The sequence below is a fragment of the Fringilla coelebs genome (assembly GCF_963513975.1).
Source record: "Fringilla coelebs genome assembly, chromosome: 1".
Classification (NCBI taxonomy): domain Eukaryota; kingdom Metazoa; phylum Chordata; class Aves; order Passeriformes; family Fringillidae; genus Fringilla; species Fringilla coelebs.
Window position 1 is genome coordinate 113,947,041 of NC_140028.1, and position 72,089 is coordinate 114,019,129.

Consider the following 72,089-nt stretch of genomic DNA (forward strand, 5'->3'; position numbering starts at 1 on the left):
AAATGCTGAAGCCTAATAGGACCAAGATTTTAACTAGAAGATGTGAAAAAGTGTTCCATTTTCCAAAGCTAGCCAAATCTGCTCATTACCTAAAGCTGTGTAACAGTTTGCAAGAAGAGTTTGGACCAAGGAGGTCCTGATTTCTCCTTGTCCAGTGTCCTGGTTTTGTGTGTATTTTTTTTTTCCCTTCCTTGGGCCATGTTTTTTTCTGTCTTTTTCTGTGGCCTCTCTTGTCTCTATTTATGTCATAGTCAGGCCAACCCAGCAAATATAGGAAAATATCATTGTTCATTAGCAGCCAGCTAAGCCCTAAAACATTTCAGACCGAGTGCTGATTAGCTTCATCCCCAGTTCTTCCCCTCTAGCTTCAGCTTGATTTTCACATTAAACAGAAAAGTGAAGTTGTCTGTCTTTGCACCTGTCTTCTCCCCAGGTATTTTCATCTGGGGAGAAACAAGATGTAATCAAGAGCCAGCCAAGTGACATAAAATATTTCATAGGAACATGCATGTCTTTATGTGCAAAGGAAGTCATAGATCTGTACAAAAGATGGCAAACATCAGCCATGGGAAAAAACCCTACAGCTTTAAGACATGTTTTTAAACAGTGATAATGTATAAAATCAAAATGGGATTGATATCAAGAACCAAGTCACACAAAGCTCGTATTTTAAACCGTTTTCTGTATGCCATCTCACAATGTCAGAAGCTTAATTAAGTTTGGCTTTAAATTATTCTAGCCTAAAAAAATAAATAAGTGATGGAATTGAACTGGCATGCCAGTGATTCAAAAGTAGCTTGTACGCAGTCAAGGGCAAGGAGCTCATTGTTTAATTCAGTACCAAATCAGAGGGCTTACATTGTTTTGAAGCCCAAGGAAAAGAACAAAATCATCCCTGTTTTTCTGAAAACTGTGTTCTATGAATTTATCGAATTACCTTCTCATATGGTCTCAGAATGCATCAAAATTTGTTCAGTGAGTTCTTATCACTTGCATAAGCTGTCTCAGAATTGCTGTATAAAGGATACTGCCTGCTTACCAGTAAAAATTGTGACTCTTCAAGGGAAAGTAAAATCTACTCCTCCTAAGATACTAGGTAAAATATTGCCACCAATATAGTCTGTAGGAAAATGCCTGATGAGTTTAGTGCAAACAAGATTTCATCCATGTGTATTTCTTGTTATCATGGGAACCTTCCAAGAAATAATGGAAAATAATGAAAGTTTGGAGTGAGAGAATTATCTTCTTAGAAATTTTCTTCTTAAAAATTAATACTGAGGCTACTTCCAACTTTTGTGCTTGATCAAAATATAAATTAAAGGTATAGTCAAGTGTGTAGGGTAAATAGGCCTTGATCTGACATCTCTGCAAAAGGTTGAAAAACAGTGTGACATTTACATTTTTACTGTGTTCTAAATCCCAAACTGAATGAATGTATTTGGACACTTTATAGCTCTAGCTGCAATGCTTTTCTGGAACAGAAATATTGTCTTTTAATCTTTCTAGTTTCCACTCATTAAAACCAAACTATAGGCAAGAAAAGAACTGATTATGGCAAACTTACATTTCCAGATGCTGACAAATATTGACTTCTGAAGATCAATTTCTCCCCATCTCAGCATAGGTGTTTAGCATATCAATTGCCATGTCTTCAGTACTTAGAGCTAATGAGATTAAATTATTTTCCTCACATAAGTATCCCTTAAAATCCACTGGAGGTAAGATTTAAATCCTAACAGTGCTGGAATGGGAAAACAGAGACATCTGAGTAACATGCTGGAAGATGGAGGGCTAAAGGGGTTTGTAATTTTGTCTTAAAATATCACGATCATCAGAGGTTGGTGGGCTTTATGTGTACAGAATGCAACACAGCAAAAGTGCATTGCACGGGTGATTGTGAACAGGTTTCTGCTCCTCAGAGCCTGCTAGACCAGCCAGTGTGTGCTCTGTTTTGGCAAAACTGTGAAAGGAAAGATGCATTCAGTTCTCCATCAGTTTGGATGCATTAGAGAGTTGCCTTCCACCAAGTGCTTCTTCGCCAACACTTAAACTTCCAGGGTTGCCTGATCATGCATTTACTTATGCCTCTGCTCTCTATTTTAAATGCAAGGTTTCTTATGCAGCTTCTCTATTCTACCTGCTGCTATTTTTAACATGGCCATTCCAGATCCTTTTTGCTAATCATTGGTAGTCCTGTCTCCTTATTTTTCAATTCCAAACACTAAATATTCCATGCTGCTGCTAGCAGAACATATATTCAGTCATTGCAGTTTTATTGTGTTTCCTTAGTTCTATGGGAGAAGATTCTCTTAGATTTGGTCTTTTAGTTTAATTCAATAAAACCTTGACTCAATATTTCTTTTTGATTTCACTTCTTGCCCTGAGTTAATTAACAGTATTCTCTTTGCTCCGTCCAGTGAAGCTGATAAGAATGCCTGCATCCTGATTCAACTGAGGATATAAAGGGAGCCTTTTGGTGTCTAATTATAGCAAGTAAGAAAGAGGGAGAACTGATTTATGGGCTAGTGCATCATGTACTACACCTACTCTAATTCACTGGTTTTCTAAATGGCAGAAGATGGAGGTAAAAAATCTGCAGTACTTTTCCATATTTTCTTTTTATTCCAACAATACACTTAGCCAGGAGATAGAAGGTTATTTTTCATTAATATGCCTTTTCTCATTTTAGGGAGAAAAGGAACCTTCTGAGAGCAGTATAAGGGTAATCCTCATTAAGACATTATTAACAAGGCATATTATTAAAACTGTTAAAGCCATTGCCCTTGATTATAAATGAGTAAATTGGTTAATGAGAACAGTAGTTAATTGGGGGTATTATTACCAAACAGGGAAATCATATGAAAGTTAAATACATCACAGTGATTCTTCTACACAATTAAACATCTATGAGAAAAGAGATTAAGGAGGAGAGTATCAGAAAGTAGCAGTCATAAAGCAGAAGTATGTTTTAAAAAGTGAATTGCAAAAGTCTATTAAAACTGAATAAAAGTCAATGGTGCATATTTACTCTGCTGAAACTCATCTGAAACTGCTTCTTGCAAGACAGAAAATCTCAAACTCCATCAGTGTGCTGAAAGGTTGTGTAATCATAGGGCCATCTGGTAGGGATAAGATTTGCCACCCTGCATTTGCCTTAAGATCCAGACATCACATCTGTCCCTCCTCAAGCTTCTCCTTTCACGTGTTTTACCAGGATTGTTTTGAGCAGCTCTTTGCTATAAGGGTTAGATTTTGCCTGTCTTTTACAGTCTTAATTGTGCTTCCTTTTCCAGTTAGCTCTGATGGAAATTACTTTCCAATAATTGGTTGTGAGGGAAAGCAATGCACATTCGAGTTTTATCCAGGGACCTCAGGCAGGGCTACCTATAACTGGTTGACCAGTACCATGTCTGGACAGCTCCTGAGGAGTTCCAAGGATGGAGAATCCATAACCTCCCAGGACAAGATGTTGCTTCATCACTCTCAGTGATGTAAAACCAGAAAAAAAGTGATTCCTTATGTTTTGATAAAACCTCCTATGTTTTTGTCTGCGCCTGTCGCCTCTTGTCCTGTCACTGGACACCCCTGAAAAAAACGTCTCCCTCTTTTTTTCACTCTCCCTTCAAGTATTTGTACACATTTATGAGATACTCTTTGATCCTCTCCCGAGCCTTCTCTTTCCTAGGTGAAACAGCCTTCCAGCCCTAACCATTCTGTGATTCTGTGATTTCTTTTAGGCAGCTGAAATTCACCCTGGTTGGTAACCCAATAATCATACCTGGCTTTGGCAGAGAAAAAGGTTCTGTAGGGAAGGAAATTGCCTTATCAATTCTGCCTTGAAACCCCAGACATGGAGATGGGCATCCACGCTAGCCCAGAGCCCAGTGCCAGGCCCAGCTCAAGAGCAGACAGAATCATCTTGAAAGGCCTGGAAAAAATATTAGTGCCTCCCTTGAGGATGGCTTGCTTCACCAGGTAAATCCTATGGTTTAGATGATGCTTATTCAGCTTGGAGTGTAGCAAGGGCCATTCTCTGTGGCTGTATAGTTATAAACCAGCAAATAATACAAGTAAGCACTGATTCTGTACCTTTGCTGTCACCTCCAGTCCTGCTGTGTATTTGTAAGGTTGATCTGCAAGGAAATCAGTTCAGTCTGGGGCTGTTAGAAACAGAACGACAGACTTTTGTCTTTGGAGCTCCTCGCAGCTCCTTAGGTGCACTGAGACTTTGTGCCAATGCCTTTGACTTGAAGGGGATGCAGGAGACTGCTGGGCCAATTTGGCAGCCAGCTGCCCTTAACTTGTGTGCAGGGAGGGCTAACCCTGGAGATTAAGGGGTAGGCGAATACAGCACAGGCAACTCGCTTCTCAACTTGTATTAGTCTCCATCTAAAGCAGGAAAGATACACCTTTGGAGAGATACACCTCAAAGCCTTTGGAGCCTCGTTGGCAAGTGCCTCGTTAGCAGCTTGTGGAATGTCTAAGGTGTATGCACACAGGAAAAGCAGGTGTGACTCAGAGCTGGCCACTTGAGAGCGCTGCTATATTTGCTGACTGTCGGTGGGGTGAACAGCCTGGGGCACAGGCTGTCATTTACAGTGGCATGTGCAATGGACTGCTTAGTTTCCAGATGAAATTGTAACACAAACACAGATGGAATGATAATGTCCCACCCACTCTAATTCTTCTTGAAATTCCTAATTAAGTGTTTTCTCTTCCAGCTTTCCTCTTTATGAAAAAAAAAATTGTTCTCTGGAGCGTTGTAGGGGAGGGGCTGGATGTCTTCCAAGTGGACCTGAGGAGTGGCTAGGTTGCTGTACATTGGCAAAACCTTGCACTCAGCCTATGAAGGACTGAGTTTTTCTTCAACTTGGGACCTGCTTTGGAAACATGAAGGCATGGAGTCATGGCAGGAGTGGGTGAAGAGGGAAGGGTATTAGATCCATTCTGAACAGTGTTTTCCATTCAGTTGAAGAAAGTAAATCCACAGCATGCTGCCAATTTCCTGTCATTTGTTTGATGGTGGTGGCATCTGTGGAGCACCAAGCTGAGCATCCCATAGATCTCCTGCATAAAAAATGTGTGGGAAGTTGATGATACATGTCTTGTAACAAAACAACACATACGGGCTGTGCATCACCGAAGTCTTTTTCTATCTCTTCATTTTTTAGTGTTACCCTGAAGAAGAGTTTGAGTTTGTCATCCTAAAGCTGCAAAACAATTTGGTTCTTATGTGAGATAGTAAAAACATCCTGCCAAAAACACAGTGTGGTGGAAAAATTAAATATCAGATGATAGCTCTGTGAAAAGAGTGATGTGGATTATCCACAGATAAACTCCTAGGAATACTGCTTAGCTGGGGCATCTCTTCTCTTCTCTTCTCTGATATCATCTATCAGAGGTTGTTCTGGTGATAAGTGTTTCATTTCATATCTCACTTTAAAAAAGCAGTCAGTTGACATTTGCTCTTCCATTTTCCCACATTGCCATGAGTTAATGGAATGTTCTTTGTCTTACCTGATGTAAGAACACAAATCCTAGACGTGCTGCTCCTCTCCTAGTCTCTCAGGGTCATCACAAGAGCTGGTCATGGTTATGCTCTGCTAAGCTGAAGGCCCAGGGGAGCTACTACATCTTCTAATCCTTCATAACCATTTCCTTTTTAGCTTAAACAGTTCACAGCTTTCCAACAGTTTTTTAGCCCTTTGTTCCTCAGTTTCTTTAGCTATGTCTAGGCTATTTCATGGAGGGAGAATGAATTTATCTTTAGGCCTCTATTCCACTGAGAGAAGGTTAATATATTAACATGAAGCAAAGACCTGACAGTTTTGGCCAGGCATATCCATGGCCTTTTTCCCCTCGCAACATTTAAATGCCTCATACCTGTGAGCTTATTCTTTCTGTGCTACAGTCAGAAGCATAAGTCATTGTTGCTGAACTCCCTCCACCCACTGTAAAAACAAGCAAAAATATTAAATTTTCCCAGATCATGTCCCTTAAGTTTACAATCAAACAGAGAAGTTGTCTCAAGTCTGAGTCACCAGCCAATACTTTAATACGACACCTTTCTCCCAGTTCTCCCAGTGCTTTGTCTGGTGGGGATCTGCTTTTCTCCCAAATGGGATATGCACACTGAAAGTTTTGGCATCACCCTTCTATGCTGAATCCCTTCTGAAACTTATCTTGGAGGGAGATATAAACTTAAGGCTCTTTCTGGATGTTTTGGGCATCTTGAAACAACCAGCACCCTAGGTGGGCACACAGGGAAACCCGTTCCAGATTTCCCAAGATGTGAAATAGGACCTTGACTCCAGAGCTTCTAGAAATAGACAACATTTTAGCCAGAGAAGAAATATTCTGCATAAAATTCACTCTTAATCAAGCCACATCAAGAACAAGACAGACAAACTTCTTCCCAAGGTAAATTACAGATATTAGATAAAAGCTAATTGCTGGCTCACACAATTGAAGCCAATATGCTAATTGTAACAAATCCTGGACTCCAGCCAGGATATAAAGTCATGTTGCAACATGAGTAGATGATCTCCCAGCATTAATGGGTACAGAGTGATCTATTTTCTTAGAGCCCCTGTTGATATCTTATCTGTGTCACCACGAGATGCTGCTTTCTCACTCAGGGGTGCTAAAATGTGCCCTTGTAATGACAGCTTGTTATGGGTGGGAGCTGCCCAATGAGTTGCAACAGGAAATTATCCCTCCATCCTTAGACTTCTTTTAAAACCATTTCTTTGTTTTCCTTGAAAGGTAACAATGGGCCACACTTTGAATTGGTGAGCCAGTACAGACTATGAGCCAGGGATATGCAGGTACAGGGCCAGGATGTTGGTCCAAGGGTTGCAAAATTCAGTCTGTGAAGAGAGACCGAGGAGGCAAAAGGATCCTGAAATAGACAGGGAAAATCTGATATCATCCACACTGAGCTGGCCAGCATGGCAGTCCCTTCTTGGAGGTAGACTCTCATGGAGCATAATTAATGAATGATGTTTTATCACATCTCAATTTGTCCCAAAGTCTCCACTCATTCTTGGTGAACGGTGATCTATTTGTAATTTATCACTTCTCAAATGACAATTTGACATCCTGGAGCACTGACCCTCTGTCAAGTAAATCCTAGCAGTGTCGATTACTGATTGGAATATCCTCAGTGCCAAGGTTTCCATGGTACATCCAGCTAGTGCTTAAGTATCAGCAAGGAACTCCAGATAGTCAGGGTGTGGGTTCAAGGCTACCTGAAGACTCAAATATGCCGGACTGGGCTCTTCTGATAACTTTGACTACCTGAATACATTTCCTCTTCTTGATCTGTATTTGTCACTTCTCTCAACTGAAGTAGAAGTGCTAAGACATGTAGTGTGTTCAAACTCCACATGTTCTTTTGTGTGTATATAAATTGTTTTTCCAGGCGCCTCTGCAGATGGATTGAACTTGGCAGTGCTACAAATAACATGGTCTCTGCTGGAGAGTCTGTGTTCACAGTGGAGAGTGGATGATAAGATCTGTAAGGGAGAGCAGTTCTGAGACAGGTATGTGTGTACAGAACATGCCTGTGTACCCCAGTACCCTAAAAAATGACATATGGAGCTAAGATATCAGTGGTGCTTTTCCACTGGAGTTGTTGCCATGCTCAGCCCTCATCTCACTGAGACATCCTGCCTGGGCAGTTGTAGAAACCCTTCCCTCAAGGGAAGTGTGGAAATTCTATTGCAAATGAACCTATGAGTTCACAGATTTGATCTAAAAGTTTTTAATGTTTTTGGCTGTTAGGTCATAATTCCATAATAATAAAATTATGGATTTTTAGTTCTAATTAATTTTAGATAAATTAATATAATTAATAATTAGTTATGTATGTTTTTATATGTTGTATATGTCTAATTACAAAAATATTTTATAGTCATATAAAAAAAAGATAGAATAAAATGCAGTACGTTTTTTAGCTAATTTAATTCTGGATTATGCATGAGGTACTGGAAATCTGGCCCTGTAAGTCAAAGTCATGCCTGATTGCATCTCTTGCTGTAAGATGGTAAATTTTCCCATTCAAAACAATAAGGATTGTAAACACTGTTCTGTTCCAAATCATGGTCAATTATAAGATTACAGAAGGCAGTATTTTTCAGTTAAATATCCATGGCTAGAATGAAGCTATACATTTTTTTAAAGTCTTCAAGTTACTGAAAGCAATAAATAAAAAAACCATGAAACTGAAAAAAAATGGCCCCTTCTCTGAAGTGTGTTAGAGGAATGCCTAAGCACAGCACATATCCCTGTATTCTGCTCAGAAAGCTGATGGGTTTTGGAGTATTATGGGGTTTTGGGAGTACCAGCAAGTACTGTGTTAGTATATTAGAATTACATGCAAATGGAAATATGAGACACATCCATTCTAGATTAGTTTGTGTGGTTTTGTTTCCCATTTCAGTCTCACATTCGATTTCCTTTGTTGATGAAGTAATCACCAGTATGTCTCAAGGAAAATCAAAAGGTGATGCTGGTGCTCTGTCCTGACTGGTGTTTTTGTAAGTTAGTTGGTTTAACCCCGGGTGAAAACTGTGAGGCAGCTGTATGTCTGCGATGGACATCCATTCCTAATGATTTCTCTGAAATGAATTGCTGAAATACATCTATCCTGATAATTCCCTGATGGCACCACCCTCAGCTAAAAGCACCTATTTATGTAGCAGCAGTTTTTTTTAGAGATGCAAAACTGTTCTAATTTTACTCCTACAGCAAGGAGCAATACTGCTTAGCATGAGGTTTGTCCACAGGAGTTCTGTAACATTTCCCATTAGCAACTGTCTGCTCACTCCAGCGGAGCAGCTATTTGATGCTGAGGCTGCTATGACAGCTACTTGAACATATAAATGGAATCATGCTTCACAAATGTGACAATATCACATGGCTGGTTGCATGGAAGTGCTGAAGTGGGAAAAATTTCTCTTACCCCATAATTATGTGTGTGTTAGTGTTACATTTAGTGAAGTGGTAGGCCTGGTTAGACCCAAGAATGAAGCATTTTTGAAAGCTTGGGTTTGAACTGTAGCTGTGATAAAAGGATTAAATTCAGGTTTGATGTAGATGGGTACCAGCACTCCATCTGTGCGCATAGCCAATACATTTTGTCTTCAGCTCCTTAGCTGATCCATGAAGTCTCCTGGTGATCTCTGAGTAGAAGTGGCAACGGACTGGCTTGAGACAAATAGGCAATAGATTGATCTCTGTGCTGTTTCATGGCACAGCAATGGACTAGAAGCTGCCACGGTGGAAATTTCAGACAATTGCCTGTTGTGCCTAGATCAGTTAGGCACTATTTGTGTGCTCCAGCTCCTCCTGGGTGGAGGAGTCCTGGGCAGTCCCAATGATACTGTTAGTTCCAGAGACAGCTGAGGCGACTGGCCAAATGTCACATGGATTAATTTAAATAGTCTGCCAAATGCAGGTGCAGAAATGTCTTTGGAAATGTTCTAGACATGACTAGCAAGATTTAACTGCCCAAGCAGCCTGAACTAATTAAGGGCAGGATGGGGGGCAGCAGGAGGTTGGATTAGGTGACCTTCATTAGCCCCTTCCAACCTAAAGCATTCTCTTGTTCTGTGGTTATAGGTGGGACACTGTACATAGTAGGAAAGCTAGAAGAAGTTCTGTGCATATTTAAGATAATAAATAGAAATGGATCATTGATGTACTGTAGTCATCATGTAGGACCACAGACCATCTGGACTGTAAAAAATAATCAGAACAAATTGTGGTATCCCACCTTGATCCTATAGAAGCTGCTCTTGCAAGAATGCTTGCGATGGAGACTCCCATCCAGACGGCAATTGACCATCCTGTTTGAGAGATTTGATTGCCCACATGACCAAAAATGTTTATGCAAAATATCTCAGTGAGTAGGTGGGATGTTTTGGGTTCTGAGTGCTTCTCAGAACCCATTCAGGGTCCACATTATGTGATTAGGAATTAAAGAGTTAGGCAAGAACTGGCCAGTTCCAAGAGCTTTTCTTGAGGGTTATTTTATTTTCCAACAATAATGGTTAATGTAATCTTTGCAAAGAACAACACTGGTGGATTTTTTTTGAGAGACTGGGGGGAAGAAATGATGTCAGTCAAAAAACCACAACAAAAACCCCAACCAAAGCTCAGTGGTAAATTGTGTGAATTCGTGACACTTGTTGTGTAGCAATAGAAAAAAATAGAATAGAAACTTGTGTAGCATAGCAGGTCCTGTTTTCTTCCCTTCAAAGCAATTGTTCAGATGACAAAAATACTTACAAGACTTTTTTCCTTTTCTGTTTTATTTCTTCTTGTCTTCTCCAGCCCAGATACCACAGTAAGGTATGTCTCTATGCAATAATGAAGACTGCAATTAGTATTTCTGTGTGCAAGAAGATACATCCCAAGACATCAGCAGCAAAATTTATTTTCTATCATACACACAGACACGTGTATGACAATGAAATATTTCAAGATGTCCTAAATATTTGCTCCTAAAAAAAAGACTGATGCAACATTCCTGCAATAAAGTATCATATTCTGTAGGTGTTTCGGACAGATTATGACAATCAAACACTGGAGCCAAGGATATTTATGTCATTCCTGCAAAGTCTATCTCATCCCAGAGATAATAGCAAGAATAGTTTTTCTTGAAATCCTAATAAATGTACCATTTTCTAGATAGGGCTTGACTTCATGCTGTCTTGAAAAAGAGATTGGCTTCAATTTTTTGAAATGCTGTGCATGGCATAAACAGTGCAAAGTATCCTTTCCCATTTGTAAGATATTATTATTAACCCTTAGAATCTTTGATTTCTACTTAATCTTTTGCTTCATGCCTTCACTGATACTGAAAATCATTATCAAATGCCATTTTGATGTGTTGCCTCATGGAATGAATTACTGAAGTCAACTGAACAACAAACAGAATGAAGGTTGATGTCCTTGCAGACCTGTATAACTTCACTGATGCCAGTACTATTAAATTTATCTGTGTTCAACTTGAATTGAACCCAGATCTTTATTTAGCTTGCTAGCAGGCAATTTACATTCTCAGAGTCTGTTCCAATGCCAGCTGAAGTCAATGACAGCCTTTCCTAAACCCCAAGGGGGTTTAGATGAGGCTCCAGTTCTTGGATGTGATGACATAAAAGTAAAATATTAATGCTTTACTTTTGTTTTGGTGAAAATAGTGGGTGCAAGACAGTAGAGCAGATTACTATGTAGTCAATGACTCTTGATGGAGATTTTCTTTCTGTGAAGCTGGAGCCATCATATGTGGTAGTCAGGAGAGGTAGAAGGGGAATTGCTCCTCTTGACCAGGTTTTATGATTGCTTTTCCCCTTTTCATGGGATTCATTTTTTTCACCTGATTCTGAAAATTTTAAAACTCTACTTTTAATTGACTGAAATTTACACTCACTAACAATTTGACCCAGAGGTTTGAGACCTTTCTGAAAATCAGTAAAATGGAGTATATTGACAAGACCTGCAACAATCCTTGTTAACTGCAAGCTGCTTTCTCTGATTTACGGTGCACAGCAGGCAATTGGTTGTTCCAACTCTCCAGGGCCCTGAACTTCTTATTCTGCCACGTAAAACTACCTGGATCACAACATCAGTGATTCACTGGCTTCCAGCCTGCAGGTTCCTGCCCTGATACACAACACTCTGTTGCTGATGGTCTTAGTTACAGGTGTGACAGTAGGACTCCTACCTCTTCAGAAAACCCTCATGGCATTAAAGAAAAAGAAAAATAACATGCTGTATATGATTTATATGCAGCATTTCTCCCTCGGTAGTCATTTTGCTATGGCTTTGTGTTTCCTTTCTCCAGGTCCTAATCAATGCACCAAATCTGTAATCACCAAAAAACAGGTCTGGTCATATGGATTCATGTGATTGTCCTAACCCAAGATCACATTCTCGTTACCAAGCACTTGCTGAACAAAAGGAGATCATATAAATGTTCCATGGTATCCTTTGGCAAATATTTCAACTTGTCAGGTACGTGATGCACAATGAACCACTTCCTTTGTTGTTTGCTCTGAATCTGGCTCCCACCAGCTCCATTTGGAGATCTGCAGTTCTTGTGGTAGACAACACTGCTCACAGTTGCTTTCTAATTACCATTGTCATACCAATCATAATTTTTGTGGATAATTTCCCCCAACTCAGAAGTCATAGCCTGCTCAATTGCTTCTTTTATAGAAGGTGTTTTCCATTTCAGATTATCCTTCAGGTTTTCTTGGCACCTTTTCTAATTCTAATATAAATTTTCTGGCACAGGCAGATGTAAACTGCATATTTTTCAAATTGTAGTCAAGCCATGCATCCCTACAGTGTTACAGTAACACTGCCTATTGCACTCTCTATTTTTCTTACTAATGTCTCCAATTTTAACTTCTATTTATCCCTGACTGCTACTGACTGATACACTGATGTATTCATGGAACAGTCTCACTTCTGAATATTAGTGCTGGGCTCAGAGCCCATCATTTAAGATGTGACATTAGAAGTACTTTTGTCCAGGGCTCATCCCTTTGTGTTTATCTATACTGAAAGCTATCAACTGCTGTGATCTACACAGGCACTCATTATTGTAAGCTGAGCACTTCTTCACAGACAGTTCATTTATCAATATTGTAACCAGAACACATCCCTCTGGTTTCTGCCCACCATCACATTTGTTCATTCCACTTCTCTTATTTTTTAATGTTTATTACAAATGCTCAGGAAATTAAATGTGACGAAATCTACTGAAGTTGCTCTAGAAGGACAGATACACCACACCAGTCAGTTCACTCTATTCAACTCCTTCCTGACTTCTTCAAATTACTTCACTGAGCCAGCAAGGTAAGGCATAGCCTTAGAGAAAAACACGTGGACTTTTCCCTAATTGATCATCCTTATCCAGGTGTCTGTTCTTTGTGATAATAGCATGCTACTGAAGCCAAGGACAGGCATCAGGAGTCGAAATTTGGAGTTCCATGGTTCTCCCTGAAACTGTCTTTTGGTCAGTTAGTATCACATCTGACATTTTCAGGTGTGTGGGGCAGGTTTAAGAGCATTATCCAACACTTTCAGTAATCAAACTATTTCATTGGTGAGCTCTATCAGAGCTATTGCCTGACCACCATCTTCATCCTGAAAATTTGCTACTTTTCTCCATTTTCTCAAGGACAAAACTAACCTCATCTATTTTACAGTCAATTCAGTATCACACAGATTTCGTAATGAGGTTTCCCACAAAAAAAGAGTCCAAGCAGAGGAATTGTTCTGGTTTTTTTCCTGGTTTGTGTATTGATTCTGTTTAGTTTCTTGGCTATTGCTTCACAGAAGCTGAGCATTCTTTTCATATCCTGATCATTCACAGACCCAAAAGACTCTCAAGTGAGCCTGTTTCTCTGACATGCTTCAGGTTATACTATTGTACTTTTGCAACAACTAGGAAAGCAGAGTGATAGGACTTAGATTTCCATGCAAAATAATGGATAACAAACAGCAATAAAAATTAGTCTGTGGTGTTTTGGAAATTCCTTGCTTCTTAAAAATGCAGCTACTAATGATCAAAGACCATTTGTACTTTCTCTCTCCTGCTCATTTTATTTTGTTCCTCTCTTCGTCCAGTTGGATATTAATGGAATGTTTACCACTTAGTTTTCCTGCCAAACTTAAGATGACTCTCTGTGACTGTATGCCTTATCAAGCAGGTACTGTTCAGGAAGTAAAAAAATGATATATTAGCTAATCTTACACTAGGGGAAATCTTGAGTCCAGATCCAGGGCCAGCTGCACAATTCAAGTATTTATCATCATCAACTGCCAAGACCAAATCATACCAGAGTGCATTCATGGAACAGTGATAGACTGCCAGTGTGATACACTCTTTCAAAGACCATGAAAATGTTGAGTACTTTTTTCTGTGATTTTTCATGAGTAGGATTCAAATGTTTATTTACCAACTGAGATCAGCCTAATCTTCCTTGAAAATGCAAGTGACGTTGGAAAATATCTGAGAGAAGCTCAGCCTATTCCTGTTTCACTACGATTCTTTTACTCTAAGTAGATTATCGTAAAGTGATATTGGCAATTGCCAAGGCAATTGCACAGGGTACAACTCCCTCCATCAGCTGAGCAGAGGTAATTAGATTGAAAACCTGGATGCATTAGTCTAATCTAATACTATTCAGAAATGTACAATCAGTTATACATCATATCATCTCAGCATGGTGTCAAATCAATATCTGTTTTCAGCAGGAAAAATGTGCAGGTTGTGCTGGAGATATGACTAATGGGAATGCTATTTGGAGTGTTTGGAGTGCAGTTTGCACTGTAAGGAATGATGACAATTGGTTTCATCTGGAGTAATTACAGCTCAGTGGCCACCAGTTAGGCAATTACTCAAAGGAAATCCTCTTGAGGGAGGAGTATCTTGGCTTTGACAAGAAAACATTACCAGCATAAATTCCTTAGAAAAAACTGCTATTCTTCCAAAATATCTAAAAAGCTATGTAAACAGAAGAATGGTTATTTCACCAAGCCCCACAGAATTTCATGTTTTCTGTGTGAAAAAAATTCTTAAATCTCACAGTGTCAGATTTGGTCTCCCTGAAACCATGAACTTCTTGGAAAGATAGTGAGAGAGGAAAGGCAGTTTTGAGAAAATGTTTGGTCCTATGTGTTTCTAATGCACCATGTCTGCACTGGGTAAGGTATGCATGTGGTGACTGTGATTTATGATATCCACTTCATGAAGCACTGTGGGAATGTTGTCTCTTGGACAGTTCTGACCTCCAGGGAGGCCACTTTAAGCAGGAAAACATACTTATTTCAAGAACATGCCTAAACTATGAATTCAGAACATTCCCAGGGTGGCAATAGAAGTGTTTTGCATGTGATACTTCAGAGTGCAAGCCCAGAAAGCGAGGCAGTAGGAGAAGGATGGTAATAATTAGAGATATGCGTGAGAGAAAGTTCTCTATTATCAAAACCCCCTTGTTATGGAGTAAGGAGACAAAAAGGATGAGGAAAGGGCACTCCTGAAAAAAAGAGAGAATGGAATGCCAGATGGTGTTCCCAAGATTCTTCCTTGGATCAAAAGACCACCTCCCATTTTGGTCTTCTACAGGCACGAGCAGAAGCCTTGATTCCTGTCCATCAAATCTCTGCAGAACTACACTAAGGAATGAACTGTTCAATAAAGCCCTGTTTGCATTGTAGGATTCAGCCTGCAGAAATCAAGTCTTTTAACAAAACCTATTGACAAAGCTTACAAAGCAAAGACTTTGGTTTGGATTTTTTTAGTTTTCCCAAGACTACCTTGAAGTAAAATCACAGATATGGCGCTGCATAAATAACTACTGATGCTTCTTCTACTTGTAACCCAGGTGAGGATCAATTCAAAAAAAAGGAAAAAAGCTATCTTTTGTGAAGTGCTTTTAATAGCTGTGGAAAAATGAAATACTTGACACAAAGAGACACAAGGGTATTTTATTGCTGAATATTAGTACCTACTGTGTGCATAACAGAGCTGTGAAGCACAGACTTTTCAGACAAGTCTTGGAAGTTTCCAGATGTTATTACAGCAGGGCTTATTGAAAACTTCACCCCCTCCTCAGGGGATGGCAGAGGACTCTGACATGGGGGGGCTTCTGGACTACAAAGTCAAACCTGCCTTTGATGAAGCTTCATTTCTCCCTAGATTGCTCTGATCTATTAGCTCCATCCAAAAAATAATTTTACATTTGTGTAAAACTTTTTAAACTGCAGAATCCTCTGTTTCTTTCTTTATTTTATATGAAGAGAATTTTAAACCTCACAAAAAAAAAAAAGTATGATATGCGTTGTCAGTAGAGTTGAAATCCACCTTGAAGAATTATTGCTAAGATTAACTTGTGTATTCAAGCTCCCAGAAAATAAAGAGCATTTTATCACATATATTTATTATAGCTAAATCATGTCTGCTATATATAGAATACAGTACCTAATATGCATCTAACTACAGATTAGGTCTAACTACCATAGCATTTTTCATTGGCTGAACTACATCATTAGTAGAGATTGTAATTTTGGCACTGACGGCAGTAGTAATTTCTTCAGTAAATCACAATACACTTCCTAAGTGGAAAGAGCTTTGCAATTTCCCGAATAAATGGAAAAATAATTTTGCAGGATCAGTAAAGGTAGCAATAATTGTTGTAAGGCTTATTTTAGTTATTGCCAAGAACCTCAATTGTTCAATATAGCCAATCAGAAGTAAAACAGCATAAGAGTGGATTCCATAGTAAACATAAGTGCAGCACAGTTAAAAGAACAATTTTTTTATTGCTAAAAAACAGGAAAGCACAGAAAGTGATGAAGTGGCTGCTTCAGAAGTGCAGAATGTCAGGTCACATCATCATGACAGAGGTGGGAATAATTTTTTTCCAAGGTCCTCTTAGAATTAGGCTGTAATTGGAAAGCACAAAAGGGTTTTTAAATTTTTTTTCTAATTAAAAAGGCCATTGATATTCCAATACACAGAAATATTAAAATGTTCCAATAGTTGTTCCCAGCTGTATGTGTAGGTGCACAGTCCCTTTATTGTTCTCCACATTGTTGCTTACTTTGAAGGCAACATGGAATCACACCAGGAATATTGGAATATATAAACAATATTTAGCCATAAAGCAGTGCACATTAATAGAGCATGAAAATGAATATTATTCTAAATAATCTCCTAGTCCATATACTGCATAATACAAAAAGGGAAGCTATATATGGCTCATTATACAGCCTTGAATGTATACTATGAAAATTTAAGTTGTCTCTTGCATTTTTGCCAAATGTGTTTTTGACTTACATGGCAGTTTTCATTTTGTCTTCCTGGAGTTCACAGAAATGTTGAGGAATTTCTCTGCAAAATGGTTATCTCCAAACCCCTGCAAATTAAGAGCCTGAAATTCTTGATCTTATATTAGAAGCTGTTTTCATATTTCATGTATGGAAATCTGTATTTTGGAATAAACTAACATTCTGCCTTTCCCCCAAAGTTCTTTCATATCTCTGAAGTTTTTATTTTGCAATCCAACCATAAACACAGGACTAGGAAGAATATTTCACTTTTGTGAACAAACTTCGACATTTAAAAAAAATGTGCTGAATATCAATTCTTTTAGGGCAGTGCTTCAAATAAGTTAGTTTCAGTTGCACACAAACAGAATTTAATGAACAAAAGAAAATGTAAATATAGTTTTAAATTTTAAAATTGAATTTTATGACAATGATTCCATTGATAAGGAATTTAGATGAGGGCATCAAATGTGCTTTGGAGGAAAATTAGATTGTATGAAACAGTGTTTTTATAAATGTTCCTTATTGGGTTTTTGGGTTGGGGTTTTTTTTGTTTTGGTGGGGGTTTTTTTGGTTGGATTTTTTTTTTTACAGGTGGTTGTCCCTGTGGCTAGGACTAAGTTTGTAAATTTGTAAACTATCACTGAAATCTAAGAACTAGCAATTCAGGATGATTCAAAGAGCCCAGGCAGCAGTTAAGAGAGATTTCAAATGCACAGTGCTGCTCTGGATGGCTTTGTGTTGTCTTTGTCTATACACTCTTACTTTCAACATTATAATCAGGCTTGAAACCATTTGTCTTACTAGAATAAACCCACAGTGAATTGAAGGTGTTCTGGTGTTAAAAGTGACTCATAGTAGAGCTGGTAAACCTGACCACTACACTTTGTGTAGATAACTGACTCTCTTCTAACATAACCTTTCACCATTTTTAAAAAGGCACTCCTGCCAGCTCCCACATTCTCAGTTCTCTGCCCTTCCAATTTGCTTGATGTAACTGTGGGCAGTGACCTGCCCTTAAGCAGGAAAAAAATCTGGTAGGAAAAAAAATCTGCAAGCATGTTCACTGTGGGAATGACGACCCTGCCCTCCAGAGCTAGACCTGCCTGCAGGCACCTGGCCGGGCTGAGGGCTGATTTGAGAGACAAGATTCTGCACTGACTGGTGTCCCTGGAGCTCCAGTGGTGGAGTGAATCGCTGGCATTCCCAGCACCTTCAGCTTGGCTCAGCCCATGCAGACTGCTGCACCTTTGACAGGTAGGTGAGAATGCCCCTGAAGCTCTCTGGCTGTTGGCTTTTACAGGGAAACCTAAAAGGGTCATGTTGGTGCTTCTATGCTCCCACCCAGCTGCGAGCTCTGAAATGCTGCTGTGCCAAAAGTGCACAATTGTGCTTTAGACAACATATTTTAGACTAAGCCATCACAGTGAGCATGTCACTCAGTGTAAGTACTGAAAATGCCCTCCAGCCTTTAAAATGTTCTGGTAACTGCTGTTACCAGCAGTCCAGACTTCTCTTTGATAGTAGCTGAAATTATGAATACGTTTACATTAGTTAATGTCAATCTCTGCTGGTTAATACTTGATTTAACTACTGGCACATTGTTCCAAGTAGCAGCACACCCTGACAGGACAGTGAAACTATAAAAGCAGTCAAGAAGGATAGTTGGCCAGGGAGTAATTAGCTGATTTTATTTTGGTAATAAACATGTTTAATTGAATAAATAAAAGAGGATAGAAGTGATCTCACTTGTTTCTCTCCAAGGAATGGTCTAAAGGCTGATGCATTTGGTGCTGGGCATTACAGAATGAATCTATGAGAAAAGTAACACCTGAGTCACAGAATACTCACATACAAGGGAGAAAATACTGTGAGTGAATTACCCATTTAATCTAGCAAGCAAGGGTACAGAAAGAAACATGAAGCTAAAGGACAGCAAATTCAAACTAAAAACAAGACATAGGTTGTTCTGGTAGGAGTGATTGACACAAACTATCTAGTGAAGTGATAGATTCTCCATCTTTCAATGACTTCCAGAGCAGGCATGTTCTCTGAAAGTGTGTCATTTTTTGGCAAAGACAAGTTACTCAGAGGGCAGTTTAGAGAGCAGCAGCTGATGAGCTAAAGATCCCCTCTGGCCTCAAACTCTCTAAACATGGCACACTGCCACAGATCTTACAGGCACGGCCCAAAATGCAAAGATGCTACAGCTTTCTTTTGCCAGCTGGAGGAGAGAAGAGGAACAATAAGGGCCGCAGTGCAAACCAAAGTGAAACTCTGTGCAGGTATGTCTGAAACAAAAAAGGCCTTGGGATGTAAATAGATTTTAGTGCCAGGGTGCAAAGAGGATGTATGAGCTTCTCTGTGATGTTTTGCACAAGATCCCCCATTAGCTTAAGTGTATACATTAATTCAGATGCAATATGCATAAACCAGAGCAAATCCACAAAGCTGCATCATGGAAACAGCTGGTGTACTCTGTAATTACAATGAACCTCTTCCGTATGGGATGCTGGGGATTTGGGATGAAAATTAAAAACAATGCTGTAAAATGTTGTACTGGTACTTGTGCACCTGCAGTCCTGAAGACCCATGTGCAAGTGCCTGTCTGCATATCCCCATTTTTCTGGCCAATTCCCTAACTTTTCAAAGTGTAAGGCTCTGACAATCACACTACATATTCATGTGATGTGTAAAAAAAATGCTGGGTGCTTTAGCACTGGGAACTAAACGTGCATCATTTCAAGGCCTTGACTCATGACACTGCAGGGTTGGTCCCATCACCTTCATCTAGATGAAAATATTGATTTCCAGCTTTGGCCTTGCACCCACATAGCTCCCCTGTCTGTTTTGGGAAGATGTGTGGGCAGTTTCTGGCATGTGTTGGATTTTATGCTTCCACAGAGATACAAAGGTGGAACAGCAAGGAGGTGGTACTGTCTTTCTCCTTGAAACAGGAAAATGTGGATGTGGAAACATCTACAAAACCACAGGAAAATGTGTAGCTACAACAGGTAGCTGCACTTCTAAACAGTTTTTTGCAAAAAAATCTTTACAGGATATGTGAGTGAAAGTGAGGGGGCAGAGGAAGTCTCGAGGGACCAATTCACAGATTCCCCAAATCACCAAGGTTTTAGTCCAGCAGTAAGATTTGTTTCCAATTTCATTCCCAACCCCTCCCCCCCCTTTTTTTAGCAGAGCATTTGTAACATGCTATTTTGCTTGTGCTGCTAAAATCATATGTCCTTAATAGTTTTTTTTTCTTTCTAAACAGGGGTAAATGTGATCATTATCTTGCAAAAGCTCAAGTCTGTCATTTCCTTGGCACTGCCATTACACTGATGGTATCAGTTGAAGAGAACAAGCTACTCTGAGCTATTACAAATTCATCATTAGTGTAGAATCCTATTGATTTTCCACATCTTTTTTCTAAGGCTGAGCTACATGGACAACCTATAATATAATCACTGACCATCAAGTTTAAATGGGAAGTGCTATAGCTTGTTTTCAGTCGTCTCAAAGTAGAAAGAATAGCAGAAAATATTCGCAAGTACTTTTTGTTCCCTGGTGGATAGGCATTTTCAGATTGGTGTTTTTCAAGTGGGAGCTAGAGATACACAGTTGTTTTGGTTTTTTTTGGTTTTTTGTCTACTAGAAATTCAAAAAGCAAAATGTTCCTAAAGTGTTCTATTCTATTCTGTCCTTAAGATCCAACCTCAATTACCTGCAGGTGGCCCAGAAGGAGTTATTTAGGTATCAGTTAGGTGTTTTCCTCCAGTTTCCATCTCTTTTCCTTTACTTTGGTATCAAAGGTCTGCTCAGAGTTAAGTATGTCCCTTCTTTTTGTTTAGCTTTATTATGATGAAATGTGGCTCAGTGGCTCAGTATGCTCTATTGCTTCCTGGATTAGCCAAGTTCTGAGTGGATTGTTCTTTGAATGTTGCCTGCAGATTCATGAGTACATCTTTTCCTGGGATAATCTTCTCCATAATCTTCTTCTTTACCATCAAGGGGAGTGTAATTACAACAGAGAGTGGTGTGACAGATGTGGGTATTATAAACAGGCTATCATTGCTTTCTGAATGACTCAGGCATTCGTTTTCCCTCCTACCAAACACTGATGGAATGTCCCCTGTATCTCTGTATTGTAAATTAGAATCTTGATATAGGTTCTCATTCATTCCCACACTGTATTTTAGCCAAGTACCAATAACTGTACATTGCAATGTATGATCCCTCCTTCCCTCCTCTGTCTGCTCATTTGTTTCTGCCTCCCTTCCCCTGATTTACTTGCCACTGAGAGCCTTTATTTATTTTCAAATGGAAATCTGTCTAGATTTGCTCTTACCATGTACATCATCCAATCTTTCATTTACTGCCTCTTTATGCATTTCTGGGTGCTGTTTTATTTTTCTATTAATAGTGAATTGTCTAGAACTTTTGCTCCTTTTTTTGTGTGTTAATGTAGCTGTTCAAATCACACAGCCCATGGCTCACTTCTCCTCAGAGTCCACTTTTTATTATTACAAATGTGTGGTGAAATTGGAGAAGCAATCTGCCTTGCAGTACATTTTACACTTACATGAACATGCAGACTGAAGGCATTTTATTCCTAGAGGTGCCACTTTCTTGTAATTCATTTCATGCTAAATAAAATGAAGGGCTACCCATTTTACCTCTGACTTGGGAACTGAAAAACACAAGAAAGCTCCAAAATGAAATAAAATCTCCATTGACATTTAAATATCTTCTTTTTAAGGGAAGAAAAGAACAGTAGATATAAATTTTTTTAAATCCAAATGGAGCTAGAGGAACCCAATGTCCATGCACGTTTTAAAGTTATTCTGACAAATCTAGTTCCTGTTTTTTATTCTTGTCCCATTCTGTATACTCCACAGTGCCACTATAGTATGGAAAGTATTCATCAATATTCTTGCATATAAAGGCAACTCTCCTAATGCTTTGGAATTCTCTCTCATTTTATACTTATTTTCTCACTCAGAAATTCAAAGTCTGCTGTCTGGGCAAGTATCCTAGAACACGTGGTTGTTAAGCAGAGGGTATTCTGTTTTCTGTTGCAGAATGAGAAAGGTGTGTTCCTGCCAGCACCTGAATGCACAGTGCCAGTGCCTGAGCCCTCAATGAGACCTTGGAGGTTAAAATCACCTTCACAGGTAACTGATGATCCAGCAGAGGAAAAGACAAAATTTGAGTTTCTCTCCCCTACTCTGCTTTCAGCATCTCCTGTCTCCAGGTTTGGACTCCCAGTTCCCAGGCACAGCCCCAGCACTTAGAGGGTTTAACAAACTTTTACCCCTGGCTGGAAGGCATTACCTCTCTAACAGAGCTGAGAGCACACAGGTGCCCTGTCCTTCAGACTAACTCCATCCTCTCTGCCCAGCAGTTTACCCTGTGACATCAGGTTGGGCTGAAGCTGCTGAGATGCAGAAGTGTGTGCCACGCTGCTGATGCAGAGGCAGCAGCAGAGGCACAACTGGAGATGCAGAAACACAGGTGGACAGCCCTGGGCTAGAACACCTTCAGCTTCTACAGCCTGTAGGGCTGAGCCTGGGAGTCCTCCTATTTATTACATAACTGGGCCATGGGAGCACCAAGGAGAATCCAGCCTCTGACTCCTTAAAAAATACAGTTGTTCCAGATTGCAAGGCAAGATGTATTCTATTGCCATCTCTATGGCAGTTGTCTGGTGTCAAGTGGGCAATGCTCCTTATCTCTCTTCCTGAGTGATCATAATCAACAGGGGACATCTGCTGATAAGGGGCTATTGAAAGTCACCACATGACTGATAAGAACTATAACATCCCATTGTGAGATGCTCCGCCCAGAGGGAGGAGCCAAGCATTGCTACCCAGATATAATCTGGAGATTCTGACACATGAACACAGCTCTTCCCCACTGGACTCCCCAGAGGAACAGCAGCTGCTTCTACTTCCACAGATCTGCGGAGGAAGAATACACCCTTTTCTACGAGACTCCCCTGCTCCAACAGAACCACGCCTGACACTCCAGGAGGACTGCAGCTCCTTTTCCAACTGGACTGCTACCAACACCCTGACCAACAGGGTGACAGGTCGTGTTCTGACTCTGACAGTGTTGTTCTGGTGTATTGCATTGTTGTATTTTATCATTTTATTTTTTTTCCCTATTAAAGAACTGTTATTTCCTGCTCCCATGTTTTTTGCCTGAGAGCCCCTTATAAATAGCAATTCGGAGGGGTGGGGAGGGTTTGCATTCTCCATTTCAGGGGAGGCTCCTGTCTCCTTTAGCAGGCACCTGTCTTTCCAAACCAAGACAACAGTGCACAATTTTCTGTCTCTGTATGAATCTGGACCATGGAGAAGTGAATCTGAGGGCATAAACCAAAGAGTGGCTTCTCTCTACCTTAAGCTGCAGAGTTACTTTGCCAGTATTGCCTGATCCTGAAGCACCAATTGAAACTTAGGTGGAGGTTTTCCTGCATTTCTTGCAGGCATGTCTGCGTATGTTGGCAGGAAATGCAAAGGATCTGCCAAGTAAAGAATTCCCTAGTCCAACTCTCCCTCTAGCCCCATCCCAGTCCTCGCAGGGTAATGGTCCTTGCATGAAGCAATTTTGTAAAGGCCTTTTCACAATGTGAAGAAACAGGCCATTTCACACAGCTTCTACCATCCCAGTCCTGTGCAGTGGGATCTCTCCTGTATGAGTGCAGGCATGGAAATGTGAGCTAAGTCTCTTTTTGATTACTTGTTTTTATTGCAACACTTTTTATGGGAAGTGTAAACATTATGGACTCCCTCCCAAACTAAGCCACGCTCCAAGCAGTTTTGCAGCACTGGTCATAGTTTGATGCCATTCTCTTCCCCATGATCAGGAAAAGCCTTTATCAGGCAAAAGAATGCTTCTTTCCCTGTGGGACAGGGGACATGGGACATGCCATTCTTTCAGGGAGCAGCAATAAGGGGATACAGCTCCTGGTTCCAGTCAGGTGCTACAAGAACTGAGAATATATCTTGTTCCTAGCAGAAGCTTTGGAAGTGAATTGGTGAGTGAGATTTGTTTGCAGCTATACAGAAAAATTGTGGGCAATAGTCTTGACTGGAGAAGAAAGACCTGCATTTGCAAGGTAATTTATTTGGGATAAATCACATCACTGACTCCAACCTCCTTCAGTGCAGCTGTCTGCATGAGGTGCCACCAAAACAAGAAATGGGAAGGAAGGACATCCTGAAAGGAGTGAGGTGAACAATTTTCTTTTTCAGTGGCTGCTGTTGCTGGGTTGGCTGCATAAGTGACTGTTGAGCTGTGCAGTCTGTTAGAATGAAACTCATCTCAGATCCAAGCATTTTTTCCACATTTTGGGTTCATATTTACATTTGTTAAGGTTAATAGACCTGACAATTTCTTCATGTTCTCACCAGGGAGCAGTCACTGACAAACCGTGGGAGAGACTGAAACAATATTCTCCACAGAAAGGAAAATCTGTGCCTCACAAGGCTGTTACACATTCCTCCCTAGTTACAGTCCTCAGTCCTCAGTGGTGAAAATCAATGAAGTGCCCCTGAATTTACCTCAGCAATGCCAGTTTACACCACTTGTAGATCTGACCACTTTTCCTTGTTACTTATCTTCCTCAGTGGTCCAGTAATTGCAGTGGAGCCTTGGCATTTCCCAAACCCACCTTTTTATTTTCTTCTAGAGTGTTTTGGCTAACTCTTCTGTGTTTGTGCTACAAATTCAAGTGTTCTACCTTGCCTTTTAGACGCCATCTGCAAAAAGCCATTTTTTAAAAGAACAGGTAAAAAGTAGACATCAGGCAAGAGGTGCCTTTGGCCACTTGTAACATTGCATGCCTTTAAAAAGAAAATAGTATAGGAAGTAGTATAGGAAGTCAGGAAATTCCTTCAGAAGAGAATTGAATTTAATTTTAAGGTTAGTACATAATCTGGGGAAGTATGAATCTGTATTTTTCCTACTGGCATCAGGGTCTTAGGATATCTGAGGAAGGGCATTACTCCTTTCAGCTGTCTTCCCCTTCTCAGACTCCATGGAGAACTATCCAGGCAGACTTTAAAATTCAAGAAGGCAACCAAGACCTAAGGAGTTACCTTTTAGGCTGAGCCAAAGTAAGTGGCCATATGCCTGCTCCTAAACTAAAATAAACATGGGCTAAAATGCATTAGCTATATGCAGCAATTTAAGGTAAAATATTTGATTTGCATTTAAAGCAATGAAAGTGGGGGTATAAACAGGTCCTGTGACTAAGCTAACCTGTAGTACCCTGCCACTGAGGGAACCAAATCCAGTGCATCAGTCCACATAGAAAGTACTCACTCTTCTCCTTATTCCAGGTTCAGTACAAGGAGATAGGAACTGAAAATTGGTAAAAATCTTTAAAAGTCCCTGCTTTGCAGACTAGGTTTTTGGAAGACACGTCCCCAAAGCTCACCTGGTGCTTTATAGGATGGTTTCATTGAATTCCTTTGTGTTCTTGCCTTAAATGAAGTCTGGCTCAATTACCACAGTGCTCACCAGTGAAAGATCTCCCACCACAATGCCTTAACTTTAGAGATCTCCATGACAAAAGTTTCCCAAAAGCAGAGGATAGTTAGAATAGCATGATGTAGTCAAATTCTTGCTCTTAGCAGCCTTGTGGGGAGAAGGGTGAGTTGGCCTTGGTCATCACCTGCTATTAGCTTCTGTGACAGGTCATACTGCTCTTTCTATGTAAGTCCAAGCAACAAAAGCTGCACATAGCCAAGTACTAATCCTAGCTGTTTATTTGCAGATCATCCTTCCTTGCACCAAGCCTATCTCATTTCTCTGCCTCCAGCTCCACCCCATGTATCCTCTGGCATTTTGGAAGCCTAGGAGCAGAAATTTAATGGCTTGCTATCAGTGCACCTTTGTAATCTGATGTCATATCTTTTTTGCCATGTGGTTTTTGTTTCATCAGGAAGTTCTAGTGCACATCCTGTCTGCAAAGTTTTAATTTAGTCCTTTGTCGGACAAATCTCATATGGTGACTAATGCAGGAAGAAAGATTGGGTTAAAGTCAAATAATGTCTCAAAGATTTGGCCCCAAGTGAAATAATGCTAAATATAAATGCAAATAGGAAAGGTAGACTGGGGGAGAGAAAAACTGCTGGCTTGCATACAGCTTTTCTTCAGAGATAAATAAATTCAGAACATTTTTAGATACAGGCTGAATAGAGTATAATGCTGTATTTGTCCTCAGCTTTTATCACAACTGAGAAGATTGAAAAATTGCCTCATCTGTAAGGGCTTGGAATATAATGAGCAAGAATGAGCTTCTCTGTCAGTCCTAATAGCTTTTCCTCTGAACAGATAGCTGCAGTGGGGGAGATGTCACTTCTTCCTGCAGTAACCAAATAGTACTGGCAAGCCACAAGTTTGCCACTGCAAACCACTGAGTTGCATTACAGCTCAGCTGCCTAGTAAGAAATACTGACCCCTTCCATGGGATGCTCTGGAGCATCAGTTAGAGGCACACAAATACAGCTACAGATGCACATAGAGAAATGCACACATACACACATACAGAGAAGAGAAAAAGGCTAAAAAAACATGTACCCTACAAACTGTTGTGCTCCATAATTTTAAATACATGTCTTAAAACTTTATTGCAACTCAAATTTGCATAGAGTAGCACCAAATTTGCTTAAAATATATCTCTATACTACAGCTATACATACATCTAAAAACTGAACATATATGTAAAAACTGTATATTCACATATGGACCCATATATGTATTCACAAATTCATTTGGAGCAGCACTGAAGAGGTTCTTTTAGGTCCCCAAGACCCCAAGATTTATTTAACATCTAAACTTAAAAAATAGTAGTTCATGTTCTTACATACCACTAGATGGTGACTTGTGTAATGAGTTGTTGACTTTTATCCTACAGTACATTTCTTTTTTTATTGGAATGAAACAGAATCATAACATTACTGAAACAGAATCACAGCATTACTGTCTGCATTGTTAATAATTTACCCTGAAATACATTTCCATAAACATCACGCTGGTTATAGGGGATCTAAGGCAAAGCTATGGAAAGAAAAGGTGAACGTGGTTCCTGCTGAACTCTAGTTGGGATTTTTTAACATCTTTGTTCAATTCAAAACTTTTGTTTTGCTAATAGGAGCTGCAGGATGTCACGTACAAATGATTAAGCTACAATTCAGATGTCTCCTGAGACAAAAAAGCATCCAATTACAATTATGTAATGCCATGTGCATCAGCTTGTATAAACAGTAAGCTTTCACACATCAAGCAAAACTGCCTCCCCCCACGTGTGCTGTGTTCCCACTCAGTGCAACCTCTCATTTTAGCTATCTGCTATTAAAAGGCTACTTCAGAGTCATACTTGGCACCTTTCCCTACATGGCTGCAGCTACCACATCAAACAAAAGCGCTTTGTTTGGCAGCTGTAGTCTTGTTCTTCAGCTGGGCAGGGGATCGGAGTCTTATCAATAACAGGCTGTACCAAAGACTCACTCACCACTTTTGTCCAGTGACACTTGTTGCTATTATTACCCTTTATTTGGCATAAGTGAGGACAGCCTTTAGCCACAGATAAGTGGTGAAAGTTCAATGCTATCAATGAACTGAATAAGGAAAAGTAATATTTCTCTTTCTCCCTTTAATGCATCATTGAGAGTGGAAGTTATTTAGAACTGAGCTTGTCTTTTTTGTGTTGCATATTTTACAAAACTTCCTTCAAAGGAGGACCTGTCTCCAGTGTTTCACGCATGCTGCCAATCTTTGTCAATAGCAATTCAAGTAGTAGTAGTAATAATAATAATAATAAATAATAATAATAATAATAATAATAATAATAATAATAATAATAATAATAATAATAATAATAATAATAATAATAATAATAATAATAATAATAATTCACTGCAATAACAGCCAGCAACTGAAGAATGAGATTGTCTTGAGGACCTTTGATGCTGAAAATCTGCCTCCTTTAAGGAGACTTAAAAATCCACAGTCTATTTTTGGCCTATACAAAAGACCCTCCTTTCTGTAAATGATTAGTGAATGGTCTGTAATGGCTGTTCCTGTAACTCATAGCTGGAGGGAGAGCAGGTATCCCCTTGCTTTACCTGTACTGTCCTGATGAATGACTGCACTACATGGGTCTTGTTCTTCCAAAAAATCAAATTTTCTTTTCTCACCAAGCAAACTTCAACCTGTGAACTAGCAATTGTTTTCTGTGACCATTTCCACAAGCTAAAATTTTCTTCTGCAAAGGGAAAGCCAAACCAGATCTTGGCTGAATCAAAATGTGCTTGCAGAACCACGAAGGCATCTAAACATCCTTCTGGTCTTCACCTACCTCCACTATTGATTTGTTATAGCAAGGCCTTGTGTGTGGCTGGACTCCTAGCATTTCTGGTACAGTGTTTATTAATGCCTAGCCAAGATGAAACATTTCTGAAACAAGATTAGCATCAAGTATTTGCACCATTAGTATTTACAAGCAGAGGGTTAGCTCTAGAAATAGCTCGATCAAAAGATGTCAGAGCAGGCAGCTATTCATGGGAAATTATTTGCAAGGGACACATTCTCTCCTCCTCAGTTGTGCTTAATGTTTTCTTCCCACCATCAGATTCAGTCTCGAGTTCAAAGCTTAAATGAGGAAAATACATAATTGCTTCCTAGAGTACAGCTCTGTTTATTTTCTGCTACCTCTCTGCTGCAAAACTGCCTATTGATTTCTTAGCGTGTGTATTTCTGTCCTAATGACTAATGACTAAGCCTTAAGCTGTGCCAACCCCAGCAAAACAGGTTGTGTCTGTGCCACACTGAAGTGGACATAGGAAGAATTCTTTTTTTTTAAAATTTAATTGACATAATCTCTGATCATGTTTTGCTAAGCTGAGACTGCTTTTATGTTCAGCTCTGTGGGGACAAAAGGGATGGGAAAAGTGCTGGGAGAGCAGAAGCTTTGGAGACATGGAATTTATGCTGACTCCATAAACTATTGGTCCAAGACTATTTATATCCCTTGGAATATCCTAAACACGAACATGTTTTTTAAATCTAGCTTTCTACCCTGACAGGGTGTGTGCTTGAGAGATCCAACAGTCTTTGGCTTTTCATTCTGAGAAAACAACAGCCAGTATCCTGACTTTCAGAATGGATACACAGCCAAGCCTTCTGAATGCAATACAGCTAATTTGCAGTGTCCTGCTGGGAGCCTGGTGAGACTATAACCTGAACCTTTGATGTGACCAAAACTGGCCTCACACAGGGTACATTTCCTTTGAAGCAAACGCACAAAAAGCAATAACAAAACCAAAACCCAACCCAAAAGCAAGTAAAAATCTTGGATAAGGGGAAAACAAAAATAAAATGGTGCCTACTCCTTATCTGGTTTGAAACAAGAACTTTTTCTAGACCCTAATCTATATTCTACCTCTCTTTTCACTACAGCATGTCAGGTGAATTTTGAAATGCAAGTAAAAAATTGGTAGTTTAAAAAAATTGCTCCCATTAAACTATTTTAGAGGGTTATAATCTAGTCAAAAAATATGTTCTAAATCTAGCTTGCTTTTACTTGCTAAAGGGATTTTTGAAGAGTGGTATGCTGTAGCAAACTATACATGCACATGCCTTGTAACTGGAATCAGCTGGAGAGTTAATCCTTATAGAAAATGTACATAACGTTGACTAGAACTCCTGTGATTTTCTGTTTTCCTGTTGAATAAAGTATCTGGGAACCATGAATGTGATACATTGCTGCTACTAATGCTGTAGCCTGTCCCTTTGTTTAATTACTGCAATTAATCTTAATCTGTCTTTGTTTGGCAACAGCTAGGTTAGGAAGAACCAGCTGAATGCTTTTCAAAGAGATTGCTGTTTTGATCACTAAACTCAGTCTTTTCTTTGGCAGATGAAAATATCCAGCATTTTATTGCAATCAGAGTATGTGCTGTATGGTTCCCCAAAATACAATTGTGTATTGCTAAAAGAGTGGGAAAAATATTTGCTACAAAGGGATTTTTTTTTGTATGCCCAGTAGAAAAATGAAATTCAGTGTATCAAGAACATTTTGCCCTATTCTGTCTGTAAAAATGACAGCTGTGTTTCACATTGTATGAACCACTCACATAAGCATTTAATTCACTCATTGTAAATTGAGCTACATAAAGATGATGTAATAATTAGGTCTGAAACAGATGGAAGTCCTACTTTAGATAATACACTCACTAAAATAGCATTTGCTTGCTTCCTTCAATTCTATACATTTTAGTCTGTAAAGATGTACTTCTGATCAGATGACAGTAGCTGAAAATAATAGAATAGGCAAGGTTTGCAGAAAATTCTCTGAGACAGAAGATCTTCATTTTTTTTCAGTACTGCATTTTTTTAGGCATCGCTGTATACACGTAGAACGCTATGTATGATTTCTGGGTTGTGATTCTCGGAAAATACAGTGAAGGAGTAGCAATCTCATGGAAACAAGCTTGAATTTTTCCACGGAGTGTCAGTGAGTATAACTTACCCCATACAGGCTGAAGGACCATGAGCTGCTGCGGTCTCGGCTGGGCAAAGATCAGCCCCAGGGGTCGCTTGGTCTGTCCCAACCTTTGATTATGTGAAGAACAACACCATGCACACCCAGGGAGGATGGAACACACTGGCCAGATAGTCACACATACAAAGGTAAGTTCTCTGTTTCAGATGGGCCTCCAGCACCCCTGTAAGAAGAAAAGGTTCTTTTGCTCTGTTTCCAGTGATCATTCTTGCAAGAGCCTGATTAAGCAAATTTTCTGCTGTTTTCAGATCCTCTGGGCATGAACAAGAGGTGGAATCCCATCTGCCATAGGAGAACTTCACCTGGGAGAAAACTGGAACCTAATACAGGATTGTCCAGAGCAGCCATTGCCTCATGAGTAACCAGGTAAACTCAGCTTCTGCTGTGACAGCCTTGGCAAGAAAATACTGGGTGTGTGACAAAGGCATCAGGTATTGTAAACACTGCAGAATAAAATTTGTCATGGTACATTTGCCATTTCTGTGTGCTAAACTCTAGGGATATAGGGTCATGCCAATGTTTGTGACAGCATTGCGTGGCAATGGATAGTGTGCTCAGATCCTGAGATATGGACAATTTTTTTTCAGAGTGAATGTACGCCTGACCTCTGTTCCAAAATATTTTAAACAGGAAAAAACCACCTGGATTTTCTGACCCTCTGCTTGTCTATTTTTCTTCAGCATGGGAAAGACATGGATATGTTACAGCAGGTCCAGAGGAGGGCCACAGAGATTATCAAGTGGCTGGAGCACCTCTCCCTTGAAGACAGGCTGAGAGAGTTGGAGTTCAGCCTGGAGAAGGGAAAGCTCCAGGGGGTACCTTCCAGTAGCTGAAGGGAGACTGCAAGAAAGATGGGTGAAAAACATTTTAGCTAGGCCTGTTGTGATAGAACAGGGAGCAGTGGTTTTAACCTGAAGGAGGGTTGATTTAGACTAGCTATAAGTAACAAGTTTTTTACAATGAGGGTGATAAAACACTGGAACAAGGTTGCCCAGACATGTGGTAGATGCCCCATCTGTGGAAAAATTCATGGTCAGGTTGGATGGGGATCTGAGCAACCTGATTAGTTGAAAATGTCCCTGTTCACTGCAGAGGGTTTGTATGAGAAGACCTTAAAAGTTCCTTCCAATGTAAACTTTTGTATGATTTCATCTCTGTCCTACTGATGACCAGTGTGTCTCACACAGTTCTGCTTGCTGTGAGGTGACCTTTTAATGTTTATACATTGTGCTGCTTCAGCCACAATAACACAACTCAGTGAAGAGTTGGGGAAAACTGAAAGGGTTGCGTGGATTTGTTTGGAAAATAGATCAGTGTCTGTAAAATCAGTGTTCTGAGGTTTTATGTTGATGTATGATTTAGTGTTGGCTGGTTCATGCAGGTGAGGCTGAAGAAATCCCTCTTTGCACCTATAATCCCAGTCCTTTAACAAAGGGCTCTCTGCTCCAGGGAGTGCAGTCATGTTTCAGACCATTGCTCAGACTCAGTATGAATGAGAGCAGATTAAAGGAACAGTTAGCATTAATACCCCTCAATTTAATCAGCACAGAGTCACCCAGCTGTGTCTGGGCAGCCATCACTTGCTCCCTGGAGGCCCAGTCCAGCACTAGGAATGCACATGCTTGTGTTTTGCCAACAAGCTTCAGTCTGTGCTTGCAAGATGCCCTCCACAGGGATGCAAGTCTAAATCACATAGATGCATAGAAAATGACTCCATGAGTGATTAGTTCAAATCTAAGGATTTTAAAAACGAGACATAGTGTTTTTGTTCACTTGAGGAAACATTCAGCATTTATTTATTGTTATGAACAAACATCAGCGGATTATAACTACTATTTTCTTTTCTTATTACTCTGGCAATCAAAAACCCCATAGAGAAAACCTGTCTTTGGCCCAAAGAGCTTGCAAGCCAAGCATAAGACAAGAGATAGCAGATAAAAATGACGGAGGTGTCCAAGTTGTCTCAGAAGTGAAATTAATAAATAGATGCCTTATTTTAATTTTGTTGTTAAAAAAATAAGGAAGGAAATAAAATCTCAGAATTGGACATGGTATTGCATCTGACTCCAATAGTGAGGTTGTTGTAGGTGCCTGAAAAAATGGACAGGAAATGAGGAGCTGGATTTTTCACCGAGCTGTTATAAATTCCAGCATTGGTATCTCTCTTATCCAGTGACTCACAAATAGGCATCTTCTGTCGAGATTGTTGTCTCCCAGGAGGAGAAGAGCACAAACACACTGTGAGGCTTTGTACTGTTTTAAGTTTGGGACAAGGGTGTTATTCATGAGAGGGGCTGAAATCAGACATGCAGGTCATGCCAAAGAAGCTTTCACGTTGTGTGCTAGTCCATAGCACTTCTGCTATATTTGTGATGCATGCTCTGCAGAAAAAAGTATTTTGTGTAAGCTTCAAAAAACAGTTTTCTTTACTGCTGCCCTTTATCTTCACCTGTCAGTCACACTGCTAACTGCAGGCAGAGGCTTGTTTAGCATACTGCAGAGATGTGTCCCTTTGTTCGGTTTACAGATTCTGTACCAAGGACTTGTTTGTTATTTGGCATTATTAAGCAGCTGATTTTGCAGGAGTACATTTGAGCCATGGATTGTTTGCCAGCAGTTTGTAATAAGCCAAGAATGAGCAACAACATATAATCAAATCCATTATGACTACATTAAGATTACAGTAGAGAAAGGAAATTGAACAAACAAAAGTATTGCAAAAGTACAGCTAAGAACAATGAAGATATCTGAGCAATGCTGTAAACACTTATTACTACTTACATAAGGTCCACATGTCTGTGTACTCTCAAGCCTGAGACTGAACAGACTTTCCTTTTAAGGCTGTGCTCAGATAAGGTCAACCTCTGTTAACATGGAATCATATCAAATACAAATTTGTTTCTCAGCAGCTCTCTTAGAAAAACTGAAACCATTCCTTAAGTGGCCAAACTCTCCCTTCAGTCCTGAAAGTTTTTATTATTGAAGAAACAAGAGAAATGCAGGTAAGATGATAAAATTCCAGAGGAATATATCAACCTTAAAATAAATATTTAATATAGACAAATTTAAAATTTAAAAGAAAATAGTAAATAGAATACAAAATGGAGAACCAGTATTTAAGATGCACTCATGCAGATACATTTGTCAACGCAGAAAGCAAATAATAAAGTAGATGTAGTGACAGTTCGGGCCTGAATGATCACCTTCTTTTTGATGTGAGGAGGGAATGGAAGGCAGAAAAAGTAAATACAGGCCACTAGCAGAGAGGAGGTAGAGCACCAGACTCTACAGAAGGCGACTGGGAATAGTTTTGTAAGTCAAATGTGTTTTCCAGTTCTCCCTTATATGACATTTGCTGTGGGAGAGGCGTTGGAGGTGGCTGACAACAGCAGCCGTCTGCCCTGCACGCAGCACACGCTGCTGGCCAGCCCACGCACTGCCAGCAGCTCCCACTTGCCACGGTGCAAACAGGAGGGGCACTCGCTGCAATGTGCAAGGTCCAACCCGCCAGGGAGGCATCCTGGCTACAGAAAAGCATCCTTTTTAAGGGAATGGTCTCATGCAGTAACTGCTACTGCATGACAGACCAGAAGTCTCTTTTTCCGTGCCAGCATCTTTTGATGAAAATTTTAATAGCAGATTTCGGATTATTTGGCCATTAAGTGGATTGAGACTTAGCTCAATCAGCTACTCTGCCATTAAGATCAGTGGCTTTCCTGGGATTGAATTTATCTAGAAAAGAATTATTCACTGTGTTCTCAGAAGGAAGGATTGTATTTCAGTATTTTGGTAGAGAAGACTGCTGAGGCATAACGAGAACACAGAGAAAGAAAATATATAGCATGCTGTGCAAATGATATGGTCCTCCTTTCTTCTCTGCATAATTCAGTCCTTGCCAGATTTTAGCAGACAGGCTGCACTCAGTTTGCCTTTCAGAAGCTGATGATTGGAAATGCCAGCTCTCCCCTATTGCAGAGAAATGCACCTCCAAACACAGCAAATGACTCCCTCAGAAGGGGGATTCTGAGTGGCCAGAAATCATTACATTTCCCCCGGATTTCCCCTCTGATCATTTTCTCATTTAAGATTAGCATTGTAGGATTAAAACAGAACTATCTGCAGGATGTAGAGGCAAATTAGGCTTGTTGAGACTGAAGAGATGATCTCTTTTGGTCAGTACATTGGCACTAAAGTAAAGCTGGTAGGAAGCAGTCATGGATCTGTCCCACTAGGACAGATCTGGTTGTATCTGGGGTGGGAGTAGGGAGAGGGAATTTCTTCCCTCTCTCTGCAGAGCTTTCTGCTCTCATGTAACTAGGCAGTAAAAATTAGTTGGAGGGGAATTCTTATTCTTCTTAGGCACAGCCCTCTTGATTACAGCCAGCATTATCACTGCCTCCTGGGAATTAAGTCAACGCCTTTGGAAATTAAATCGTGGGGAGGGTTGCTGGTTTTCCAGCAGTTCAAGATCTGAAATGCCTTTCAGGCTTCACAGAAAGAAAACCACTGAGCTTTTCTTCATACTCAGAGAATGGCACAATTGTGACCTTTTTTTCAGTTCAGTGTAAACCATGAGAAGATCAGCTAAGAGCATAGAGCTGAGTTGCCTTGGAGAGAGGCTTTGTTGGTAAACTCTGCAAGGGGAATGGAAAGCAATCTGCGGTCTCCTGGGTCAGCAGCTGGCCCCAAAGGGTCGTGGTGGACTTTTGGCTATCTGCAACCCAAAGTCCTGCTTGGCCACACAAAATCTGTAGCCTGAACAAGCCCAACACAGCAGCATAGCACCTACCCAGTGTATGCCTGAGGCATATTTTGAGTCTGGGTCTGAGGTCTATTCACCCATTAAAAAGTATCTGGGCGCAAGTTCTCTGTGCAGAGCAGAGATGCAGGGACTGGACAAGTAGAGCCCAGGACTGTGCCATCCCCTGCCTCAGTGTGATCAGGACAAGAGCAGCAGCCAAAGCTGTCATTTCTTATTCCATGCTGGTGGGAAGCACTGGGTATCTGGTATCTGGTGCCTAGAGAGACCCAGCTTTGCTGGCTGCAGAAGCACAGACAAGCTAAAGGCATTATGACAAATGGGCACTGGAGATCATGGGGTTTCTGCTCAGGCACTAGCCCACACTGCTGGGCTTTGTGACCCCTTTACCATGTATTCAGATTATATTTGTATTCTTGACAATCTATAAATTAGATTAAAAGCAGACAGATAAAGCCTGCTGTATAGGATCAGGCTGCCGAGGCATCCATGCTGGTACCCTGCTCTGGGATCAGGTGCTCTGAAAAAAAGGCTCACAAGGCTCAGTAAGTGATATGTAAATAAATAAACTCCTCCCTGGTCCCCTCTCACAGAGACTTTGTTCAGATTCAACTTGGATGTGTTTAGAGGCATTCAGAATTCCTTCTTTTTTTTCAAGGGGGAAATTTTCATATAGCATTGAAAGAGCAACTGGTTAATGAAGCATTTCTATGATGAAAAATAGTTTGTGCTTATGTATGTGCATTTTTTGTAAATATGAAAATACAGCATCCTCCTACATGTATTTACCTTAACATCAGCATATACACATACCAAATATTTGCTCAGTTTCCCCCATAATTTAATATGGCGATCTCTAAGTATCCCTTTCTTGGTGTGCCCTCTCTTCCCCTCTCTCATATCACTTCAATAAAAAGCCAAAATCCACAGGAATATAATAATGCTGTACAAACATCTGAAATGTGAAAAGAAGTGAGAGAAAAACAGTTTCCCTTACACAAAACTGTGAGGGATAAAATGAAGGCTCATCAGCTCTGTGTAAAGAAGCAGAGATTCAGGTCAGGTATAAACCTTCTCCAGTGCTAAAGCAGATCAGGTTGTGGAATTAACCACCTGAAAAGATCACTGAGTCACATCAAAGGAGGGATTGTGGAGCTGGAGACTGTGGAAATTGCATTGGCATTAGGATGCAGCCACAGAGTCCCGGTAAGGCTGGCTCAGCTGCCTGACCCTGCCACCTCCACCAGGGGTCAGTTTTTATTTCATGCACAATTTAATGTGACTTTTGCCTTATCTGCATGTAACAAGCTTGTTGTTCAGCTCCTGGCGTCCCCTGAGTGAAGTCTCAGGCTATGGCTAAGCTTATCCAGCCTCCAACAGATGGGGAGAGATGACTCTGCCGCAGTTGCCTGCGCTTTGCACTCTCTGGGAGCCCTGGGGGGCCAGGAGAGCTCCTTTGTGGGCAAGGCTGGCAGCAGGGGAGGGAGGAGTAAGAGCTCTGGCCCACACCTGCAGCGGGTGAGACGTGAGACCAGCAGTGTCACGCAGAGCTGAGCCCCGTTCCGCTGCTGCTCGTGTTGACCACCAGCTAATGAGCTGGAGAGAGCAAACAGCAGAGACATGGGGAAAACAGCTGGCTTGGCATGGCTGCCAGCACATCGAGCACAATCACTGACCTGGCACTGCCATTTCCACACTGACCAGGCCACCAGGTGCCAGTGGGAGGAGGATTCTCGCTCCACCACCAGCAGGCAGACCTGCACTGGGCTGGGGACAGGGAGTTTCTTTGTGTGCACGCAGACGGTGCCAAGGACTGCACGTGTTTATGTGCTATGTATTATAACCTGTGCTCCTCTTACTGTAATTTCCCTACAGATTTTTTCTGCTGTGCCTTTCTCATTTCCATGATAGTGTCATATTCCCAGTGACACTGACAGGTGCTCATCACTGGGATCAAGAGAAAAAAGGTCCCTGGTCACAGTAATGGTATACAGTGGTCCTAACTGAGCTGTAGAGTGATGTCTTTTACTTGCCCAGCCTTTTTTTCAAGCAAAACCTGACTTCACTGAATCACAAACTCACAGAGTGGGTCAGGTTGGAAAGGACCAAAGAGGGGTCATTTGGTCCAACCTCCCCGCTCAGGTAGAGTTGTCCTAGAGCAGATGGCACAGGATTGTGTCCAGATGGTTCTTGTGTCTCTCCAGTGGGAGAGACTCCACACCCTCCCTGGTCAACCTCTCTGAAGCTTCATGGCCCCCTCCATGGATCAGGGTATACTCGAGTATCAGTGACAGAAAGACAGATAGACTGTGTTATGCATAGCAGCTCTATACAGCAATTTGGAAGCTGTATAGTTTGGAATTAAAAAACCCCAACCCATGCTGAGTTTATCTGTCATGGAGATGCACAAGGGGAGTGTGTAATGGTTCCTTCAGGGACCCGAGCTGGGAAGGATACTCTCAGGGGTTGTACCAGGCACTGGACAGGCTGCAATGAGAGAGCTGTGCCTGGGTGCAGTCAGCATCACTCCCACACAAGCTGAAACTTGGCACTTCATCCTGGCTGCTCTCAGCGACACTGTCCCATCCCCAGTGTAAGGCAGCACAGCTGGAACTGTTTTCAGACTGATGGCAATGAAGTTTTTCCAAACTAATGTCCCAAGGACTATGAATACTTAAAACAGAGATCTTAAAGAACTCTCTTTTTCAAATCCAGTAAGTATTTTACTACGGAGGTGAACAGAAAGACAAGCCTTGCAGGTTGAGTGCATCTGAAATGGAGACTCGCAATGAAGGTAGGGGGTTCCTAATCTGTGTGTCAGGGTGCTTCAGGCTTGTTTTTGAGAGAGCCACCAGTGTGTATACGGTCGACAAGGAGGGCACAGAAGGCTGTAATCTTACTGTGGTTTACAGTAAGCAAGTGTTCTGTGCATTGCCAGGTGCTGTCCTTCTGCTCAGGGAGGTGTTGCTACTCCTGTAGCTGGTCTCCCAGGCTGGACACTCAGCAGCTCTAATCCTGGAGAGAAACATGGAGAGATATCCCTGTTCGGCTTGCATTGCGTTTGCATGAACAATCATTGTTATATCAAAAGAAGATAAATTGCTAGTCAGAAAATTATTTGAAAGGAGTTTCTGGGAAGAAGGCTGTGCTAAAAACAAATACCTATTTACGTATATGCACGTGTGAGGATTATCACGTAAGGAAAGTAGGATATAATGCAGTCAAGTGTGTGTAATTCTTCTTCCCACTTCCACATGCTACTGTGGGAATAAAGTTCCTTTTCCCTATAAACTCCTCCCTGTTCTGGCAGGAGAGGGCCTGGAAGGCAGCTGCCTGCCACTACTAAATAAATTGCACAACAACCATTGCCTACATCCCACTGGTCTGCAGAGACTTTCTATTTTCATATTTTCAGTTCAGTTCTATAAAAAAACACTTTAAAGCCCAAAGACAGTTGACTTGCCACAGACATTTACAGCCTCCCTTGGACATAGCTGCATGCCTTTCCTATTTATCCTAACTTGCCTAAGGGGAGAATCTCTTGCTATTGAAGACCAGGCCTGAGTCTGTCATTAATATAATTTACTAGACTAATGTGCTGATCTCCTGCTAAAGAAAACCCAAAGTCACACAATCTCCTGGAAAACAAAAAAGAATATTTAACGTATTTATAGATCTCTCATCATGGCTAATTATAGGCTGTTGCCTTCTGCTCAGATTCTAAAAAAACAGTGTGCACAAACATTAAAGTGAAACAAGCATGTAGTATCTTACATGCTTCTTTGGTTAAAAGGTTGTTTTTAAAAGCTGAAACAAGTATATGTTCTGTGTGTGGATATGGAGCAGAACAAACATGGAGCAGAACAGTACATCATAATTTCAACTGAGATTCCAACCAAGAACCCCCAGAGTACTACCTAAATAAAATACCTTATTATATTATGCTTGAAAACACTTTCAGCGCCTGTAACTAAGATCTGTGTCTGCCAAGTTTTCCTGCATTTGAAGAGTAATTAAATTATTCCCACCTTGCTGGAGACAGATTTGCAAGTCAGATAAATTACAGCAACAAGCAGGTAATTAGACAGATGAATGTTGTCATTTACAATGGTATTTATTTAATTTACAATCTTCTACTTACAGCTGACCGGACATTAAGAAGGGGGATGCGGACTCACAGGCTCTTTAAAAGCATTGGGTCCACGGTGCCTGAGTAGGTCTAAATTGATGTAACAATTTTCCATTATAATTCCTTCATATTTCTTGCTGTCATGCTTTGCATCAGCTCCTTGCATGTCTACCACTTTCATTAGGCAGTGCCTGAATCACTTTCCCTGTTCCTTGCTATGGGATTTTTCTGTCTCCCATTCCCTAGCCAAACCCCCTTCTTTGTTTCCTCCCTGTGATTTGAAAAATGTCTCATCTCATATTCTGCGCCGGAAGGTGAGTTTGGATAGGAAGCCACAGGTCACAAAGCTTGGATAATTCACATACAAATATATTTGCACTAAAGGTTAGACACTTGCATCATCCACTTCTCTAGCCTGGGGTGCCAGATAGCTAATGTGTGCAGTAGCTAAATAGCAGCTTGATGTTTTTTTAAAGGTTACATTGCTTTTAGCTTATCTGCATTATGCTGGGCATGGTGTTACTGGCATTTCATGACACCAGCCTTACCTTTATTCTGACAACAATACAGAAATACCCAGAAGCTACAACATGATATGAGCCCTTCGTGATGGTTATGCTTAAGGTAGCCTTACAGAAAAATGTAGATTTAACTTCTGTCAGAAAAATAAACTTTTCTGAGGGCTGTGGTATAAAAGTGAGCTCTCTTCTTGTTCTCTTCTACATCTTAGCAGTCATTTAGCTCAGTCTGAAAAACCAAATGAGATAATAATAATAATAATATTTTATGTCGTATTTTATTCGAACTGAATATTTTATTGAACAGAAAGAAAACAATACAGAAGGTAAAACACTTCTTCAGCTGTAAACTAGAGGGGGGGAAAGATCCCAATTTCTCTCTTTACCCAAATAGATAGAAAAGAAAAGAAAAATTCCAACGTGCCCCCTCGCCCCCATTCTCACTCCCTAAAACACAAAATTAATAAAAGGGAAAGAGCCAGAGGGTAAATGAGCATCTGTCTTTGATCTATGTCTGTGGAAAAAAAAAATCATTCTTTTGACTTAAAATAATATCTGGTTCAGTAACAATTTTGGATGTTGGAGAAATTACCAACAGACTTTGATTCAAGGCAGCACTTTCAACCACATCTGGAAGGCAGCTGAAGGTCTGGTAAATCTGGTAAATCTAATGAGTTGAACATTTCTATGCTTCTAAACTAAGCTGCTTTTATCCATGTGGCAGTGACAGCTTCAGATCACACAAGTGGGACACTGCAGTCTGTAGGGTTCAGGAAATGCTGTACCAGGGCTTTGAGCCCATCCTTCCTGCTCCACAGATTATGGGTCATTTGAGAACCAAGGAGATCTGTGGAGACGAAGCAGAGAAATTTGGCATTAATGTGTCACTACACATGAGAGAACAATTGTTTGTTTTGATTCTGTACGAAATCCCAGTGCAGATGATGAGAGCATTTCCTCCCCTGGAATTCACCAAGACTTTTGGGAAGAAAAACACGGCAAAGGACACTACTGAACAAAATCAAACATGTAGTAGTCAAATAAACCACAATTTTTTTTTGAGATGGCAGATGGAGTGAAGTACTAACATGGGGGTTTTTTAATGCAAAATGGATTTTTAAAATAAGCATTTCCTAGCATCAGGATTTGAATGTGAGGCTGAGAAGGAGCACCTAAAATTACATGAAGATGAGACTACAAGAAGATTTGTTCATTATTAGAGTTAGGTCAGGTAGCTGGACCTAGAAGGAAATTGTAGGAAATGTTAACTGGTGCAGAAGTAGAGAATCTCCTGTGGGGGTCCTGTTGGCCAACAAGCTGAACCCCAGTCCCCACTGTGCGACTGCACTGACAAAGCCAAATCAGATCCTGGGCTCCATCCTCAGTGACATTGTGAGCAGAGACAGAGACATGATCATCCCACTCCATTCTGTGAAGAAGAGAATTTTAATATCTAATGAAGGTTTATTTTGCTGTAGAATTGAAGAAGGGAATGATAAACACACAGCCATGGCTGAAAATAGATAAGAGAAAGGTTTAGGTTAGACATCAAGAGAAGTACCAAGCCTGTTGTATGACACTGACTTATGAAATTGCTCCTTACAAAATGTGGCAACAGGTGTTGCAAAGAAATCTAAGGGAAGAAAGCCTTGGGAGTTAATACCACTAAATATATTTGTGTGGTTATGCCTGTTTGAGTTCAGAGAGGAAAGACATGAGTGGTCCTTCCCATCCCTTACCCTCTTGTCTAGCACCAGTACAGTAAGAGGGATGCAGCCATCCTGTCTGCCAGGTTAACAGGGACAAACTGAAGTCCATGAAGATCTCCCTTTAATGTCTCTGGGAAGGTTTTTCCACTGGTGCTAGGAAACAGCTTGCTTTACATTTCAACCCCATTTGTGAAGATGTTACTTGGATGTTGAATAAAAATATGGTACCTTATTAAAAAAATAACTAGCTCTCTGTTTTCTATTTAGAATGTATTATATTGTCAGAATAGCAAAAGGAATATATTGCTAGAAAGGGGAAGGAAAGAGCCCATGAACCCTCAAGGTGTATCACATTATCTCTTTTGGTAAATAGACAGTGGTTTATTCCTTGACAAGGAATATTCATTCACCTTCTTTTCTGCATTTTTTTTTTGTTGTTGTTGAGTGAGTGGGCAGGCTGTGATAAGGGGTGCTTAATTTGACATTGCATGTATTTATGACCTACAAAACTTGATATAGACCAAAAAGAGTGGGCAGGGGATGGAAACTGAGAGCTGGCTTAGCAGCTGAATATAGACCTAAGAGCCAAGAAATCCTCAGTACTAATTGTACTGCCACTACTGATTTATGGAGTGTCCTTGGGCACTGTTAAAACTTAGCAAAGGTTTTGAGGTGGAAGAGAGCTATGTGTTTCTATTAAGATGGCATAATGAGGCTTTAATTAGGGAAAAATTGGCTACTTCTCTGCTGAGATGGAATAACTATTGTAGATGTGAATATATAAATACTCTGCTGAAGCTGAAAAGGAAGTTATTGGTTCCTCTGACATGAAATCTTGAGAATGAGCCATAGAACAGTTTCAGCATTACAACAGAGATTGCATACAGCTTTGTATGTGCTAGTGTCACCATCAAATGTAAATACACTTTAACTAATTTTAATTTATAATTAATTCTGATTGAAAAGATTGTTTTCATTCCGGGGCAATTAATATAAGCCAATATATACTTAAGACGGGTGGAAACTTGGCCATATTTCCTTCCCACAGGAACATTAAGCCAACTTTGACATTTTTATACATTTTTAATTAAATCACTATGATCTTTGCAGGCCAGTGTTTGCTCTGACAGTATTTTTTAGCTTGAAATTTAAAGGTAGATTATTTTAACAAATGTGCACAAAGATTAAAAATTGAATCCCTTCAGTGTTGAGACTGCATTGTCTGTTATCTCTGTTTTGAGTAAAACAGATGGTTCATATTGCAAATGATGCATGAATAGGACTTCCCCAATGTGATGCAAATGACTCTGTGAAACTGGCATTGTATGGAGGAAAAGAGGCTGATGTTAGTAGAAACTTCTTGGACAAACATCAGTAATGAATGTGTTCTTTGATTATGTTTCACCACCCGTTAAAAAGCAAAGCATGTTCAGAAAAAATAATCAGAGAGAAAGATGTCCTTTCAGAGGCTGGTAGTTTCAGGGACAATAAGCCAGTCAGCAATCCAGTGCCTGGAGCTGCTGCTGATTCCCGTGGTCACCTTTGGCAAGTGCAGTCACTCAGAGTCTCTGGGTCAGCCTCTGTAACACGGGGGTTACAGCCTCCCACTGTTTATCATCTTTCTGGTGTGTTCTGGTGCATGTTTGGGGCAGGCATTTTCCCCCAGCGGCTAGCACAACCACTGGACACTGCTGTATTCCAGAAATTGGAAACAAACACCAGTGAGATGGGAAAAATATTTCCCTGGGCTTGAATGACCTTCCATGTGCACTGGATTGTGTGGAATAGATATTAGAACGTAAAAAAGCCATTTCATTTGAGCAGAGTTTCTCACCTCACTGTTCTCAACAAAGTATTTTCTTGAAATACCTCATTACTACTTTAAGCAAATAAGGATCAGTTCTAAATTCCTCTTTAAGCTCCCAGTTTGGAACAGACCTTAATGAGCTTTCAGTCAGTTCCTACAACTGTCAATATATGTGTTTCAGTGATTAAAAATAAATACATTCCCAGGCTGGTGTAATGCTGACCAGATTTACATAATCTTTACAATTACTGATTATTTCCTCAGTTTTTGAGGAAAATTCAGATCTATCACAGGAAATCAGTGTGCAAAAATGGTTTGTATAAACCTTAATTATGGTATTGACAGTGCCCAACAGCCTTGTTTTAAAATGGAGCACCCCAATCACCATGTTACCAGATTCTCTATTTTTTGTGTGTTTTACTTCATTTACTCTGTTATCATAGATCACAGAATGGTGTTGTTTTTGGAAAATGGTTGAATAACTTATTTATTCGGGTGTTTGGACCTGGTAGCCTAAAGGTTTTACAAATTAATGAAATTTCTGGGAGAGCAGCTGCAACAGGTTGAGCTGAAGGATGAAAAAACATGTTCATAAGAAATAAGAACCCCAAACTTGCATGTCCTTCTATTTGCACATCAGTCTGTCTTGCAGATTTTGATCACACAGGTTCATTTTCATGTATTTATTGCACCTACTCTGCAGGCACCCCAACATGGCCAATATGTGGCCTTGCTGTTAAGTGCCATAATTGCTTGCCAATCACCCCCTGGAAAACTTTCCTTTTCCCTGTTCAAATCACGCTGTCAAAGAATACTAAGCCCTCTGTCTTTGCACAGCTTCCTGGTTGATGAATCTCAATTTTGTTTTCTCTGCTGCTCTTGATACAGTTGATGAATCTCAACCTTGTTTTCTCTGTTGCTCTTGAGCACACAGGTGGAAAGACCCAAGATGAACTCTACCAGGAAGAATCTGAGAGACCCTGGGAAAGAAAGGGGATATCCAGGATCACCAGTTGGGAAGGCTTGGGCTGAGAAAGGATTGCAACAGAGCATGTTGAAAAAGGAAGGTATGGAAATTTGAAATTCTAAGAACACACAGAAGTTTGGAATGCCATGAAAATTTGCCTTGTTTTAGTTGTTGAATATTATATAATCTGTCCTCTCCTTGCAGGAGTACCTAATTCCTATATTATTTACAGTTTTTATGGCATACTGGGCACTCCTGTGCATATTTCCTTCAGAGCTCACCAGCCTGGAAGACATGGCTGAGGTTTGCTCCTTGCCTAATAGAAAAGTCTGATCTTGAACAGGTCTATCTGGCCACTGTAGTGAGTGATGCTGGCAATCCTCATAAAATGAAATGTTCAATATTCTGTGTGTAGAATCACATCCATTTTCACAACATCTGGAATGATTCCCCTGACATTTCAGGGTTCTTTAGCTTAAATGTTCCGTGAAGTCTGTGTACAACCAACAGTTGCTGCTTTTTTTTCTGGAGTGAGAAGAGAATGTACAATTTTGCATCCATTTGTGTGGCTTCTGGGACTTTTTCTGCTTTTAACATTCTCTGGCAATGCCTCATCCTGAGTCTGCCTTTGGCGGCAGCCACAGCACTGAGGGGCCATGCAGGCAGAATAAATAACAAGGCAGTGCTGAGAGGATTTCCTTGATAAAAAATTGCTGTAGACTGGGCAGAGAGGGCATATTTTTTTAGCAAAGAAAAGGCTCCCATGGCTGCTGCTGTAGGAAACAGATCCATTATTGTCACTCTCTGTTCTGGGAAGGGACAGAAGAACTTTTTGATTTTCTTTGGTTTCTCTTGTATAGTCTGCCACAGCAGCCAGCATTAGCAAAGCCAGACCTGTGCTCATCTTTTCAAAATATCACTTTTATTTCTGAATACTGATTACTCAGGCAGACTGCAAGGCAGAGCTGTGAGAGTTTCAAAAGCAGGGCAACAGATTGTTGTACTGAAGCGGTAATAACACGGGAAATGGAGACAGGGTACAAGCAATCCACTTAAGGGACCTGGAAAAGCTGTGAAGAAAAGGATTGGGGCTGCAAGACAGATGTTAGATGAAGGAAGTTTTTACTCAGCACTTGTTAGGCTACATCTGGAGTACTGTGTCCAGCTTTGCCTCCTGCAACACCAGAAAGGCACCAATGACCCAGAGCAAGTTCAGCAGAGAACTTCCAAGATGATCGGGGCAGGAGCACTTTCCTTATGAGGAGAGGCTGAGAGAGGTGGGCTTCTTCCATCAGGAGATACAATAGTTTTGGAAGGACTTAACAACAAGTGCCTGATGAGCACAAGGAACTGACAGTAAAGATGGAACCAAGCTGTTCCTATTTGGGCACAATAGTGGAGCACAGACAGTCGGATTCTCATGAGATTTAAGGAGAAGATTTTTCACTGCGAGGACAGTCAGGCAGCAAAGCAAGGAGGCTCTGCTGTCAGTCTCCTCTCTGGGAGGATTTTCAAGACCCAATTGGAGAAACCCTCAAGCAGCATGGTCTGAAGCTTACCTTGTTTTATGCAGGGGCTTGAGCCAGAGACCTCCTGACCCTTTCCACCTGAGTTACTCTGCAATCCTGATTACCAGCCCCTCCATCCTACTGAATATAATGGCTGCTCCACACAGCTCACTACACCTCATCACCCAAAACATCACCCAACAGTTCACTACATGAACTCCTAACCTCAAGAAAAAAAATGCACAAGCCTCCAAGCTCCAGAATCCTTGCAATATTTTAATTTGTGTAGGAAACAGACCTTGAAATGTTGACCTCAATGTTTTCAGCAGTTACAGCAGTTCAGAGCTGGGGAGAACATGAAACAATGGTTTTTACTCAGAAATGTTCCCTACATGTCTTATATAAAGCCTGAAACCTCCTGCTCTCAGGCCATTAGTCCTCTTAAGGGTAAGTTAGTGTTGGGTGCTCTCCATGGCCTAGGGGTCCAGGAAGGTCAAAGATTGGGGTACCAGGAGAAGTTCAAGATGTTCTTTTCTTTCAGACTGTGACAGAGGAAGTGGTGTTAATCTTCTTCTCATGCCCTCTGATTTGCTGTTATTACACGTGTATGATGGTTCTCTGCTTTGAACCTCCCACTGTAAGCAAAGAAATAAATATAAACAACAGGGCTGGTGCTTCCTAACAGTGTTAGAAAGGGGTAAACAACAGCTACCAGTCAGAACTTAGCACATGAGAAAACACACAAAGGAAGGTGAAGAAATTACAGAAGAAAAGGTCTGCCAGGTTTAGCATAAGCACTTTTTGAGTCATAGTACAAGCAGATGAAGTAATAAAAGACCAACGTGAAAATAGGACCATTCATAACTTCAATAGACAAAAAAAGAAAGAAATTGGCAATAGATATTTATATTCTGTATTTGGAGAAAAGCAGGCCATAAGCCTATGCCACTTCAAATGTTTTCCAGTCCATTGAAAAGCAAGAAAAGTTTTACCATGTCTTTAAGAAGAATGTTTAAAAATCACCAGACTTGGGCAACCTGCATCAAAATGTACAGCCAATTGCTTCAATCCTTTGGTGATGGTACAATAAAAAGGAAATATGGGCTAATATGGGCAATCACCTTGCTATCCTGATGTATGTCCCTTGCAAAATAAGAGGAAAAATTACCATGATTTAATTAATGAAGATGTAAATAGAAGTAAAAGGTGTGAATACCATTTCATGACAGTCAATATGAATGTTGTTAAAAAACAAATCCTGTAAATACAGTCTGATTTTACTATGAATTATGTGTTTGGCTGATAATCACTATCATGTAGACATAAAAGATTTCTATGGTTTAATGTGTACTGTTTGCTGGCATAGAATAATCTGAGCTTTTCAAAAATGAGCAACTGCATGGCAAGGTTGCAAAAATGAGCAATTAGTGTCAATAAAGCTTGGATATGATGAATTTAGAACTTGCTAAATGGCAGATTGCAAAGCTGTTGCTAACACAAAATTTTCTCTGAATTAGTATGTTTCTAGTGGCATTCCATGGTGGTATGTACTAGAAATAGTGCTGACCAACCAATTTCATCAGTGATCTGGAATTAAATGCAACATTCCTGTTGATATAAAACAAACCTGTGAATATCACATATGCTGCTGGAATAGAAATTATAATGACATGACAACTATATGAAATGGTGCAGGAAGTTTAGGTGTATGAGTGCAATCAAATAAAGCTTTTTAATATGGCTGAGACTGCAGAGTTGTGGAAGCAGCATTGACAAGGAGAGTCTCAGAGTTGCCACAGTGCAAGCAGAGTCCCCCTGTGATGCTCTGGCAATACAAGCAAATATAATGCTCAGCTACATAAACATGAGATGAACAAGTAGGAGCAGGGAAGTGATTCCACTGGAACTGAAATATTGTATGAAGTCCTGATGCAGGCATCTTGAAAAACATTTTGGAAAATGAAAATGTGCAGAGATGATTTGAGGCCTGATGAGTTTGAGAAAATGGTTTATTTGTAGAGGGTTTGATCTATTTATTGTGAAGTAGCTTGATAGCAGCTGAAATAGGGGGAAAAAAAGGAAGGTAGGGGATGGTGAATACTTAATCTAGTGAGAAGATTTCAGCAAGAAACAAGAACAGGGTTATTAAGCTCAAATTTTGGAAGCCAGAAAGGGTTGTAGGACAAGAAGATCCAGCATTTTTTTAACATTGGGGTATGAATCTTTGAAAAAAAAATTTAAAAGGGATGGTGAATCTGTTTCTGAATCTTTGCCTCTATTAAGAAGAAAATGCCATGAAAAATAGTTTTTAGTCAGACAGAGGTCACTTGGTGTGGTAAAAGAAAAACTCATCAAGCATTAAGTTGGTTAAACAGACAAGAGTCACTCTGAGATCTTCCCTCCTGTTACCACTTAGGTCTCTCAGAGATGTCCAAGAATGAGCGTGTGAGGGTAATTTTATGCTTGTGCTTATGTTTTTTATTTAAATGCCTATAGGGTTTACCCCTACCTGTGGGGCTATCTGTGCTCTAGCAACACTGGTCATACTCATCCTTTTCATTGCATGCTGAATGGTCATCACAGTCTTTCTGAAATGAGAAGAAGTGTCTGTGTCTGTCCCCAAGTTCCCTCCAGGCAGGGAAGAAACACTGGGAAAACATCCTGCCAACAGAACTTTGTTTTCTGAAACTTGTAAGTAAGAAACAATTTGTGAAGAAGGTGTGAGCCATTGTGTTTTGTCTCTGGAAGGATCCCTTTCCATATTATTGAGGCTGCTCTTATTACAGCCATCTCCAGCTGGCAGGGAAGTAATGTATGTACTCAATAACAGCAAACATCAATGAAATGAGCCTTTAGAGCCCCTTACTGTGCTTGAATCACCTTTATTGATGCAGTGGGATGCAGACTGCATTTCCAATAGCTGTAGCTGATGGACCTCAGGACCAGATGGAGGAAACTGCCTGCAACTGGGGAGAGCAAATTTAAACTGCTCCCGAGTGCCCCAAAATAACCTCTCGAGCAGTCATGGTTACAGGAGCAAAGGCAGAGCCAGCACTGCTACAGAAATCACCCAGCCAAAAGTGCTCTTCCAGAGAGGCACTTCATCTGCCTGAATAAAACAGGGGTGGGAGTCACCCACCTAAATGTAGGTCACCTGGGCTGAGTGGTGACCAGGAGAGGTCAGTGCTGAATGGGCATCAAAGTGTGATTCAGCCCACCCTAAAATAGACATCTAAATTAAGGCTCCACAGAAGTGTCTTCTCTCTCTCTTGGCTGCACAGGGAGTTTTCTAAGTGGCTCAGCTACAGACTGCTCTGCTGCAGATGTCTGCCTTCATTAACTTTTAGGGTCTTAGGACCAACTCAATTTCTGCCACCTGTCAGCACAAGGAAAGGGCCCTGATGGGCCACAGCCACACTTGTGGTGTACATGAAAAGGAGCAGATGTGATTTCATTGCGTTCCACACGCAGAAAAAGGCACATTCACACTGGCTGGTGAGCACTTACTGCCAGCAGTGCAGGGAGGCAGTCTGGGCTCTGGTCATCCAGTCTTTGTTAGCAATCTTTGGACACTGCTTATAAATGAGTGAAAGTGATTTCTCAGCTCTTTCCCTGCTCGTTACGAATGAGGATGGATCCAACACTGGTATCCAAAGGTGACACGCTCATTCCACTTTCCAGCTGAGGGCAAACCAAAAAAGCCAGTTCAAACTTTGCACCAGTGACACGTGGATAATATGGTGGTGCAGTTTTCTGATTATAAATGGCAATCTGAAGTTAAGGTAGGGTTTCACATTCCCAGAACCAAAGTGCCACCAGTGGCATTGTCAGAGGGCTGCAGGAGGAGGGATGGGCTGGGTCCTGTTGCAGCTCAATGCCAGGAGGTGAAAACAGCATTACTGGAAAATTTGCACAGAGCTCTGGGATTTTCCATATCATGTGGGATGCAGTGCTGTTTTTGAAAACTATAAAACTAGTCAAGTGACTTGAAAACATCTCATTATTTTATTCACTGGGAAAAATATTGTCTCTGCCAGAGATGAACTGTGAAGCAGTATAACAAAAGCAAAGATTAGTTCAAGATTCCTGGCATTTTTTGAGTTGGATATAATTTTACTTGTGTGAGACCATTTCCCTGCAAATGGAAGACTGCAATTACAATGTGAAAAGAGGAGGGGAATTTGCAGTAGACTAACAGAGAATGATCTGATACCAAAGATCTGACCTGTAGATTTACACAGTTCAAATAAATGAGAAACTGGCCATAGTCCTCTTAAAATGCCAACAGTGCTTGAAAAGGGCTAAGAAGCAAGTTGCCATGGAAAAAAATGGCATTGTAGGCAGCATCAGAAGCAGCTCTTTGAGCAACTTCAAAAAATCCAAACCACCATGAAGTTTGACATGAAAGAGGACCTTAAATTCCTAATACACATAACACATGTCTTAAAATAAATATTTTAATCTTTCCAATATGCATCTTCTATCTTTCATTGTGGTTCTTGCTTTCACCTCTTGTCTAAGACCAATTTAAGAGTCAGTAGTAAATATCAGTTTTCCATTCTCACATGTCACTGAGCACTGTGCCTAAAAATATTTTCAGAGACTAGACACAGAAGATGTGTGATGGAAAGAACCTGAGGACGTGCATTATTTCTGTAGTGAAATAAAGCCTGCAGTAGTACTAGCAGAGGGAAGCATCCTGGTGGTGGTACCAAATAAAATGGGACAAATATGTATGGCAAGCACAGTGAGTCTCAACCCACACTCTGTCAAGTGAGACCCAGTCAGCAGGCAAAGGAGGGTACCCACAGGAAAGTCAGGATCTATTCCAGTGGAAGTGGATATTGGGCTGGGCCTTGTTACGTGCCTGCACAACTCATTAAGCAAAACTGCACTGCTGTGTACTGTGGAAATTGCTAATGCAACCAAGGTGAATGGCCTTTACCATTTGTGCTTCTCCCAAATGCATTTGCTGGAGCCAAGATGCTGCTTGTGCATCTGCAGTGCTGCTCCCCTCTGTGCTGGAATTGTTTCACTCTGAGTTCATGCTCCCAAAGCCCTGCTCTGCCATTTGCCCTCACTGTTCCTCTCTCTCACCCCAGGTTTTGCTGCATCATTGCTCTGACGTGCCCACTATGATCATACCCGACATTATCCTGTCTGTTTTTTCTTCCTGACAGCCACTCACAGGAAATTCTCATCTGAAGGAGGATTTGTGAAGACACCGTTGCCTCTGTGTGTTGTCTCTGACTTGTTCCCTTTTTGCAGTTCCTGTCATAGCTCCTTGCTGCTCAGTCTCAGTTCTCTGATGAATCTAATCTGCTTCCCCCTGCTCCTTGACTGAAGATACCTTCACAGCTGTTACTCTGCACATAGCAAGGGAGACAGCTCCATCTTATTACTCTCTTTGGAAAGCAAGAGCCTTGTGCAGAATGATTGCTTTCTTGGGGGTTGGACTAGGTTATCTCCAGAAGTCTCTTCCAACTCTAACAATTCTGTGATTCTGTGTTTCTTCCCTTTTAAGCCACTCCTTCATTTGCAACCTGCCGCGGGCTCTTCATTTCTCAGCCCGGCTTTGGACCCTGGGGTTTGGAGAGAACCAACATCTCTGTCAACTTTCACTCAGTCAGCAAAGTCACCATTTTTAATTTGGAAAATGTGTTCTCTGTATTTGTCAAATCAGTAAATACCTTTAATGTGACTGTATGTGTGTGTCCATTCACACTGAGGTAAGAGCTTGGAGGTAGCACTCAGAAGATTCAGCAACCTGCACCCACATCTCTCTCTTTTCAACACAAGGCTTCATGAAGTCCCACATTTTTCGACAGATCTGTCCCTTACCTGTGGTTTCTCTCAGATCCACTGGAATGTGTGTCCAGCTCCTCTATTTAAAACCAATTTGCTTCATCAAAGAGTTTATTAGCAAGTGTCAAATAAACCCCTTCAACACCTTCAGATTATTTCTCATTGAAGACACCTCTTTTTTCCTTCTAAAAAGGAGGTGCTACAAATATATTTTCACCTCCTCATACCCCAGCCCTTGCTTGACAACTTCCTCAGAGTCAGCGGAATTTTTCAGTGTGGATGTGAAGGATAGCCACACTCCTCAGGGTTATATGGCCTCTAGCCAAGATGTGCAAATTCCCCTCCCAGCTCTGCTAGAATGCTGACACATTCATTACAGAGCTTGGAGTTGAACAGCAAGGGACAAAAAACCCGCTCTGTGAACACATTTTTCCCTGAAATGAAGCAGAGAAGAGGCTGAAATGTGAAATGATCCTCACCATTTGTACAAGGGCTTACAGTATAGTTGGACTTTATTTTTTGCTCTTTACCACTTCTTGTTGGCCATTTATCATTTATTTCACACCTTGAGAGAGTCCACTCTTGCTCATCACTCTCTGAACTTTCACGTAGTCAACGACTTCAGCTCATGCCTTTCCCTGCTTTGAATAGATATGGTCCAATAAGCCTGACTACTGCTGGCAGATTCCCAAAGTTTGATTTGCTAGAAAATAAGCCTAATGTCCATTATTTTATCACCAAGGTACTTCAAGTTTCCAGAGTTTTCAAATTTGAGATTAGGAGGCATATACAAGCCAGTTCATTAATTACAAGAGGTATTTTATACATTAGATTCCATTTTTCAGCTGCTAAGTAAGAAGGAAAACCTCCTCACCTGCCAAAAGAGTGCCTGTTTGCTCATGTGGCTACTTTGCATGGGAGCAGGCTGCTCTCTCTTTGAAATTGCTGTTAACAAGGAGGAAAGATTTCTAATCTGAGGAAGCAATGAAGAATGAGCAGAATGAGGACACCCCCACTGTCCTTGCTGGTGCTTCTGCACCTCTGGATCCACAAGGAACCGACCTGCCTTTCGCATGTCGCTCTTCATTGCCCTCGATTCATTTTGATGAAGGCTAACGAAACCCCAGCATCCAATGAGCACAGCCAGAGTTCATCTTCCCCAGAGGGAGGTTGGGAAAGCCTGACTCCTGCTTTCCACGAAGGCACACTCACCTAGAGCAAAACCAGTGATACCCAGGGTCTGTGTTGTTCCCTTGCTGCCTTTGCCATGGTGTCTCACCCCAAGGCTGCTCAACCTGCCCACACTTGTGGCAAACTCAGCCTAACCATGGCATTAAAAGGGCATCATAGGAACCCTTCAGGGGCTGCCAGGTTTGTGTCAGAGATGCCAGGGTCCTTGTTTCTGCCTGCTGACCTGGGGCTTCATGACTCCTGAGAGCACTGACTTCATGGGACTGGGACACCTTTCCTTTCCATGCAGGAATGCTGTCTTTGCAGGTGCAGTCTGTGTCTGCTGCCCTTCCTGCATCTCACCTGCTAAGGCCCCCCTCTCTTAAGGTAACCCCAGCCCCAGACTGAGAGATACAGAAGGAGAAGGGAGGAGTAGGCCTACAAAGGTTTTATCTCTGGCACCTCTCTAACAGCATCCTATGAATTTCAGCAACTTCTTCCAGCATTTCCCCATGGACAGAAGTTTTTAGTTGGCTTGTAACAAGATAATTTTTTCACTAAGTGAAATTGGTCTTGCTACCAGAAACAGAAGCAGTGGCAAATTACATCTGTTAATTCCTATCCCTGCATCATTCCCAAGTGGTTAAAAGCTCTGAGTGCAGAAGACAGCAGGGAAGGGGGAAGGGCAACTAAGTGATGCCACAAAAAATGAAAGCTATCTTGAAACAGAACATTAGAGTATAATTGAAAGCAGCTGCACTTTTTCTTTTGATGCCCATCCTAGATACAAAATGAAAACAGTAGCTACAATTGTAATGAAATAAAGGCTTAAAACAGTCCTAATTAAGAGTGAGATCTCACATTTCACAGACCTGGTCTTCTCCTGGCTTCTGGAGAAAGGAACGAGGGTCACTTGGCACTTGCCAATGTCATATCCTGGCATTTCTAAAAAGTTCTAATAATTTACCATTCAAAGACTACAATAGCTACAAAAGGTGACTGAAAATGCTATGAATGACCTAAAGTTAAAAGTTCGAGATCTCAGAATAGATTAATGGTCTATGCATAATAGTGGGCCATAAGTAGAAAATTCAAGTACCTGAAAATTGATGAAGTAAATAAAGCTCTAAATCATAGAAGAGATTGCAGTAAAACCCATTCTCCCCTCCACCACCCCACCCTGCTCTGCTGACAAAAATCCTGAAACCCATGCCCACTGAAAAAATGCTATGTCCTCTAAAACAAGGCAATAAGCTAGACATGGAAGACTGTGGAAATGAAGACAGTGCATCCATATTTCAAGTGTTTTCATGACTGATAATGACAGATCCTTTCCTGGCTGTGCGTGGTATAAGAAGGAACTAATTTTCTTTGGCTTTTCTCAGGCATACAGAATATAAGGCAACGAAGCATAGATAATATGGTTTGGCAAGTGACTTCTCTGGGTATTCAGTAGGACAGATCTTTAGCTGGCATTTATCAGCAGAGGATCATTGCCTTCATATTAATTTAACATCTGCCCCAGTTTATTAATGCTTCTGTTGCTGTTCTTTCTTAATGGACATTCATACATATTCTAACAAAGAAATCACCAAAGGAGCTGTCTTAAATCAATGGAGCAAAACAATTTACCCCAATAGTGGAAAAAAATATTGGAATGCTATTCAAGAATGCCAAAGCAATGTGAGTAACTCAGCCTGGGATTTGTTTGAAAGAAAAATGAAGATTCAGGGCAAGGCTAAATTTGTTTCTGCCAGGACATGGCTGCCCATTCTTGTACCTCTAGCCTACATGCTTGAATGCTTCTGTCTACTAAACTAAATCCAGTGTTACTTTCCAAAATCACTCCCCAATACAAGGACTGGCTAAATTAGATTAACCATCACAGAGCAAGCATGTGTCTAATCCTTTACTTGGATTCTTCTATTGATCATAACTATTTGTTTGTTCAATATTCTGTCCAAATATATTCTAAATATAAAAGACAGTGTTTGGTGTTGACATATGAGGAATGGCAGGGGGTAGCATGGGTTTTGTCTTACTTTTCAGTCAGCAACTGCTAGCTCAACATATTCTTGACCATCTGATTGCTTCTCCTTGGACCCAAGAGTATTTCCTCCCACGGGCACTGAAATCTGTACATTTGGAAGCCATAGCAATAGGAATAAACCCTTTTATTGTTTATTTGGATATTGAAGCTTGCCTCTGAGGTCCACATCTGTCTCCCCTGTTTATTGCCTACTTAACAATTGGCTGTTCTTTGGCTCTCCTGTCCTTCAGTCCACTGGCAATTCATCTGCTCTTAATGAGGTGTCAAAAATGATTGATAATGCCTCTGTAATTATCTCTGCCTGCTCTTTAAGAACATTCAGGGGAGACTATCTGTCCTCCCTCATATGTGAGCATTTAGTTTGTCACCATCATTTCCTTTGTTCTTTTTCACCAGCCCAAACAACTGCTTCCTTAATTGTTTTCTCACTTTCTCACCAACCAAATCAGAAGTACAGCTTCAAATGCAAAGCAACAAATTCTGTACTGGCACGTATCTTGCTTGTGAAGTCTCAGTGAGATAGTGATAAGTGCAAGATACAAATCAGAGCACATGATCTCAGTGAGATAGTGATAAGTGAAAGATACAAATCAGAGCCTTAGAGAAATGTCCTGCATGCTTCAATCTACTCCTGGTTAATATGTCTGGATCCCAAATTGGCTTTGATTCCTGTGCTTTCATCTGATGTGCCAGTCTGGGGGCCAAGTTTCTGTATCAGAAGACAGATTTTACTCTTTGATGGGGGTAGCCTCTGAAGGCTTTTGGTTGAACTCCATGCCCAAAGCAGATGGCAAAGTCAGTTGTACAACCCAGGACCTTAATTTGGTGTGGATGGATGCTCTAGAGCACCTATATTGCAATGAAACCATAAAATTATTTGCTTTTGAGGTACACAGGGACATTTCATCCATTTATTCAGATTCCAAGTGCCTTGGAAATCATTACAAATTAAGACAGAGGAATGACCAGACTGATAAAGCCTGTTTTCACCAAAAAATGACTGTAAAATAAATGCTGATGTATAGAATGTTAGGAAATTTAAAATTTATTGAGAATTTTGACTTTTTAGGGAAGATTAAGTTCATTATAACAAACACAAATTAATTTCCTGCAGGTACCCTTGATTGTAGGTAAGAACCATACGACTGCACAATTATTTTCACTGATTTTTTAGGAGTGTAAAATAACTGAAAAATTGAAGGCAATGAGATTGAACAGCAAAAGGTGCATGACATAATTTAAAAGCATCAGGTCCAGTTTTTAGAAACTCATTATAATTCTTCCTACAGACTTTGGTGCACAGAAGCACCCATCCAATACATACATACATACATACATACATACATACCAAGGCGCCTACAGTGAGCTCTTCATCCTGGTATTAGAGAGGAGGCTTCACTGAGCATATTTGTTGGGTACTCCTCAAGAAGACTGGTCTCTCCCTATCTTGGACATCTAAAGCAAAGACATTTATAATAATAAGTTACTCCCTGTAGTCTCCTTCCAGTCAATGGAAAAAACAAGGCATGGCCCATCTGTCACTTAGGTATCACCTTCAGAAGAGGAGGAATTGTACTCTAAAGTGTGTCTTTTTCTCCCACTTTGGGACATAACTCCACTTTGGCCAAAGGATCCCTTCAGAGTTTTCTTCCTCTGCATTCCCTCAGATCTGATGAAAAATCTGGCCTGGTCATATAGAGATGGGTTTCTCCACAGTTGTTTCAGAAGTCAGCTTAGGGTCAGAAGAGAGATTTGTACAGGAGACTAATGGTTATGGGTTTTATTGCCTTACTTGTGGAATAGGAGAGTTTCTATTGGTATGAGATGAGAGCCAAGCTCCTAGCACCCTTGCTGCCATTCTGAAAGGGAATCAGTACTAGAGCATGTCCTGCTGTTTCTTCTGGCTCAAGCCTAATGAAATGTGCACTAAGGTTTAATAAACTGATCCTTCCATCTGTTCCTTTTAAGATCTGTTTTTGCAGTTCTGATGGAGTGCTATGAAGAAGGGCTACAGTTTCACTGGCATCATTATTTTTTTATTAAGCTCACCCACATCACACAGTAATTGGGTTTCCTGATTTGGAATCCTGAAGGTTCTCAATATTCTTTCAACCTATCCATCATGTTAATGTCCATACCAAAGACATCCTCTCCAGCCACTGGCACAGATCATTATGCACCCTGCACTTCAGCCCTAGGCAAGTCCCCTTCTATCCCAATCCAGTTATCCTGGCACAGATGGATTCTGCAGCTATTCTAACTCCCAGTAAGTTAGAAGAAAAGATCTAATGTTGGCACCAATGAGAATTTTGTACATACCACTTTTTGTCCCCAAACTGGAGAAAGCACACTAAACTACCCTTGCAGGTTAGAAGGACGACATCCTGAAAACAGGATGCTGCTGTGCACATTGCTCTGCATAAGCAGTGGGACCAGCCCAAAGTGAACAGCTTCCAGTTTGGGTAATTTTTGTGATCAGAGTGATGAGCTCTATACAGTTATCCATGCTGGAAACATAAACATATATATACAAAGCACTGAAAAGGTTATTTTTCAACACATAAGCAACTTATCTAAAAGAAAGCCAGAATGCTTTATTCACATGAAGCCAGGCCTGGAAACATGTTTATTCAGGACAGACATTTTAAATCCCATTTCTATGTACATATCATGTGGTGGTTTTTCCTTTCTCCTTTCCTCTCCTTTCCTCTCCTTTCCTCTCCTTTCCTCTCCTTTCCTCTCCTTTCCTTTCCTTTCCTTTCCTTTCCTTTCCTTTCCTTTCCTTTCCTTTCCTTTCCTTTCCTTTCCTTTCCTTTCCTTTCCTTTCCTTTCCTTTCCTTTCCTTTCCTTTCCTTTCCTTTCCTTTCCTTTCCTTTCCTTTCCTTTCCTTTCCTTTCCTTTCCTTTCCTTTCCTTTCCTTTCCTTTCCTTTCCTTTCCTTTCCTTTCCTTTCCTTTCCTTTCCTTTCCTTTCCTTTCCTTTCCTTTCCTTTCCTTTCCTTTCCTTTCCTTCATTTTTTTTTCACAGTGGGGTGTTTGTTGGTTTTGGTTTTTTAAAGTGCATAAATATTCAAATTTACATCAAAACTTTTAAACCACTTAGCTTAATGCTTAACCACTTTAATGCTTTCTTCATTCACTTTGGGTTTTACTCTTGAAGCACACATCTTGGGATGCAAAACATCTTCCTTTGTGTTTTTCGAAGAGATTTAGATAAATGCAAGACTGAGCATGAAGAGCCAGTACAGATTAAATTGGTTCTTGTTAGATCTTCAGTAAAAGCAACAATGTTCTGGAGCATCTTAGTCCTGAAGGCCAAACTGTGACCAAGGAAATGCCCAGCAGGAAGCAAAAATACACACATTCAGAAACAGCACAGTGAATTCCCCTGCACATACCCTGTTCACTCAGCCCAAAGCAACTACAAACTACCTCGTGTTTGGCACTGGTCATAACACCCACACAATTACTGCAGGTCCCCTGCACGATGGCAGCTAATGAGGTGCTGATAATGCACCACCTCACCAAACTGGAGATTTCAGGGTCTCCCACACTGGGAACACCTGTGTGGGGAAGGGGGCTGCACAAGGCACAGCTCTGACCCCTATGGGCATGCCCTTAGTCCCCATTCCTGGCACTCCCCTGCCCAGGGAATTATTACCAATATTTTCCAGGTGCAAACACAAAGCTTCCTCCCTGCTAATTGAAAATTATTTAGCTTTTGGCAGATCGTTGCTGCAAAAAGAAGCTTTGGAAGCATTAGTGGTACAGTAAATAGTGCTGAGAAGGCAAGTGTGCAACTCTGAAAAAAACCCATGTTATTCAACTATCAGAGTGACTGACATGTTGTTTAACTGCAGCACTTTCTTGTTTTAATTAAACATGTCCTTTCCTTTCTTTCTTTCATGAAGATACTGTCAGCTAAGGAGCATAATGATTAAAATAAAAATTAATTATTCAGATTTGCTGAGGACAAAGAAAGAATTCTTTCTCGGTAAATTTACAGTCAGTCTGCCAGGGCCAAGAATCAGCACTAAGTGAAAAGAAACCCAAGTAAGCAATTAACAGCAGTGACAGCAATGCCAGAGATGGAGCTAAAAACACCCTAAGCATAAATGTTCTTCAGGTGCTGTTTTAGTTCAAACTGACTGGGAAATGAGAGCAGTCTTCTTCTTCTTCAGAAACTGACTTCAAACACTGAATTCTTAACCCTTGCCACATAACTCACTCCAACCTTATTCTCAAGGCATTATCTTAGACACGCATCTTCACAATCAAAATTGTAATTGTTTTACATTGTTGAGAAATAGGCAATTGGAGACAACATTCCTAATGTGTTAAATTCAGTGTCATATTTGGAAGAAAAAAGGATTAATCTATTACTAGTAGAATTTTCACCCACTACTTACTGTTTTGTTCCTATTTTCCTCTCAGGGCCATTTCATTGTGGGATCCAAGAAGTCATGCTAAGTCTGGCACAGCTCAAATTTCAGCTAGAAGCCCATAGGAATGGCACTTTATAGGTAAAGTGATGCAGAATCAAAGATAGAGCACAAGAAACTGTTAGCCTCATTTTGATCTTTAACTGATCATGGTAAAATACAGACCGAATACTGACATGGAGAACTCTGATGATTGAATAGCCTGAAATTACAGCAGCCCATCCTAGTGCAAGAGCAGAATTTTGGGAAGAGCTGTCCTTTCTTGAAATTTAGGTTTCTTTGAGCATATGAAGTTATCTCTATAAACCATGTTGGAAATATGCTTAAAATCTGCCACACTTGTGAGTAATTCTAGTTTTACACTGCCATAGATATATCAGTACAGCTTATTTTTAAGGATAAAGTATAATTATTAAAGACAAGAAATTCTCTACACAAAGAAAGTTATGTGTTATATATAATAAATTAGATTAGAAAAGGTCAGATGAAAACAAAGCCTAACTATATGCCAAGACTTCCAAATACTCATTCAGCTATTAACTGGGCACTTCACACAGAAAAGCCTTGGCTCTTGGCCATTACATTTGACAGTACAAACTTGGTAACTCCAAGTGAGTGCTTTTGGAGGGTCAGATGGTTGCTGCTTTGGTTGGCTTTCCACATTTGTCAGAAGCAGCCAGTCTGACTGCAGACAGAGACCAGAGCCACATGCGTGCCTCGTCTCCACTTCCCCAACATTTGGCAACGTGTAGCTGGCAACCACCTAGTGAATCAAATTACTTCTGTCAGACTTTTCAAGAAATGCAGAAACTGGAGATTAGAAAAGGAAGGCAGCCTTTTGTGCTCCCTCCTGATGGTAAGGATGCTTCTCAGAAGCAGCCAGAACCTGGCTTTCTAGGAAGTACTCTTTAAAACATGATTTTCCTCTCAACAAGCCTTGCCAAAGTAATTCATGCACAGCATTCACAGTAAAATAGGATCTTACCATTAATCACCTCATTTAAAAAGGAAAGTATCCTCCTTATGTGCTTGAAGATTTTGCCTTTGTTGGGGTTAACCCACAGGTCTCCTGTTAGCATTTTCTGCTCAATTAATTCTTCCGAAGGGATTATTGAATCTACACAGATATTGTGTAATCTAGGTTAAGTCAGGAAATAGCATAATGAGAAGCAGTTACATGGAGAAGGAAGGTCAAAAAAAGCAGCAACAGGAACTCAGAAAATATGAGGATATAAATAAAAGGACAGGTGCTATCTTCAGTCCTGTAATGTGATTTGGACTCAGTAATTGACCTAAAAATAGAGGAGACTGAAAGAAAACATTCTGAAAAGCACAGTAGAGGCCATAATCTCAGCTGGTGTAATTCAATGTACTTCCAGAGGAATGAGTACAGAAGTGAATCACTACAGCAGAATAATAATAACCTATATATTTATAGAAGAAGTGGCAAAAATAGCACTTGTCAAAAAACATTACTCAAAGCTAAAGCAAAATGCTTATCGAAGTAGACCACATTCTGTGAACAGAGCTGTGATTACTATATTATGATTACACTAAAGGCAGGCAATGCATAGACTCAGTTAATTTTAAATGCAAGTTAAGCAAGAAATACTTGGTAGCTATGATACAGATGGTAACAATCCCAAAAAGGAAGGGATCATGTTTATATTTTCCTCCATGGCAGTATTTTTGGAGTGACAATGGCTATGTCAGAACAAATACTTAAGTGGATCCTGCTCAGCTGGGTATATATCTGATCACATTTCAAACCTCGCCAGTTTTGCCTTGGATATAATTATCTCAGGCTCTGGAGAATTAGTGAAGGAATTTTACTTATCAGAGGCAACTGGCGATTTTAAAGGAGGGGCATTCCCCATCAGCCTGTGGGCAGAAGGAAACCAAAGGCTGAGATTGCCTCAGACAACATAAACCTGACTTTTAGATTTCTTGCTTTGAAACAAGATATTAGATCTCCAATCTTCCCCGTTTCAAAACCCTGCTCAGCTCCTGAGAAATTTTACTGTTGAGAAAACTTGAGAGACAGAATACATGAGGAAATGCTACTTTCCTCTTTGGTTGATTTTTTTTTTCACTTGAATAGAAAACTTTCATGAAGTTGGAAAAATTCTGCTCCAAGAGGAGTAAACAGGAGGAGAAACATGTTTTCTGGCTGGCATCCTTCAGGCCAACAATACTGCTAAATCTGTGCTTTAATCACTGACATTTTATGCAACAGTCTATAATTAAAAGCAGAGTTTTCACCCAAAATGTATCTTATGCAAGCAACATATGTTTTGTGCAAGCGAGCTTAACTGTTCCCATGCACGGAAGGAGCAACTTCATTCCTGGAGAGCTGAGACCAGCCTCCTTCCAAGGCTGCTGTGCTCCAGGAAGCCGAGCGTTACCCTTGCCAGCCTTGAGAAGCAGTACCCTCGCTGCTGTAAATCAGTAGCACCGTACTCACTACACTGATTTAAACCCCAGAGACTGTGGCTCCTGCAGAAGCAGCGCTGTCTGACTGCTGAGCCTTCACGCAGTGCCAGGATAATCGCATCCAGAAGCAGTTTTCACCCACAGTGGCTAAATGCAAAGCCCTGCAGCAGAGCCATCTCCCCAGATGCACTGCTGGGTCATTGCATCCATTTCACACATTCGTAGCTGAGCAGCCTCCTATGAACCATTTCAGGATGGTGCACCTCAGCATAACAAGTGAACAAGGAATGACAAGTGGCAAAAAGAGCTCTATTATCTCTTTCAATAAGGTTAAGGAATAATTCAATAGCACAAAAATCACACTGTTTAATTGAAAGTTTTTCATAGCTTTTAAAATGTTAAGAGAATAGCATTCCAGCCTTCCCAAAGATCAATGAAAGCTGCATGTGTGTGTTATTTCTTTGAGAGCTAGCACAGTCACGAAGTGTTAGGGTTATTGGCTTTAAATGGAAGCCAACAAATTATAAAACATTTAAACCAACAGCTTTGATTCACACTACTTGCTTTGCAGCTGAATAGGCTAAAATGAAATAAAACTAGCATATATGCCTCAAGGTTAAAATACAATTTTTCTATGGAGTAGTAAAGTAAGATTTCAAACTGAGGAATACCATAAAAAAAAAAAAAAAAAACCAAAAAACCCAGGAAAATTTAAACACTACTTGGACCTGCTTGTAAAACATCAGCAACTTCTCAACAAGAAAGGAAGGCAACTTTTCCACATCAGTTTGAACCAGCTCTTCTCAAATGCTTAGAAATCTCTTCTAAGAAACAAGAATTTGCACCAACTTCAATTCCATGCTGCAACATCACAAAACACAGTTTAGTAGGATAATACCGCTCTTCTTGTTCTCTTAATATTTTCCCCTTGGCTTCTTTTGTGCAGAAATGTCCTGAAGATTCTTTTTCCATTAGTTCTGTTTCGCTTGAAATACTGATCTGTTGCTGATGTGCTCTGTGAACCCATTACCTTATCCTCTGACTAATGTGTCACTGGCTGTCCCTGCAAAGCTGACACGATGGTGCCAAGATGCCTGCAGAGCAGCAAAAATGTTTTCATGGTTTGATTATTTATACTTAATCACTTTAGAAATATCAGAAACCGTGCAACTGGTCACACGCTGTGTCACCACTTCTATTACATTCTATTAATGTAGATTTAGTTCAGGTCTTTTCTAGAGTGAACCTGTGCTTTATGTACATGAGTATACTGAGCATACTCTGCCTTCTGTGCACAAGAGGCTTCTTGTTCCTCACTGGAAATTCTGACATCAGCCTTGCCCATGGTCACTGAGGATGGTGCAGTGGCACTGAAATGTGAAGGAAACCTCACTGGGTGATTGCACTCTCCCAGCAGAGACAAGGGTGTCTGGGGCTGTGCAGTAACACACATTGCAGACCAAGTCTGCAGCAACGACAGACGTGATTAGCAAATCTGTCCAAACTTTGTTTAATAATAGGCAAACTCTTTCTGATCATCTAGTGAAAATCATTTCATTTGGATTGCTTGAAATCCCATTTATTCCATTCTTACCAGTTCATGTCTTCTCCAATTTGCCAGAAAACTCTGTCTTAAATGTTGTCAGTGGGCTGGAACAAGATTATATTGAAAAGTGGACAGTGGTGTTGGGGCTGTTTTGAGACAGACTTGTAAAATAAGCAGTTGATTGGTGAACCACTGGTCTCTTCTATGAATATCAATATTAGTGGGATGATGAATACTATTTGCTCTCAAAGTTGAAAACACTGTATCCATTTAAACAGCAACAGCATTGTTTTAGCTGTCATAAGGCCTCTGGCAAGATACATGGGAGAAGCTGACATGTTTTTGTAGCCAACTGACAATTGGGAGAAAAAAAAACAAGCAAGAATTTTTTCAGTTTCTTCTGCAGTTTGAAAGATCTTGACTATTGGGTCCCCCCCCCCCTTTTTCTCAGCTATATTCACAAGTCTAAGAAAAGACAGTACCTTTTACTTTTATAACAAGTACATTAAGCAAGGGGGAGCAAGTGCAAATGTGCTTGAGGGCTTAAGAGTAACGTAAGGTCTTTGATAATTAAATTCAAAACCAGCCAACTGGAAAACCTTGACTGAACTTTAGTGTGGAAAAACATATTGCATTCCCCTATATATAAAATTTTGCAAGTGTTTTGCTGAATGTCATACCCATCATCAGCAGTGGAACATCTTAGCAGATGTTCCCAACACTGACAGGTCTCAGGTGAGTAAAAATAGTTTAGACAGCTGGGTGTATAAGGGGATAACATAAAACACAGTTTATTCCATCATAAAATTCTGTCACTGAGTATATTTTTTATCCTAGTCTGTCTCAAGGTTTCCTGTTGTTTCCCCAACGCCTTTTCCTAGGATAAATGCAAATACAAGACAGGAAGGTGAACTCAGATACTCCATATCATGTAACAAGCCACAGAAGCTTGGCTCTGAGCAAACAAGCCATTCTGTTGTCAGCTACTTTTGAAGAGGTTGCAGATGCACAAATTGATCTTCATGCTGAATTTGATGAGCAAAAGTGGAAGCACTTCAGTATGTCACACATTTCTAAAGCCAGACTTTCCCAGCCAGATGATTAATAAATACTCCATTAGAATATGATATCTGACACCAAGAACTTTAGTTCTAATGAGTAACCAAGAATTTGGATACTCTGAGCCCTTCATCCTCATTCAAGACGCTGAAGTAAATGCAGTTTTCCTCTGGCAGTAGTCTTAGAAAGCAGGGTATAAAAGCAATGTCTTCTCTTTGAAAGTGTTTACTAGCAAGCTGCGTGTGTTTTAGAGGAGCTCTTTAGGCTTTGCTCTTACAACACCAGAGCCCCTCTTGCCCTGTGTGCAAAAGATACAGACAGCACATTGCCTGCAGAAAACAGCACTCTCAAAACATGAGACTCCTTATCTAAACACACTTCCTCCCATTAAGGGAATCACGAGTGGGGAAGACAAACTGTTCTGCAGAGCTTGGAGTTGGACGTACCTGCAGATTACTCCCCAGCCCTTGGGCCTTGCTGGGGTATGTCATTGTTCTGCATTGACACAGAGGACTGAATCTTCCCTTCAGTGACTGACAGGAAGGGAAAAATCAAAGTGGAAAGGCAAGAAACACTTGCCACAAACACCCCCACACCTGGGAGGCCACATGGGAGATGATCTGGGTGAGCACCACAGCAGTCCCACGATGGGATGGGGAAGGTTCAAGGCATGCAGGCAGGAGCAGGGCAAGCTCTTGCTGATGACCAGGCTGACAACCCACCAAACTGGGGAAGCCACACCCTGCCCTCTCTCCAGAGCCAGAAAGAGTAGCTCCCATCTGCTTGATCCTCACCCCATCCATAGCAATATCCCCACAGACCCCCACTCAGCATCTGTGAGCACCAAAGCTCAGCACAAAAAGAAAAAGAAGGGGTCCTGGGCTTATCTTTATTCTCCCAGACTGCCCTGCACTTCTGAAATGAAAAATTATTTTTAATAAAGAAAGATGCTTTGATTTCTGGCTTTTACCATCTTCCTAAACAGGTATTTACAATCTCTGTCTTCCTCAGAAGATGCTAAAGGATGCCTCCTTATTTAAGAGACATTTTTAATCACCTTGACTTCCAAAACAATCTGAATAATCCAGCCTTAAGTCTCCTCATCAAGGCCAGATTTATAAACTCAATCAGACTTTTGCCTGAGGTTTTGCAAATTTGGTTTTTAGTTTCTGTATACTTAGAGCTGCACAGGTCAGTTTGAAACTTTAGGAAATTAAAAGAAATTAAAATCTCTATACCAAATATTCCTTCCATTGTAGCTGACATGAGAGAAGATATATATTTTTTATGAAGCTTGTCTTCCTCATCAATTTGGTGGCTAAATTACAGCTGCTGGGTCAAGGACAGACGAAGAGGATAAAGCTAAAATCTTCTTGTTTTTTGTCTCCTTTAGATCAATTTGAAGGATCAAGAGTTTAGTCTTTCACACTTTCCATGGCTTAATAAAGGATGCATCAAGGATGTTCAAGTTCTTGCATCTTCATGAAGAACCGAAATTGATATTAAAGACTTTACAATCTCTTTTATCTGAAGTTAATTAGCCACTGAAAAATAAATTAGCAGAGTCCAAGACAATCTGACTTAAAAAAACCCCTTTCCTTTCTCTTATTAAACATCCTCTCATTTGGCTGTGGCAATTCACTACTTTTCTATTTCTCCAATCACTGTAAAATTTTGCAGGACTTCATTTTCAAAAGTGAAAAAGAAGAAAGAGGGAAACAATAAAAGTGAACCATCTGTTTTCTGAACACCTTTCCAATCACGCTCCACAGATTCTTTCCTTCAAATGTGAGCTTCACCCCGGTATATTTGCTTAAAAATTGAACAATTTTCCTCTATTTCAACAGGAGTTTCTCAGTCTTTTTTGATATCAAGCACCCCAGCAGACCAGCCTCTCATCTGTTCCCATCTAAGAATGATGAGGTCCTAGAAGAGGCTGGCAACAGACAACAAGGGTTTACATTCATGGTGCCTGAGCACATTTAATAGAATTAGGAGTGATAGTAGACCTGAGAAATTCTCATTTCCTTGACAATGATGAGGATCTTAGCTAGAGACAGCTACATAAACCTGCAAAATAAGGTCTTTTAAATGTAGGATGCCTGCTTGTAAACCATCTATCCATAAATTCCTCATAGGAGCAAGTGACATAATCTTAGCATTATAAACACTAACCTTAATAAAACTCTGGTTTAAAAGTTTTTAACTTAAGACAAAGCCTGAGACCGATATCTTAAAAGTAATTTAATTTTTTAAAAATCTTGTTGGGCGAGGGAGATACCTCTAAACTGGGAGGGAGGCATGTCTTCAGTCAGCTGAAGAAAAATTTTGCTTTTAGTAAAGTCTGTTTTACTGTCCTTGCAGTATAGCAACAACATTTTCAGTATAGCTTTGAAACAATAATATTGAACCACATAATTCCAGGAAAAAGAACAGGAGTTATATTGGCCTTCACAGGCTTTGGGCTAAAACAAAAGACAGGTTTGCTCCCACTTTAAAGACAGAAGAGTTCATGTTGCTTCTTGTCCTTCTATGCACTGATGAAACAATGTAATCTTTTCAAAATTCAGTGAAGATCCTAATTAAAATTAGATTCTCTTATCTACAAAGCCTTGAAGCCGTCATAATTTGAGTTCTATTCTTCTTGATCTACTTAGCCCTGACAGCTTAAGTCAATGTTGAATTAAACTTGTGCTAAACCATCCCCTTTATCAGCATCTTTTTCTCTGATAGGAATCCCTGGGCACGACTGAAATAGGAGAACCTTTAAAGAAGACTGGCTAAATAATCCCCCCAAATTACCATGGATTTCTTTCCCTCATGCTCAGTGAGGATGCTGGCAGTTAAAAATACTTTCTGCAAGAGGACCTTTACTGTGATAAATGAGAACTGCTCCTTTGATTTTAATGGAATTACATTAAACTACTGCAGGTAAGGATCTGACCCTCTACACTTTTGGATGTCACCCAGGCAGACATTACAGCAGGGTAGGTGGTGTCCCAGCTTAAAAATTTTTAAAAATACATACAAAGCAGATAGAAGCATACAAGGGATGACTTCTAATATACACTACATTTTCCCTGTGTTTCAAAGGGCACATGCAGCTGGTTTAAAAACCTTTCAGTGGGAAAGCAGACCATGGACATTATTTATGATTCACCTCCTAGAAAGAAAAATATCTTTCCTCCTCAGCCCTTGATGAAGGCTGGGCAGGGAAGAGACATGTATCAGCATGAAGAGCAAGCTGTGGGGTAGCAATTTGGCAGAGGCAGACAGACCCAGCAGCCACCAGAGAGGCTGGAACCTTTTCTCCCCCACCCCACTCAGTGGGAAACAGCCTTGCAGCAGGAGCAGTGCCGGGATGCCTTCCACCAGCCCAGGTTTCCAGAGCTCCAGCTGTCCAGGTAGAAACACTCTGGCCAGCCCAGGTGGGACTGGCTAACTGACCATCAGAAGCATAAACCTCCTAATATGTCTCCTAGCTCAGACAGCCTTTCTGGAGCAGAGAAAGGATCAATGGTCTTATGGGAGGTGGAAAACACGGCATGGTGTCAGCAAGGGTTGGGGGAACTGAACAGGGGAATTGCCTGCATCTCCCCCTCCCTCCCCAGCACCTGCCTGAACGAATGCATATCTCCATGCAGAGCATCCTCTCCAGGTAGGCATCTTACCTCAGCTTCACCTGCTGAGTTCAGGGCTTCTCCCATACACAGATCGCCAATTTCTGGGCTTTACTGACTTTTCCAGGCACTCCTGTAACCCGTTGCCTCAAATGAAGTTCTGCTTCATCCACCCCAACCACTCTTTTCTCCCTGGAAGCATAACTCGTAGATTCTCATCACCCTTCACCTATCCCCCCGAACGACATCTTTGCTCCAATAAGAAATGAAGTTTACATGTGGAAATGCACAATGTTTGAGAGATGAGTAGATAGCTTGCCTCTGACATACACAGAGAACTTCCCTGAGTGCAGCTGCCAGGTGAACAAGGTGTGTTTTGCTCAGTTGTGTGCCCTACAGTCAGGCAGGAATGTACCAAGAACTTTGCTGACTCCTTCCCTGGGGAATCTCCCAGAGAAAAGCGATGTGATAGGCTTTGATGTGACATGTAACATACAGTAATATAGTGCTTCTTCATTACGGCAGAAACATTATGGCATTACTGATAAGTAATGATTTAATTACTCTCTCATTTTTACAGAGGAGGCTCCAGTATTAAACCAGTAAGAAAACAGAAAACAGAACAAACACGAACCACTTATATGAATAATTCAATAGCACTTGATTATGGCAAGCACCCTCTGACCCTCTCCCACCCACTCTCCAACAAAGGTGCAGAGAGCTTCCCAGGGATATTGGGAACAACATTATCATCTGTACACACAGTAACTCACAACGTCCAGCACAGAAATTCTGCTCTCCCACCAGCAAGACCTAGCTGAGTCAAATGCTGCTGCACACACACACACACACACACACACACACACACACGCACACACGTGTATGGGAACAGGAAGCTGGAACAGCTGAGGTCCATGTGTCATGAACCACTGTGGTTTTCCACAAGGGATGAGAACTAGTGTTGCAAACCAAGTTCATCAGGAACAGCATCATCAGGCCTGCAGTGAGGGGTGCCATCTGCTCGCTCTCCCTGAATTCAGGCGGCCCACGCAGCTCAGGCATCTCCTCAGTTTGTGTGGAAAAGCTGGTTCTCCGCTGAGCTCAATGCAGCACCTGCAGCAGAAGGAGCACGCTCGTCAGACACCCAACACTGAGCTCACGTAACGTGAGCAGTCGTCACCCACCCGCCTCTACAGCTAAAACTGACTGCCGTACCCAGAGCCATCACCACGCTGTGTCAAAACAAATCTACTGGCAGCACATGGGAACGCATTTCAAGACTGATTAAAGACTTGCCTGCAGGATTTTCCAAATGTAAAGCCTATTTAATCATTGCATTTCTGCGTGCTTTCAGGAAAAGCAACTTGGCTTTGAATGACTCACCCTTCTCAGCCCAAACCATTTGTTCTCTGTGCTAAGTATGGCATCTATTTACTCAGGCAGTCAGGGGCCAGGCGTGAAATGTGTGTCAGGTCTCCTCAGGTCCATGACTATGTACTGTCATATTTTTAATTGAGGTAGTTTCCATGAAAGACCTTTTTTCCACACCCTCAGGACAGCTTGGATATTCAGAGCTCGTTCCTCCCAAAACAATCACCTCCACAGTGGTGCTCACAGAGTGAACACAATGCTGCAGAAACAAAAATAATTGTGGAAAAATACTGGAACACAAGCATTTAAACAATAGTGGTGGGTATTTTCCAGAAGCCCGCTGACTCCAGCGATTTTGCTATACAGTAACTTTGTGGGTGATGGCTTCCTGAACTGTGATCCATTACTGAAGGCTAATTGCATGCAGTCAACTCTCTCAAATTCCTCTTTTTCTTCACTCTAAATGCCTGTCTTCATACTTAAGAGATTCCATAGGTCTATGTAGAGCCAAAACCAAAACAGACACTACATGTCTTTTGTCATAAAAGCAATAAAAAATTAAGGTAATTGTCATGGCTACCAGGATAAGGAAAGGATAGTTCCTCACTGCCAGGACAGAATTCTGAGGGTGCACCACTGCAGAGCTGTATGATGTCATTATTTAGATGTTAAACCCAAATCAACTCTTTCAAAAGTACAAAAGCAATTGCCAGTATGGTGGCTCAGTTCACCCTGAAAAATAACACATTTATTAAAGAAATGCTGATCTCACTGAAGGCAATCTCAAAACTTCTGTCTCACATACAGCCCAAAGTACACTCCTGAACTTGGGAAGAAAGCTTGCTAACTAAGAAAGTACAATTCCAAGTTCAGCCAGGAATTTTGGTACATTACACAGGGTGAGAACCAAATGGAGAGATGGATTTTCTTTAACTATCAATTAAAGATCAATTAATTATTAATTATTATTTTCAGCATTGCAATTTACATCTACTATCCTGCAACTATAGTTTCAGGGTTGCCACAGCTTTTGAAAACAAAAAGATGTTTCCATGTACTTCAGAGCTTGTTGAAGGAATACCTTTATACCTCACCCAGCTCTCCTTAACAGATCATTCTTTTTTACTTCAGAACTTCAGAATAGAATCAGCAAATTTCACTTTGTTCATTTCTTGATTAGCCCTGTTTTTAAAAAAAGCTTGTGCATACATACATTATTTGCTCTGTAAAAATCCCTAATATATTAATCAGTTCATGAATTTTGCAAAAAACATGAGAAAATAACAAATCTCTGCTGACCCATCAATACATTTCCCAGTGAGGTTTACCATTAAGAGCAAATGGAAATGTCTTCTGATAAGTGACAACAAGCTTGCTTGAAGATTCAATCTGAAGAGCCATGAAGTTTATTCAACCACAAATGTAACACTAAACAACAAAAGACTAAAGACAAGAGAAAATATTCTAGTTTGAGTACAGCTGCAATGCGGTTAGACACCCTTGTCTTTAAAATCAAACAGGCTGTGCTGGTGTTTTTCAGTTTATAGCACTGGAAAGTTTGATGTACCAAAAATAACTTGAATCATCCTGAAGGAAAGCAAGCTCCCTATGGTTTTAAAGGATGAAGTCTCTGGGATCCTGACCCGTGATGTGTCTGCTACGAGTGGTAAGCAAGTCCCTTCAAGAGTGAGAGGCTTCACAGATCTCACCCAAACAGCAGTTTCCCTTCTTTTACAAGTGGCCTAAACCAACACAGCGGGCAGTTCTTGGGTGGGACTCTGAACAAACTGCTCTCAGTGAGGGTGGCATTTCCCAGACATGGCATTCCCCAAAGCCTTTGTCCTTAAGGACTACACGAAGAAAGGGACAGTGACTTTTGTGTCCTGTAACAGCCACCAGACCCAGAGCTTCTGAAATAGAATAGTGAAAAGGTGTGTTGGTTGCCCACACAGTCACATTAAGAACACAAAAGCCAGCACCTACTCAAGAACCTGAAATCTCTCTAGTATTACCTTCATTCAACAACTGCTTTCCTTTGCCACTAAATTTAATTAACAGGGTATAGAGATACTGTCTAGAGGGCTTATTTGTTGCAGTCACAGGTTTGTTTTTTTTTTTTCAGACAACATGATATGTTTCAGTATTCTCTGTGGCTAAGAACTCCATTTATAAGAGAATTTGCTGAAAGTGAATGCTAATCTGGCTTAGGTACAGAAATAAAAAATTGGTAAACCATGAAATGCAGCATTGAGCACAAAGCTAATCCTCAAAGGAAGAAAAAAAGAATAGGTTTTGATAGGGCTTTTTTTCCCCCTCCTTTTTGTCCCGCTTTGATGTCTGAAGGCAACCCAAAAGTTCTGAGGTCTGTTCTTCCTTCACAATTTTCCCCTTGTTTTTATATATTAAAAACTTCCAAAGCATATTTGAAAGAGCATGATTTTATAACCACACCTATGTACAGAAAATATGTATTTTTCTAACATATACCTGAAGTTTTTTTAACAGATGTGCAGACAGGCATAGAATCAGACCTCAGAGCAGACAAGGCTTAGCTAATACATTCAACTTTGATCTCCATTTAAATATGAGTAGAGTCAGCTCATACACTAACAGTGTTAGGGCAGATGTATTTAAACAGACTTATTTTTTCCAAATTAAAATGGAGCTATGAAGAATTCAAGAGATCACAAACTCTTTCATTATAAGGCAGTGACTACTAATTGTGAAGGATGAAGATACCTAAATAGACTGCTTAACATGGACTTTTTGGTTGG